The 60,948-nt window shown below is 36.1% G+C and overlaps 1 protein-coding gene across 1 annotated transcript; it reads left to right on the top strand.

The window, feature by feature from the left end:
• Nucleotides 1–22,586: 22,586 nt before the first annotated feature.
• On the top strand, nt 22,587–28,922 carry LOC131046870 (uncharacterized). The gene is made up of 2 exons (XM_057980681.2): nt 22,587–22,826; nt 26,047–28,922. The coding sequence occupies exon 2, from the start codon at nt 26,181–26,183 to the stop codon at nt 28,665–28,667; it is 2,487 nt and encodes an 828-aa protein (XP_057836664.2). The 5' UTR covers nt 22,587–22,826; nt 26,047–26,180; the 3' UTR covers nt 28,668–28,922.
• The last annotated feature ends 32,026 nt before the right edge of the window (nt 28,923–60,948 follow it).

Genomic DNA, 60,948 nt, shown 5'->3' with positions numbered 1-60,948 from the left:
AGATGAAACAATAGCCAGGGGTTCTTGCATCTCAGAAGTCCCCTTTTGCTGATCAACACCCATTTGCCGACATTCCTCCCCTAGAGGCTCCATAGTAGACTCAATGATAGGATCAACTTGAGCTAAGTCCACAAGCCCTTGATCCAAATTGATCAAACCCGGATTCACCTCTTGTTGGCTAAGCTCATCCAAAATCTCAAACCTATTAAAGGTATCCTCCTGCCTTTCTTTAAAGGACCTCTTCAGACCCCTGTTCCTATTCCGAGCCCTGACTAGAACAAAACCATCAGAAGCCCCTGCCTCCGCAGAAGCATTGCGCTTCCCTTTATCCACCTCAGGAGGCTTACCCTCAGGCTGTGACGAATGGGATTCTCGAGGTTGATTCCTTGGGCATCTTCGCTGCAAGTGACCATACTCTCGACAAAGGCGACAACGAAATGGAAGGGTTTCATAGTCCAATTGCTGCATCCAAGAATAAGAACCCGCACACATCTCTATTGCATCTGGCAAGGGTCTACTAAGATCAATTTCAACACAAATGCGAGCAAAAGTCATTACCTTTTTACCCAAGGTCTGCGATGAAATCCCTACAGGTTTTCCAAGCACGGAGGCCAAAAGATGTAGCACATCCTCACGACAGCATTCAATCGACAACCTTGGTAAGCGAACCCATACTGGGACACAATTAGGTAGCTCCTCTGCAGGGTTGAAACCTGCATGCCACGGCTTGATAAACAACCCGACCTTATTGTGGAAATAAGGACCACCCTCAAACACCCTATTGCGATCAGCAGTACAGTTGAAAGTGACCATGAAATAACTATTCGCCAGCAGCATTATCTCCATTTCCCCTTCCGGCTCCCAGGTCCTCTGAGCCCAAACCTCCAAGAATTGCAAGGACACCCTCATCCCTAAGAACTTACAATAAAGGGAATGATGTGAATAATATTCGACATCATCTGCAATCATTTCAACCGGGACCACCACTTTTGGCCTCTCCTTGCATCTCTTATTTTCACGAGAATGTTACTCCACGGTAGTTGATTTATTTATTTTTCATCCTTGTCAAATGTTCCTTTCGATTATATCTTATTTTCAATGTCAAGCAATAATTTATTTTCCATGTAATAGTTTCGTAATTGTTAAGTAAAATTTTATTCAAGCTTTCGTGAACTTATGGTTCATTCCTAGTTGGATAACTAAATAAGTGGAGTTGAAACCAAAACCTTAGCAGTGTTCAGTATCTATGGTGCCTCTAGGTCACGCTTACGGGTAAAGTCGTCGCGTTGAAATACTGCACTTAACGCCTAATAAAGCTGCATCAACAACGTCTGTGGCATCGTCCCTATAAATCATCGGGGAGTAATAAGGGACACTTGGAAGTTAAAATCCAAGGGGTGGGTAATCCCCCTTGGATCGATAATCTAATAAGATAATCTTTGAATGAATTTACATCCGCTAGTTAAACCTTAGTAAACCCCTTTAGGGTTGATTGAGTGAAATGCTTTTATAAACTTGGCTTAATCTCGAATAATTATTGACAATTGACAATTGGGTCAAGGGTGACACTTATGATAGGTGTTAGGACCTAGATATTTTAGGCCACAAGCAATAGGCCACCCTGAGCCTTTGCTTAAAGCTACCATCGTGGGTAGCAACTGCAGAGAAACTGTCTGGGACATTAACCTTAGAAAGGGTTGCGTACCCACCAAAACAGTTTACATTAAACCATAGATTAGAAAACAGAACTACATACTTTATGCCTTGATCCCGTGCCGAAACGAGTATGTAGGTAGTCTGAGGACGGAGTTGTCCCTAGTACTCAGGCATTCGGGGATGGGGTCTAGGATTTGGTAAAGTAGACGGATTGCGAAGTCCCCTAATTGAAAGACAAGTGTAATAAAAGAAAAAGTAATTCAACGCATACTCAGAAGGAATCCCGTATGGATTCGCTTGACTTCCCGAGGCTTTAGGCCAAATTCCAAGGCAGAATTCAAGCTTGCAATATATTATTTTACTTGCTCCTACGGACAATGACCTCGGTGCACACCTATTAAAGGAGTGTAGTTCTTAGTGAGTGACTCAGGACCCAAATGGTCCCGATGAGTAAGTCTCTGGCTAGAGCACCTCCTATCCCAAGTTGGATAGATGCCTATCCCGTATTGGATAGATGAAACCTCATGTCCCGTATGGACAGATGCCTAACCCGTATGGTTAGATGCCTAACCCGTATGGTTAGATGCTCATCCCAGATGGATGAATGCCTAATCCAAATGGATAGATGCCCAGAGCATGCGATTGAATCAAACACAAATAACTAAATAAGTAAAAACAAAAATTTAAAAAAATAGTCGAAAATTCTTGTGTTATGTAGAGTGGGTTATTACATTCAACCATCCAATCAAAAAACCAAGCACAAACTAGAAAATTTATCAGCATAGGAGAATGCATTGGAATCTTGCTAAATTGAGAAATGATACTTCATCACAGAGGGGAGAGGACTTAATAGTTGAACGCGTTTCAATTGTTGTGATAGTAATTGTTGATTTAATCTCATATTTATTGATTTAATGTCCAATTTTTTTTTTGACAACATTGTACCAATAGTTGTGACTTTAATTTTGTTATTGCTATGATGACTACCCGAAATTGAATGAAATGTACCTTTAGTTGAAAGCAACCAATCATGTGATAGCACATCAGCTGCACAAGTATGGGGGCCTCTTTTGCACGACTATTGGTCTCACCTTTTTTTGGGGGATGTTTTGAACACCTTGACAAAAAACATGCTGATGTAGCATCATATTTGATGATGTGTCTCTGAAACCTAAGGACTTGCCAAGTGAACAACTATAAAAAAATTGAGAGTGATTTGAAATTTCCACGTAAGATTTTGAAAAACACGAAATTAAGATACATAACTACTAGATCCAAAACAAATGTATTTCCAAAATCAAACTAAAAACAATCTGGAAATACAAGTTTCATTGAATCATCCAGGCAAACATAAAATATACACGAAAAATTGCACTCCTAATATAATGGAACGTTTCTTAAAAATGAAGAGTACCTTAATTTACTAGTAGGAAGTGCTTTTATTGGCCTACTAGAGGATCAATTCAAAACAGTAAGAGGACAAGAAAACAGATATCCAAATTTCAAACCATAAATGCAGTATCCTGTATTGACATAAAGGAATGATAGCATGCATGATAACAATCAAAACTTAAAATGGGTAGTACAACACAAGATCCAACCAAGCACTGTTATTGAAACTCTTGCAGTTTCCAGCAATTGCAATTGCTCTCTATAAAACTCCATTGATCTCGTGTGTATAGTCTAACACTCGAAAATAAAAGAACTTTCCTCAATATTGATGCGTTCATTCATATAAAGATATGAATAAAACATACAAACTAGAGAAATTTTTAAGCAAGAAAAGGAAGATATTCGTGTGCATACCTCCATTAATGAGGCACCCGTAACTGTCTCTACTATGCAACAACAGTCCACAGGTTACTTATTTGCTACCTCTGTTACCGATGACTTAATTTGATCACTTAACTACAGCAATACCTGCGACCCAAAGAAAAAAAGAGATCTAAAATTCGGCCAAAAGAACAGTTTTTACCAGAATGTGGAGGAATTTTGATTTAAATTTCAGCAAACGATCCGATGGGTTGTCAAAATTCCATTACAACCGACAATTTTCAAATCGGTTGTAAGTTTTTGCTTGCGTGTGAAATCCAATTACATCAGTGCAACGGATGTCAACAACATCTAGATCTATAAATTTAGAGGGCGCAAACTAATCTTCCCAAAGTTTTCCCCGAAAATAATTGTCAAATTGAATTTCCAGATCAAAGACGGGGGCAATCCAAGGGCAACTCCATGCCCTCTACGAATGCAGAGTACAGTTTATGGAAAAGATAAGATTTCAACCGTGAGAAACAATAAGTCACATAATCTCACAATTTTTTTATTTTATAATTTTCTAACAAAGAAAAATGCAGAGCACCGACTTTCCCATCTGCATAATATTTGCATAATTCAAGACCCCCAAAAAAAAGTTGATTTTTTTTATCAAGTAAAGAAATGCAAAAACAGGGCTTGGCAGCGTGTATGTGGAAGCTGTTTACAGCTGCCTTGTTATGTTCTATGTTTCTGAAATACAAATTATGGAAAACTTGTCCATGGCAACAAATTCTGTCATTTTCTGCATTCAATGGGATAAGATTTTAAATGGTTGCATCTTATTGGATCTGGTTGTCCTTTCTAGATTTTGTAAGATTTTCTCTTTTCCATGTCTTGTACAATGACTGTTTGTATGGAAAACTTGTTCAGGGCAACAAATTCATGTTATTTTATGCATTCACTTGGCATTCAATGGGATAAGATTTTAAATGGTTGCATCCTATTGAATCTGGTTGTCCTTGCATTAAAGAAGATAAAACTTTTCTAGGTTTTGTAAGATTTTCTCTTTTCCATGTCTTGTCAATGCAATTGTAGAAGCAAATAATTCAATGCAATTAGGGGAGAGGAGCTAGTGCACCCTCACTTCACGCTTCTCAAAATCATATGTGGACATTCAAAAACAAAATTTCAAGTCCATATGGTCAAATATATACCACATCAGCATGCATTTTGTTTAAGTGTCCAAAATGACCCCAAATTGTCATAAGACCCATAGGTGTGCACTAAGTCATGTTTACTTGTGCGCAGATGTGACATCACATCGTGGGTTATTTTTTGAATTTTAGAGGTTTTTTTGGGGGGGGAAACATTGACATGACATTTTTAGAGCACCAGTATTGGTCTCATTTTGTCTATGTACTATAACATGTATTGTACTCCTCTCCCCTATAGAAGCTTCAAAGAAATGAGAAAAAATTGAATTGTGCAATAAACTTGTCCAGGGCTACAATTTCATGTCATTTTCTGCATTCACTTCGGCATTCAATGAGATAAGATTTTAAATAGTTGCATCCTATTGAATCTGGTTGTCCTTGCATTAAAAAATAAGACTTCTCTAAATTTTGTTAGATTTTTTTTTCATTTTTTGTCAATGCAATTATAGAGGCAAATAATTCAAACAAATGATGGAATTGTACAATGACTGTTTGTAGGACAAATCAATAGAAAAACAAATAATAACAATGTATAAAAATATTGAAACTGTAAAAATGCAAACAAATATTTTAAATTCAGTAATCTGACTATCAGCTAATAATTAAGTATTGCATACCTTCATACTTATATTACAACTTAAGTAAAATACTATTTATACTTTGACATAAGAATAATTAAAAAGTACAGAATTGTTTATCATTGCTTTTCAATCCATTTCGATAGATTTGATAATCCGTAAGTAAAATATACTAACTAATGAATCAGCCGACACTTCAAGGAATAAAAGGGTAAAGATCAATCAAGAACAGAGTGACATATAGACATACCTCCTGTGATCTCTGTGCTTTCCTAATAGGCATGAGTTTTCTACCGTCTATGTAATATGAGGAAAATTTGTTTCTAAAAAATTCTGTATATGTTTTTGAATCAACGTTTGAATTACACTCACCAATCTATTATCATAATGGCTCAAATCTTTCATGATTCTCTTTCATAACTGTATATGCTTTCGAGTTGACATTTCAAATTGCACTCACCAATTCATCATCAGAAAAACTCAGATCTTTTATGATTCTGTTTCATTCTTTTTCCTTGGCAAATTCCTCGAACCTAATGAACACGAGTTTTCTACAGTCTATGTATTATGATCCAGATTTGTTTTTGTATATGTTTTTAAATCAACGTTTGAATTACACTCAGCAATCTATCATCACAATGACTCAGCAATCTATCAGTCTATGTATTATGATCCAGATTTGTTTCTGTATATACTGTAGAATTGACATTTTAAATTGCACTCACCAATTCATCATCAGAATAACTCAGATCTTTTATGATTCTGTTTCATTCTTTTTCCTTGGCAAATTTCTCCTTCCTAATGTAAACTCCATTTTTAAATCTGTAGAGGCATATTAATTTAAATCTAACTGCCAGTGGCATCATTGGTGCATGCCCAATTAAGAATTGTTCTAAACTCCATTGTGCTCCCTTGCTGCATGGGATCACATGCTTATGCATTTCATATGCATTGCTCAAATTACAGGTTACAGAAGTATTACTAGCTCAAAAGAAAAAAACATTTCGATTTATTTATAATTTCTTTCACTTTAGCTTGTATTCAGCTATATATAGAATTCGATAATGCTCCACTTAAAAAACGTAGCATGGCATTTTTTTCAGTCTTATGTTTAAGTTTGAAACTTTTACTTAAAAGCATCGTAAGACTAAACTTAGAGTAGTCTTATTTAATTTATTCTTTATTTGAAAGAACTTTTTCACGTTTTACATAATTTAACTTTAATTAATGTTATTCAAATTTAATTTTTGCTTTTTATACGTATAAAATAGACTTTTGTTTTATATATTATAATTTTATAATATTCAATTTAAAATAAAAATAAAAATTATATAGTTCAAGGGGTTGAGCTTAACTGGTTAAAACACTGGGTTTTCACTGTGGAGACCCAAGTTCAATTCTCAATAGGGACATCTGAAGTGGAATTCTAAGTTGTGAGTCAAAAGCTATTCAGGCTTTGGCCAATTACCGATAAAAAAAAATAAAAAAAAATATATATATATGTATTGAATAAACTAATTTTATTAATTAAATCACTTTAATTATTAAATAATTATTATTATGTTATTGAGGGTCATGATATTTTCAAAATCATATCAAGACTGTAAATCGGGATCTAGACCATTCAGATTAATGTCATTTAGACTTTGCATCCATTAGGTTAGGTTTCCCTTGGCAATGCCTTAAGGCAAAAATCATCTTTGTCCCAATCTTCAAAATCTACATTTAGTTACAATACAATCTCAATTACCAGTCTATAGTATAGACCATCATTTGTTACCTCATAAGATCATCACCCTTTTGGCGTCCTAGTATCAAGTTGCATATTAGAGATCAACCATTTTGGGAAGTGTAGAGATCAAATTTTTGGATCAAACCTTAGATCTTGTTGGAGTATTAAAACTTTGTCAAATTTTCTCATCAACCATCAAAAAAGTGCAAACCTTAGCTCAAAAGTTTGGTGAAGGGTTAAACTTTGTCAAAATCATCCCATCATCACCATTTCTAAGGTTCCTTAGGTTGACATCCATAGATTTGTAGCCATGTCTTTCTCAAAATTAAAAATTAAAAAAAATAGAAATGCATAGTCATTTCCTTAGTAACGTTGTCATCCTAAATGTGTCCAAAAAAATTTAAAAAAGAAGAATTGCATAGTCATCTCTTTAGTAGTGAACTATTATCCTAAAAGTGTCAAAAATCTAAAAATTAGAATTGCACAGTCATCTCCTTAATAGTGTTATCATCTTAAAAGTGTAAAAAATCCAATAAAATAAAAAATAAAATTGCATAGTCATTTCTTTACTAGTGTTACCATTGTAAAAGTGTTAAAAATCTTAAAATATAGAATTGCTTAGTCGTTGCCTTACTAGTATAAGTATTAAAAACCCCAAAATATAAGGTTGCATAATCATTTCCTTAGCCGCATAGTTATCCTCAAAAGTTTCCAAAATACCAAAAACATAGTGCCTACCCTTGCATTCATTAGCATATTCCTAGGAGTCTTTCATGGCCTATTCACGATCACAGAACAAGAAAAATCAAATGAACCTAACATTTTACCTGAATTTTAATCCCACAAGTACCATGAACATAGGGTCAAATACACGCAGACCACCTGCTTGAAGGCCAACTACTTTATCAGATGTTACCCTTGTGTAGAGCCTAAGGATCCATTTTATGTGCAAAACATTGAAAAAGGATTAACCCCTGAAGAGCTTGAGCAAGCAAAATAGGATCCCCAAATTCTCATGGTCATAAACGCTCTCTTGAATCATGACCCAAATAGGTACTTTCTATTGTTGGCACAAAATGGAGCTAAATTACTCGTTGATTTTGACATCTCCACAATAATGCAACCTAGAACACAAACATTACAAAGTATAGGGTCTTCACATGCATCATTGTCACAATAAGTACCCACTAGTCTTCCATTCGTTAACACAACTCAGGATGCCATTCAGGTTACTATGGTTGTTTCATTATTCAATTTGCAATTCAACAACCCTCTCTACAACACTCCACCTATTGATCAAAATAACATCATCTCTATGCAAGCCATTACATCTTCTAGAACCTAGTTTTCAAAAACAAAACCAAAATCAAAATGTGTTACCACTAATGTCTCAACCAAATGACAACACCATCTCTTAGCCTATGATAACAACAATGGTATCTCAAACCAATATGTCAATTTCATTAGGTGCTACTTCTAATAACCAGAACACCATTCCCCATAGCACTACGCCTAACCAAAATCTCAATTGGTAAAACCTCATCACATCAAAACCTAATCCCAACCACCACATACCCTTAATATAATTATTTTGTCTCGCCAAACACTTTGATCAATTCCGAATACTCATATGTTCATCCACCCACTTTCGTATCTCCCTCTAACTTTACTCACCATTTCCAAAACACTAACCAACACGCTTATGCTTTCAATCAAGAACCTATCCAAACCACCACCAATCCTTTCATAGATACAAACCAAAACCTTAGCATCCATGTCCCTTTGAGGCCAACGAACATCCTTGAACAACAAGTGAAAAATCTGCAACAATAGTTGAACAATATTCAAGTCGACGGTACCAAGAAAACATACATGATGAAGAACTTATGTCCTTATCTTTTTGACAAGTCATTATATATGACTCCTTTTTTCCCAAAATTTGAAACCCCAAAATTTGATAAATATAAGGGAAAGGGACACCTACCTTATCTGTCTCTTCCCTAGAAACTATCTTAGAGGGAAAGCTATGGAGTGGTTTTTAGACTAAATGCATGACATTCGATCTTGGGTGAACTAGTTGAAAAGTTCACTGGACACTTCTCACATAACAAAGAACACCAAATGATGACAATGGATTTGTGAACGACTGTAATGGGGAGAAAATTAGGGTTTCACAAGTTATGCTTTGTAAAATAGGAAATGGCTTAACTTTCACACTCATTGCATTAAAAAGAGGATAAACACAATAGATCCAACCTCAATTCTATTAGGAAGAGGGTTGAATGCTGATTGAAGCCTTATTGCCCTTTTGTTTGAGTTGAAAATGCAATTAAATTGTAAATTTGAATCTAGGACAAGTATTTGAGAAATTGAAGTAAATTAAGGAAAATAGAATGCTACAAATATCCAATAAAGCCATAGACAAGGATTTGGGAAAAAGACTTGATATTTAGAATTTGTACCCAAAAGTTCGACCTGATTTTTTGTGTCTAGGTAGTAGAGATTTTCCTTGGACCTCTGAATTTTGCTGTGGCAAAAGCTAAACATATTCATCATCGTGAACTCTTTTGGAATCTCTAAGTATAGATCCCGAGTTGATTCCCTACACACAAAAAGAGAGAATAAAGTGTTGTGGATAGGGGTTTGCCTTGGGTCAAACCTCGGTTTAGGAATTAACCTTGAAATTGAAGTAATAATTGAAATGGAAAACTACAACAACATGCTTGCATTTTGAGGGAAAGGCCAGATCTGAAATAAAATGGTTGTAATTGGAATGTATATCTTGATGAAGCTTGTTTAAGTCCTCATGCAAGGGTTTTAGGGTTTCATGTAGAATGTCTTCATAGAAGGTTAACTCATGGTTACCATTTTGAATGCTTGAAATTGAACTTGACTTCACTTCTTCTCCAATGCTTGATGAATGTTTGATTGCTTGCTCACTTGAATTTGAAATCTTGAATGAGGCTCTTAAAAGTTCTTAGATTAAGTTTTCAAATGAGAGGGGTAGACCTACTTTTACACTTGACCACCCAAAAATTATTTGAATTTTTGGAGTAGGCCGACACGAGATCTAATTTCTCACTCACTCGATATGATTGTTATGAGAACCAAATTTGGTTCTTGATTAAGAGGACTAGTGCATTGGGCTCCTTGGTCTTGAGAATCTGGACTCATACTTGGGGATAAGGCACAGAAGGTGGTGAAACTGCAAGTTTGTTAGGTGGTGTGCACAAAATCAAAATAGGCATTGGGCATTGAAAGACAAAGCACCAAGGTGAGGTCTAGATGAGGACAAAATTGTATGTGGATACAATTTACAATGCTAATTTAGCCCCCCACCTTAGCTAGAGTACATGAGACTAAACATACTCATGATAAAATACAAAGTCGCATGAAAAAAATTCACCAAGATATCAAAGATGCAAGATATACCAAGCCCCTAGGGACTTTAGGGTCTCACAACTATAATACCAAGATAAAAGAGACAACACATGAAAGGGAAGGAGAGAGCATGAATGCACTAACTTAGTAAGATTTGTTTACTATGAGTCATTAAAAATAAAAATACCAAATTACAAAGCAAAAGGCTCAGTTCGCAAAGTAACTTGAGTATCAAAAACATATCATGGCATGTGCATAAAGTGTAATATTGAGCGGAGCATATGCTCCCACATTAAAGCAATTGCAAACAACTTATCAGGAGCAATTGATTTAAGGTAGCATGCATCATGATGTAGCCAATTTAGAACATAAACAAAACCATTAATGAAAGCTTGAAAAGACATAGGAATGATTCAAGTTTCCTTTGACTATTATTCTTCTACAAAATCTAATCATTCTGCTAAGAAATTATAGTCAAATTAGGAATGATTCAATTTTCCTTCACTATTATTCTTCTACAAACTCTAATCATTTTGCAATTCTATAATAGTCATCTCTTTAGTAGTGTTATTATCCTAAAAGTGTAAAAAAATCAAAAAATTAGAATTGCATAGTCATCTCCTTAGTAGCATTATCATCCTAAAAGTATAAAAAATCCAGTAAAATAAAAAATAAAATTACATAGTCATTTCCTTATTAGTGTTACCATCCTAGATGTGTCAAAAACCCAAAAATATAAAATTGCATAATCGTTGCCTTAGTAGTAAAAGTGTTAAAAACCCAAAAATATAAGGTTGCATAATCATTTCCTTAGTCAAATATTTATCCTTAAAAGTTTTCAAAATACCAAAAAGATAGTGTCTAACCATGAATTCATTAGCATATTCCTAGGAGTCTTCCATGGCCTATTCACAATCACAAAGCAAGAAAAATCAAATGGACCTAACATTTGACCCAAATTTTAATCCCACAAGTACCATGAACATAGGGTTAAATACACTTTGACCACCCCTTTGAAGCTTGACTACTTTATTAGATGTTATCCTTGTGTGAAAGCTTAAGGATCCATTTTCTATGCAAAACATTGAAAAGTGTTAACCCCTAAAGAACTCGAGCAAGTACAAAAGGATCCCCAAATTCTCATGGTTATAAACACTCTTTTGAATCATGACCCAAATAGGTACTTTCTATTGTTGGTCAAAATGCAGCTAAATTACCTATTGATTTCGACATCTCCACAATAATGCAACTTGGAACACAAACATCACAACATATAGGGTCTTCACATGCATCATCGTCACAATAATTACCCACTAATCTTCCATTGGTTAACACAACTTAGGATGCCACTCAGGTTACTACAGTTGTTTCATCATTCAACTTGCAATTCAACAACCCTTTCTACAACACTCCCCCTATTGATCAAAATAACACCTTCACGCAAGCCATTACATCTTTTGGACCCAATAATAAAAAACAATTTAACCAAAATCAAAATGTACTACCACCAGTGTCTCAACCAAATAACAACACCATCTCTTAGCCTATGATAACAACACCGATATCTCAAACCAATATGTCACTTCCATTAGGTGCCACTTCCAATAACCAAAACACCATTCCCCATAACACTCCACCTAACTAAAATAAACGAGGGCTTCATTGGCTAGGCAATATTATATCACGTGCCATAGGAGGCTATGAAAAAATACAATATTTGGTGAAAATAGGGGGCTTTAAATTTGAGCCATGTATTGGGAGGGGGTGACAAAAAAGGAGTTTAGGGCAATATTTTAAAAAAATAGGGGGATTCTTTAGTACGCCATGAACGTACTTGCTATAACCCAGGTTCACTAAGTGAAGCCCCCGTGCTAAAATATCAATTGAAAAAACCTCATCACAACAAAACCCGATCCCAACCAACACATACTCTCAATATAATTATTTCGTCCTACCAAACACTTCGACCAATTCCCAATTCTCATACATTCATCCACCCACTTTCGTATCTCCCTCCAACTTTAATCACCTTTTCCAAAACACTAACTAGCATGCTTATGCTTTCAATCAAGCACCTGTCCACACTAACAGTAATCCTTTCGTAGATCTAAACCAGAACCTTAATATCGACATCCCTTTAATTCCAACAAACATCCTTGCACAATAGGTGCAAAAATTGCAACAACAACTGATCAATATTCATGTTGACGGTACCAAGAAAAAATACACAAAGGAGGACTTATGTCCTTATCCTTTTGACAGGTCGTTATATATACCTCCTTTTCTCTTGAACTTTGAAGCCTCAAAATTTGATAAATATAAGGGAAAGGGAGAACTTTGAGACCATCTTAGGGATTTTTTACCACTTGCATTGAGGTTGCATACATCGACACCTACCTTATGTATCTCTTCCCTTTAAGTCTGAAAGGACAAGCTATGGAGTGATTTTTCTACTAACCGCATGACATTCTATCTTGCGTTGAACTAGTTGAAAAGTTCATTGGATACTTCTCACATAACATAGAACACCAAATGACGATAATGGATTTGTGCACAACCAAACAAAAGAATGGAAAAATATTTGCTTCATTCTTACAATGATGGAGAACCCTTGCTAGTGAGAGTCCACATCATATACTTGGGAAAGAACAAGTGCAAATATTTATCAAAAAGGTGAATGGGGAATTTGATGTTTTATTTACAAATGAAATGCCTAGACACGTTTGATCAAGTAATAGATAAGGGACTTAAGTGTGAAAAGGCCCTCATTGCTAAGGGAGAGATAAATATTTACAAGGAGAACAACAATACAACCTGAGTACATCAAACGACAAAACCAAGTTTTGGTCTAGGAATAAGAATGCAACCAATGATGGAGTGGTTGACACCAAAGTGGTTAATAGAACTCAACCCATAATAAGCCTTCAAAGGCCAACTAACACATATGTACTACCCTTGAATAATAATTAGTCATGTAATAATGACCACTCAACTTATATAGCCCAAAACAATCAACAACGCGAATAAAGAAACAATAATTTGAGATGAACGTACACACCTTTAGGCAAACCTATCAAATTAGCATTGCAAAAGTTAATTCAAAATCATTTTATTACTTTACTAGAAATATATCATTGAGAACCAGGATCTTTGAAGCCCTCCTAGTGGAACGACAATAATTTATGTGAATATCACAGGACCAAGTGACATAAGACTTCTAATTATTTTAAATTTAAGAAACTTATTCAAGACCTTATCAATTAAGGCAAGATAGCAGCTGAAAACCCCATAGGATCTCTTGATAACAATCAAATCATTTTTAAAGATCCATTGCAAACTCATGATAAGGGTAAAGCCCCCAATTTGAATTCTCATAACAATAAGGCCAATTATACTAATGTTTTTCAGGAACACACAGTTAACCACATTCAACAGACTAATGACATAATCTCAATCATAATTATAAAAGGTAAAAACCCTAATTGTGTCGTCACTACTCGTAGATCCAAGGTGACCCTACAAGGGACTACCTTAAGGTCATAACCCATTATCCAATATAACCTTTTGGATCACTTGAAGAAAACAATCACATAAATATCAATCTTTGAGCTTCTGTGTATATAGTCAAATCATAAAGCAATCCTAGATAAAGCACTACAAAAGTCTTCAATATCCAACACCATAAACATTGAAGAGTTTTGGACCATGGTAGGAAACCTCTCCACCACTCATCATGTTATATTCACTAAGCACAATATACCTACACATAAGCCTTTTCATAACAACCCTCTCCATCTAGAAGTCTATGTTCACAAGCACAACATTAGGCGAGAGTTGGTAGAAGGCAAAGCTAGCCACAAAATATGCACTTTAAAAGTGGTTGAAGCCTTAGGATTTTTTGAGAGGTGTATAGATGCATCAAAAAAGATCAGAATCAAAGCCTATGATGATGCAAAGTGCCCATCCAAAGGTGTGATTTCTCTACCCATCCAAGTGGGACCAACAATCTAAGACACCTTGTTCTAAGTGTTGGATCTTGAACTAGAATATAATATGCTCCCCAATTGACCATGGAATCATGTCATGAATGTCATCCCTTCCACGTATCATTGGTTCCTTAAATTCCCTTATAATGGGTTTGAGATCACTATATCAGGTGATTAAGATCTTTGTTAGTATTGTAACAACCTAAAAGTCACTACTAAAATTGATTCCCCATCAATCAAGAAGCATCTTTGTCCACTTTCGCCTATATTGACCTTGGTTCTTTATCTAAATATTTTGTTCCATCCACCTCCTCACTGAGGATCAAGATATTTGTACAAGACAAAGGGTGTGGAGAGTATACTTACATTGAGTCATTCTATGTAGGAAAGCCACCAACATCACCAAGGTCATATGGGAAGTTGCGACTAGCTAAGCACAAGCCAACAATTGTTGTCCAATACCAACCCTCCATTGTCTTGACCAAATGGAGTGAACTCAATAAATAATATTTAGAAGAAGATGTTTTGAATTGGATTAATAGAGATGAAGAAGAAAAACCTCATACTGAATTACATGTAGAACAATATGGAAAAGGAGTTACAATCTTGTAGAAAAGTGGTTATGATGGCTACAGTGGTCTTGGTGCACGAAAGCAAGGTGTGGTGAAACCAATTTTACCTAAGGCACAACCGAAGAATAGAGGATTGGGGTATCAACCACTGGTCTTAGGCTCTACAAGTAGATAATTATCTCTTGATGAATATGTTTGTGCTTTCAACGATGAAGTGACATCTAATGATTCTTACAGTGAAACAAATTCTAACAAATGGGAATGGGGTTAAACAAATCATCCAGTGATTATGACCTAGATAGAACCTTTAGGAAATTGGGAGAGCCCACTTTTGAGGACATATTCACTATTGGCCAAGCCTAGATCAAGACCATTTGGGATTCTCCAGAATTTTCCATTTGTACTATAACTGCCAAACCCATTTCTTATGGAGACTCTAGTGATAACAAATCTTTAGTCTACCTCGACCTTATCAATTGGGATCAATGAAATCCATCGACTTTGGGTATATTAAAAAATGATGAAGCCATTACCAAGTTTTTGTTAATTCAAGGGGATATGCCTATATGAGATCATAAAGTTGATTTCACCAGTGACCTTGATAACACAACTTACTTCAAAGAGTCTAGTCCTCTTTCTAGTCATAAAAGAAAAAATGAAATGAAAATATTTGGTCCTTAAACGTGAAACCAAAAGGCGCCTTCTGACAGCAAAAGAGTAAAAAGAAAAGACGTATTCGATGGTGAAAACCTCTCTGAGGCACCAAAGGATGGAATTTTGCACCCTTTTTTGGCAAGTCAAGAAAATTATCAATTTTTTGTAGATTAGTCACAAGAGGTCAACTTGGGCAACACTAAAAATTAGAAGATACTCCACTTTGCAACTTCACTTACACCTACAAAAATGAAGATTTTATAAGTTTCTTCATAGAAAGGCAAATCAACTTTACGTGGTTCTACACTGATATGTCCGGATTAGATCTTGAGCTGATTCTTCATCATTTACCTCGCCATCCTGGGGCCAAACCATTCAATAAAAAATTAAGAAAGATGCACTCACAAATTGCCTTATTAGTGAAAGCAAAGCTAAAGAAGTTTCTAGATATCAGTTTGAGTAGATCAATCAACTACGTTGAATGGATATCCAACCTGGTGCTAGTTACAAAGCCAAATGGGTGCATTAGGATTTGTACGAACTTCAAAGATCTTAACAAATCATTTCCTAAAGATAAATTTTCCCTGCAAAACATAGACGTGATTGTGGACCTCACAATTGGATATGATTGTATCACTCATGGATTGATTCTCAAGTTATAATTAGATAAGGATAGCACTCGAAGATCAACACAACACCACATTCACATGCCCTTAGGGTACATACTGTTGGAATGTCATGTAATTTCGCTTGAAGAATGTAGGGGCAACCTATCAAAGAGCAATGGCAATAATATTTCATGAGGTGATGCATGTTCTTATGGAAGATTATGTCGATGACTTTTTAGAAAAATCAATTACCAAAGATAGTCATCTACATATCTTAGCCACAATCTTTGATAGATTGGAGCAATCTAAAGTCAAACTAAATCCCGAAAAGTATGTCTTTGGAGTTACCTTTGGAAAAATCCTATGTTCTTTCTCATCGAGGGATTGAGATGGATTCTACTAAGGTCAAGACAATCATTGATATGTCTTTTTTAGCCAATATTAGTTAACTGCACAACCTATAAGGAAAATTGTAGTGCATTTGAAGGTTTATTGCTCAATTGGTAGACAAGTGCCATCCATTTCAACACCTAATCCACAAGGGAGTTCCTTTAAAATGCATAGATTAGTGTCAACAAGAATTCCAAATTCTTAAAGATTATTTACTCTCACTACTAGTATTGATTCCACATATTCAGGGAATTTTTTCTGCTATTGTACATCAATGCCACAACAGCCTCCTTGGGGGCTTTTTTGATCCAACATGATGAAGACATAAAAAAATGACAATTTACTATATTAGTAGGACACTTGTAGGGTATGAATTGAATTGCACTCCCATAAAGCGTGCATGCCTAGTAGTTGTCTTTGCATCTTAAAAACTAAGACACTACATGCTTAATCACAAGATAATGTTAATATAAAAGATCAACCCACTCAAATATCTCCTAAAAAAGCCACTCGTATAGGGAGACTAGCCAAACGAGTGATGATTCTCAGTGAATTCAAAATTGAATATGTTTTTGGAAAATCTATCGAAGGACAAATCATAGAAGACCAACTTGCAGATACCCTGATCCTTGGAGATCATCCTATTTTGTTAGATTTCCCAGATGAATCAATTTTTACAATGACAACATCCAACAATGGAAGTTTTAATTTGATGGATCATACACTCAACATGGAGCAATCTAGCGGGTATCTTGTTCATTACACCGTAAGGAGACACCATTCCAAAATCATACAAAATAAACTTTGCATGTACAAAAAATATTGTGAAATATGAAGCTCTTATTACTGGGCTCTGAACAATTGTTCAATGGAAAATTAAATCCATACATGTCTACGGTGACTCCCATCTTGTGGTTAGATAGGTTAATGATGATTATCTCAAAAAGGACAAGAAACTCATGGGCGCTATAAGTGTATGGTAGAAGACTCCAAACAATAGTTTGACCATATTGTGTTTGAACAAATTCCAAGGATCAAGAACAAAGCGATAGACACAATGGCTACAATAGGTTCTCTTCTTGATGTGCGTAATAATGTAACACACTACAAGTTCTTGGTGAAACAATTAATGATTCTCACCTACAACATTACCTCCTCTAAGTTTGTGTGTAAGATCATTGGTCTCAATTTTTCTTGGTACAAGGAAGTTTATACCTATCTACACAACTAGTACCTTTCCCTGGACTTGTCCAGAAACCAACGAAAAACGCTTATCCAACAAGCTGCCAAATATATTATCATCGTAGATGCACCATACTAGAAAATATTGGATGGGACTCTCCTTAGATGTCTCGATTCAATGAAAGCATAGACGACTTTCCAGGAAGTATAAGAGGGTATTTGTGGCACCTATTCTAGTAGTCCAACCCTAGCAAAGAAACTCATGCGAATAGGTTATTATTGGCCAATAATGGAAAAAGATGCCTACAAATTTGTTCAAAATGTCACCAATGCTCGATACATGGGGACTTGATACATGCACTGACTCAGTAATTACAACCCATGTAACATCTCCATGGCTATTCTCTCAATAGGGACTTTGGAAAAATCAACCCTACCTCCTCCAATGGACATAAGTTTATTTTCACTACCACTAAGTATTTCATGAAGTGGATAGAATTAATCCCCCTTACATATGTCACTGGTAAATATATCACTAAGTTCCTACTCAACCACATCATATGTCGATACGGAGTTCCATTGGCTATTGTCATAGAAAACAATCACCCCTTTAAAAATCAAGATGTTTGTGAACTCTATGAAAAATTAAACATCCAACATCATTTCGCCACACATTACTATCCCTAGAGAAATGGACAAGCTGAGGCTTTAAACAAAACATTCCTCAAAATCCTCAAGAAAACTATCAATGACATTAGTCAAGATTGACATCTTTAGTTGAATCTCGTCCTCTGGGCCTACACAACCACCATTCGTAACCCCATTGGAGCTACCCCATTTTCCTTGGTCTACAGACTAGAAGCTATACTCTTGGTTGAGGTTGAGTTAATATCACTAAGAGCATCATTTCACAACTTGATTTAAGATTAAGAATATAGGATAACTAGATCGCATGAGCTAGAGTTGCCAGATGAGAAGCGCCAAAATGCACTAAATTGCTTGCAAGCATATTAGATTCGCCTTTGCCACAACTACAATAAGAGGGTTAGCATTTCTTCTTTGAGATAGGAGACTTGGTCCACAAGGAAAATCAAATAAATTAAATATAACAAGAAAAACTAGGTAAAGTTGAACCAAACTAATTGGGCGCATACATCATTACAATAGTATATAGAAATAGCACTTATCAATGGTCAACTCTAGAAGGTGAACCATTGTTGGAACCCGTCAACAACATGAATCTCCACAAATTCCATACATAACTCTCGAAGAATCTTGTAAAAAAAATAAAAATTAAAAAAGAAAAAAAAATTGTCACTTCAATGAAAACCTGGCAAATAGGTGTCTTGGTGACACACAAAAAACTCAAAATGAGGGAAAGTAAAGAAAAATAATTTGTCCTATGGTGAAAACCACTTCGGTGGTGATGAGCCTTAGTTTTATACTTTTATTTGCATACATCTTGCTATCTTTTAGGACTTTTTATATTTGTTGATGGACTTTATATCACTCTTTAACTGACCTTATGGACCTATTTTGATAATCATGTCACCTAAATCTTAAGACCTTTATTTTGACAGAACCATGAACTTTATGAATGCAAGTATATGTATTTACTGTTTTTGTGTGGTTAATGAATGTGTGTAATGAATGATCATGAAATGTGGATGGAATGCTTGCTCCAATCCTTGTGTTGCACCTACGTAGAAACATTCTTTAAGGTGAAAGATGGCTTCATTTATAGCAACATAGTAACGTGGGCAAAGACTGGACAACAAGTCGAGAAGAGGTCAAGGATTGTTGCAACTTGGGCACTAGGGGTCCAAGCTCATTAAGGAATCCACAAAACAATCATAATTCATTAGATAGTTTTGCTAATGGTTATGGTTGATGTTAGAGATTATATAGAGAAGATCTATGGATGTTGAAGATCATGACATAGTCCTAATTGTCTTAGTTTTCCTAGATTTCGTAGTTTAATAAAAGCTTCCACCTAGATATTGGGAAGTGGAATGACTCTTATAGGAGTTTTTGTAAGGATGGATACTATAAATCCTTCCTGTATTCCTTAGATAGTTAGTTACTATTTTTCTTATCAAGCAATGTTATGTTGTTCACTTGATTTCTGAATAAAGAGCATATCTACTATCTGAAAAAGTTTATGATGTTCTAATATGGTTGTGAGAGTTTAATAAGTCAGTTTTTGTTATTACTTTCATTCCAAAAGACTCATCCAAGGGGGCCCACTTGGTGAGGATTCTGTCTGGTTATCTTTTATGCAATTTGTCTTTCGAGTTATTTAATTTTGCTCTATTGAATTGCTCGTTGTCTTCTCCTGTAGCCATAGACTATTACTTTGTGTATGTTCCTATAGCCACAACAAAAGATAATAGTTATTTCTGTATAACTTAGAAGAATTTATATTCTGATAGTAGAAGTTAGTATAATTTTCCTGATTTATGATTTTAAAAGTAATTTCCTTTCCTATGAAGATTTATTCAGCATTTCCATTCGCTTAGAATAGGATAGACTTGTTCTTAGACACTCTTGGTGCATATATATTGCAGTCCCATTTCACGTTGTACATCCTCGGATTGATAGATAAATGAGTCAGAGTAATGGGGTTTGGATAGTTACTCAATTAGGAACTTGTGTCTCTAAGTTGAGTACTAAGTTGTGTATAACATCCATTGTTTTGAACCAACAAGTGGCACAGGTTGGACAAGTACCATAGTGAAAACCTGACAAATAAGTACTATGTGTAGGAGATTACAAATCTTCCATCTACCAATACCATCTAATCACCCATAATAAATAAACACCTATACTTCCATCTAAAAGAATTCATCGTCATCTTTTCATCTTCCATAATAAAACTTGTTCGAATACCTTTCATGGCCTGAGATTAGTCAGTCTTTAGCGTTACTTATCCCATCACCACAATAAGTCGGTCCATCTCCCCAATGCCATAATAAATGGTCCTAGTCCTAACTGAGGGAAAAATCAAATTGTAAGTTTGTGAAATAAATATCTAAAAATAAAAAAAAAATGTCTTTAAAAAACCCCTAAAAACTGAAAAAAGTCCTAAAAAATCTCTAAAAAGAGAAAATTATCCTGAAAAAAAATCTCTAAAAAGTGAAAAATGTCCTTAAAAAACCCTAAAAATTAAAGGAGGTCCTTAAGAAATCTCTAAAAATCGAAAAAGGTTTTGAAGAAATCCATAATAACCCGAAAAACAATCAATATACCAAAAACAATCCATCAATCACAATCTATAATAAACTATCCCTTTGCAATGACATATGTTTAAGCAGACACAAACACAAAATAGATCAAAACAATGAAATTAACAAATTGCATAACAACAAACAATCTCCATTGACAAGCCAATTGACTTGACTAACTCAAGATCACAAATTTACTTAAAAATCAATTCTCACCAATCACACGAGTTGACTTCCTAGTCATCTCCACCCAATTTTGTGAATTGATTTCCTCCTCTCCTCATCACATTCTCCAATTGTAATTCCAACTCATGATTTACGATTTAATCTTTACCTTTCAATTTCTATAAATTGGAGCTTAATCCTTCATTTTCACCATTTTAATCAAGTAAATGTTCCAGTTGAACATTCAAACATTACAATTGAGCACATATCCACTCCATGCACTAAGGTTTACATGGTGTTAGAATAAAGAGTTTTAAATATTATTTTCAATTCTTACAATGTGTAAAATCCTATTATCGTTGTATAGTGATTAAAAAATACATAAAATAATGATGCAAGTGCCTATGATGGTAAATTGAATAGTATTTGTTGATGCAATTCTAATACAAGCCTTTTGATGCTCTTATAGTGAAATGATTATAAATCTTTTTTATTATGTACTTGATTGTTGATCACCAATGTCTTGGAGGTTGTCTTTAAATACACATCTTAGGTGCTCAATTTGATGGGTTTGGGCTGCAAGCCAACAAGTAATGCTTAATTATTTGAAAGAGTTAACTTAAGAAAAAAATAAAAAATGTTTGAATTATGAGGAGAAGGTTGTGAGTGTGGTCTCGTCCAAGAGACATATTCACACTTGCAATCTAGTCAATGGAAGATAAATCCTAAAAGAAGAAATCGATTTTATTTCTAAGGTGGTAGATATAAACATAGTTCACAGAGTTAGGACTATATGTACTAAATAAAACCAATTAATTATCGAAATAATATATACAACAAGACCAAAAATAAATATAAAAAATAAAACATAAACAAGATATAGATTGTCCTCCTCTATATAAACAAACATACACCAATTATATTCCAAACTTTTACTTAAGTATTTATATATATTTATAATAATTCACTCTTTTATAACCAAAATACTATATTAAAACCAATCCCTGTGAAATGGTCCTTGATATGCTATGAAGTTGAAAGCTTCTTAAAGAGCCTCTGGGGGATCAAGTCTCGCTTAGTGCAAGACTCTAACATCTAAAAGGAATGGACAAATTTGATGAAATGGATACGCCTTAATCCTCAACTCTTAGTACAAGAAATACTCGTACCCCCATATTAACAAAAATGAATTTAATAACAAACTTAAAAAACCTAATCCCAAAAACAATGATTCCATGGGGCTCTTTTTAATGTTGCCGGGCAAAATTGCACGATACTGACAAATTTGATTGCCTTTACAAGGTCATATGATTACCGGTGACCCAATTATTGCAAATTCTCCTTTCAAAAAAGGTTCCCTCACAAAAGCCCAATTTAATTATTGCCCCCATAAAATCAAGGGATAATTTAGTAAAAACAAATTTTTAAAATAATAATACACGAGAAACTATGAGACATCCGCTTATTTCGGCGGCGCGCACGTCTAGTATTTCCATTCACGTACAAATCTCTTTTGACAGCTATAAAAACATTTCTAATTTCATTACAAAACCACTAGTTACCAACGTCTATATCTCTATCCTCGCCTTTCTTTTCAAAATCCAGCTTCCATACTGTTCTTCCCTCTAATTTCTTTCTTACTTAAACCCTATTTTGAGCTAAAAAATGGCAGACAAATGGAGCATTAGGTGCAAGATTCTGTAATTTGCAGGCCAATGAAACCTGGGTAGGTCTCATTTCGTACTTTTTGTTACTATTGTATACGCATTGTCACTGCTGTGAAATTTTTTTACCTCATTTTTCTGTCACTCTGTTCTGTAAAAGCTCTTGAAAGTACTACAGAATTGCATCATACTGATGAGTTTCTAAGTTCTGATTAACTAGGCAAATATTTGTTGCATTCTTTTTATTCCATTTGTGCCAAAATGTATTGGGGTATTTGATTGATGACAATGCAACTGGTAATGTTGAACCTATTACATATTTTTTGCATTCTTTTTCTTGCATTTGTGCCAAAATATATTGGGGTATTTGATTGATGACAATGCAACAAGTAATGTTGAGCCTATTACATATTTTTTGTAGAATGATCCTAACGACAGTGGTTTTAGTTTTAGTTTTAGCTGTTAGTTAAGTGGTTTAAGGTTCTTTGAAAGCTGTAATGTTGATTTATGGCTACCTAAAAGTAGTTTATTTTTAAGTAATTGTCCAGACGAGACCCACTTTGACTTAGGATTCAGTGGCGTCTATTTCGTATCAAGACTTTGTGCTTGGAAAATCTGATGAAGAGAATGGCTAGGCTAAAGAAATCACAAAGGTTTTGTGTTTATGCAAGCTGTAGAAATGATAGGAATTAATCCCTAGGGATCAATACCCAAAGAGTTGTTCTGTAATGGCACAATAACCCAGGTCCAAACCCCCACACCCAGATAAACTGGACTATAACTGCAATAAGGCTGCATAAAGTTTCATTGTAAACCCTGGTTTCCAACTTCCTAACTTGAGTGCAAAACCAATGTTGTACCAAGTCAGGCAATCTGAAGTCTCGGGGCAGGATCCTGAGCACGGGGAATAATTTTGAATTTTTTTGGGAAATGGAGAAAAATAAACCTGAAATTCAAAGTGTCAGAGAAAGTTGAACATGTCAAAGTTTTCGTCGCCTGCTTCAGGAAATGAAAATGGTTTTCTCTTAAAATACTTCCAACATAAGCCAGTGGTGATCTCGTGAAAATGGTTTTAGGATGTCATAAATATGCTACAGTTAGAGCATTTCAAACAAAACATTCTATCATTAGGTGAGTAGCTGCAATTTGATTTTACTTTAGCATAGTACCAATAAATTTCATAATCTATCCGAATAAAACTGTGTCTTGATTATTGTTTCTATGTTTTGAGTCTCTCTTGTGACGATTTCTCTGGGAGTTTTTGGATATGTTAATGTTTCACCAAGCTTGGGGGAGATAGGTTGCTCTCTAAAGAAGAGCTTAAAGGTTTATAAGTATCACAGAATTTGGTGTAAGGGTATGTAAGAGGAGATTTTAAGATTTGTAATGATATCTCAAATTTATTTTTTCAGCATAGGTTTTATTATTATTTTAGTTGTCTGAGGGACTGAGCTTATCCCTTTTTAACAAAGAAAGAAGAAAAAAAGCCCATGCTGACTCTTTAAAAGCCAGGCAACTTCAGCAGCTAAACTGCAGCCATTTGATGTTTTTAGCCATATTTGTGTGTAAGGACAACACATTTACGTGTAGTAAAATATCAGAAATGAGAAAGTTATATTGCTTTATCTCTATTGTGTGTTACTTATCTAGGTTTAGCCATTTTAGGTTCAATTCGTTGTCAGCTCTTGGAGTTCTTTTAGCTCTCCTAATATTGCTGTTAACTTATACTTTTGAGTTCCCTGGTAAATATTATTATAAACTCTTGATTTGTTCTGAAATTAAATCAATGAGTCACAAGATATAACTTATAAACCCAAATTTCTAATTTTAAGCTTTTCTCACCTTATAATTAGCAAATCTTGCCCATCAGTAGATCAGGAAGTTAAAACAGAGCTGTAAATTGCTTAATATAAATGAAAATGAATGCAACAAAGGAATCTTGTTCAATGAAAGGTGAAAGTTACTCTGTGTTGGCTGCCCACCTGAGAGCTCTCAGGGTACTATTACCCGAACAATCCCTTAACTAAAACAACATGCAACACATAATTTGATAAAGCTGATATATAGATTCACTGGACATTCAATGATGATTCAAATCTGATAGATATCTTTTTTATTAGTTCAAATATTTTATGCGACAGTGCAAAATTACAGGTGCTGTGAGATGCTTACCAGAGCTGTTGGACTGTGTCTGTGATAGATAATTTCATGGATAATGCTAGACAGGAATGACCTTCACATTTTGATTTGAACTTAAAAAAACTTCTTAGACATAAGCATGCATATGATGACCTAGAATGTATAAAAAAAAATCTGGAATAAAATAATCTGTTACCCAAGTTCCAATGTGAACTATGCTTTCATGTTACCTAGACTGTAGGTAAGCATGAGAATGATTTTGTCGCATGAACAGTTGGGACAAAATATATTTCCCATCCAGCTTTCAGATGAAATCACGCTTAACTTAGAATATAAGAATTCTGAACTTAAAAGTTCTACAATGTAGAAACAAAATCCTAAGATTGATGTGTCTAGAATGCTGCACAATTCATTGCTCGTTTTCTTCATTTTGAATTTGAAAACAATTCAAAACGAATGTGCTATGCTCAAAGTTCACATGAGATCTTCCAGAGATTTTTGCCTACTTTTGAAGCCTTTTATGGCGTTTGTTGTAGCAAGATGTCAAACAAGAATGAGAAACATGTTATACTGAAGTGTCCTGGTACTATTTTTGGCCCAGAAAACACCGCATTGAACTTAAATCATGTTAATGAGAAAATGGACACTGTTAAATCTTGTGTGTGGCATAGTATGTCAGAGTCATGGATCCCAACTTAAAACTTCCCATTAAACTTTGAGCATAGCCTGGAAGAAGCTGCAAAGGATATAGAAATGGAGTGCTATGCAGTATGCATGTGTCGTTCAGAGATTTACAAAAGGAAACTTGGTTTATCAGGGATCACCACTTAAGGATGCATTTTATATGAATGAAAATGCTATTTTATTGCTAAAAAAATTGTCTAGATACTGAACAATTTCTTATGTATCATTTTTCATTGTCTGAGAAAATATATCACATATCATTCCATTTCTACCCTACAACAAACCAGCAATCTAGCATAGAATATTCAATAAATTGGATGCTTCTACCTTCTAAAATCAATAAAATTGTATTACAAAGAAGTAGGCTTCCTGTTGTTTAATTCTGTTTTGCTACCAGAACTGGTATTTCAGAACTATCAGCAGTTGTGGAAATTTCTGATAACTATGCCTCATTTGCAGGATTTCAACAGGACAACATAAAGACCCTATGGGGGGGTACTGCATAGTGTAAACAAGGTGATCACTGATACACTCAAATTGTCAAAGGGAATTGGGGACCTGGGTCAATTTAACAGAATTCGGCTACCAATTGTATGCATATGATGAGGCTGCTAAAGGTCCAGATAGAGGATGGCAATTATAGCCCCGCGGCTCTTTCTGATATAAGTAATCTGAATATCCATCAAGACATTTTTGATGTAAGTAAGGAATTGGGGTTTGGAGAGGAGGAAGAATGGATGCCTAACACAGATGTTCCTTTGAAGGAAGAATGTAGTGCTGGATTGCCTGAAACAAAGCCTGGAAATTGTAAAAAATCTGCAGGATGTAAACATGCTAGGGTTAGTAGCAAAAGCATTGCAGGAGAGGATTTAGAGGCTAATGATGCTATGGAAATGACATCTTCAGATGCTCAAGGTTTGTTTCAAAAACAACCTTACCTAACCTATTCCCTGCAGAAGGAGATGAATGATGTAACCTCTGAAGCTGTTAGTGTTGAAAGAAAATCCTTGATCAGCACTGATATGAAAGTGAAGCATTTTAAGAGTCTAATAGCAAAGGAAAATGTAATTGAAGGCATCAGTGGAAATGGAAATGTTGAACATCTTGTATCAAAGGTTCAAAATGCTGTCAAATTTGAGATGCTGATGGATGAGTTACAGTTGAAGATGAAGGCTAATAGGGATGATCTAGAAATGACACTATTTGGAAATGAATACACAGAGAAAAGTAAACTTCAAAGAGAAACAGTTGATATGTATCAGAAGAAAGTTCAGGTGCCAAACCATGATATTAATGTTTGTCATATAGAGAAGAAGGATGCAACATGGGACGTCTTTGAAACAAGGAGTGGGACAGTTCACAGTGAATTGAAGCAGTTGAATGAGCAGGAAGAATCACCTTTGCAAGTATGCAATAACTGTGAAACAACTGTTGAAAATGTTAGTGAGGTTCACAGTGAATTGAAGCAGTTGAATGAGCAGGAAGAACCACCTTTGCAAGTACGCAATAACTGTGAAACAACTGTTGAAAATGTTAGTGAGGATGAGGCATTTTCTCCTAGTCAGAACAAGGAATATGAGCTTGTAGGCCATGAAATTCTAGAATTATGGAAAGCAGAGATGACAGGACACAAGGAAACCTTTGACAGGTTGAAATATGTAGAGGAGTTCTTAATTCAGCTTCACAGGGAAGCTGTCAAATTAAATAAAGTGCTACGAGCAGGTTCTATAAAAAATACAATGTCTATACTAATCAACTTCTTCAAAAGATTAGCACAGTTACAGCTACAAGGTTCTCAGAAAATTTCTGACTATCATAAGCATGCTAGGCAGTCATTCAAAGTCGAATTTATTGACAGGTTGAGAGATGAAATGCAGCAATTGGAGACTGAAAAGAATAGGCTGGAGAATGAACTGAATTTGGTTATCACAAGAACGAGAGAAGTTGAAGAAAGGAATGAGGCTCTATGGATGGAAAAGGAGAGGCATTTCGCATCTGAAATTGCAAGTGCTCAACAAAAGGCACATTGCCTGCTCGAACACGATGAGAAAGTAGAAGCTAATCACATTCAGGAGCGACATCACTGGAAACACGAATTAGAGATGTGTAGAAATGAATGTAAAGACAAACAGGAGATCCTCTACAGTATGTTAAAAGAAAGGGAAGAGAAGTTGATGAAAGAAAGTGAAATGTGGTCAAGGTTGCTGGAGGCTAAAGATGGAGAGCTAGATTCTATGAAAATTGTAATAAAGAAAGTTGTGCATACATTAAATGCAACCAAAAGACATCTTTATGATTTGAAAAGTCTCTTGATAACACACAGGAAGGATCTTGTGAAAGACAACAAAGGGTCTTATACTTGTTCTACAAGGTCAGCTTCTGAGTTACAAAATTGGAATGACATTCCCGATGTGGAAGAGTGTGAGCTAGAGATGCCATTGCTTCTTGAAAAGCTAGCTACATGTACAGAGAAAAATATTCGTAGACTTGGTGTGGAGATCAGGGAAGAGTATGACAGGATGGAAAAAGAAAAAAGTGAGGCCAGGTTGTGTACGATGCAAGCCAAACAGGAAAAGTTGAAGAACGAAGAACATCTTTCAGAAAGATTGTTTTTGATGGAGCGCTTTCAAGGAGATATAAGGTCTAAGGAAGCACATTTAGACCAGGAGAGGAAGCAACTTCAGATGTTACTAAGATTGAAGTCTGAAGAAGCAGAGAAACTCAGAGGTGAGTTATACTCTGAAGAACAGAAGACCCAAATTATGGCACAGAAATTCCAAGGTGAAATTGCAATGGTCAAGAGAGAGCTTGAAAAAGAAAGAAGAGAAAGGCAGAAGGATAGAGATCTGCACCTTTCATCTCGCCAAAAGATGGTCAACGAAATACTAGAAAAAGAAGTAGTCTGGGAGAAGCAAATAAAGGGATTGACACAAGACTTCTTCAATTTAAAAGAGCAAAATTGCAACAAAGATCAGGAAATTGAAATGCTTAGGGAGGAAATTGATGAGCTACTTAAACACTTTGATGCTGAGAAGGGATGCAGAGGGGCTGCAGTAAGGGGAAGCCCTGCATGGAGATAAAAAAGGGTTGGGTTCAGAGCCAGGATAAGGAAGCAAAACATCTAAGAGTAGAAATGAATCATGGAGTAAAATCAGGCATTGTAGAAGCAGTTGACAGTTGAACAGTGGTAACAATCAAAGGAGTTAGCAGAGAAATGCAGAAGCCACATTAAGAGTATAATGACTGCATGGTTGAACCGAAATGCTTTTCATCTCTCATTGAAAAGCTTATATGAAGATTTACAATATTGACAAAGAAGTTTGTTATTTGCTTTATTTACCTATATAATTGAGTTCAGCATAAATCACGTTTACATCTTTTACCATTTTCCATTTCTTTCATCATTTTGTACATGCAATTGTTCTATCAAGTTCTAGTTTGAAATTGTTTTGAGTACATTTTAAGTTCTGGAGACCAAATTTTTTTAGGCAAAGAGTACGTACATATCATTGTCAGCAATGATTTTCTCACAAGTACAGGCGTCAGTTTTCAAGAGTTATAGGGTTTTAATACCTTTTTACAAATAACAAGACACATCCATATATGTACAAACAGAACTCTGCAAGTGTTTTTTATTTTTCTTTTGGAGAGCGGTTTTGCTAGAAATTATGGAACCTCTTGCTCATGGAGAACACATAACTGCACCTGTTAAAAAGTTAGGATTATTGATCAAGTTACATCACTCCAAAAGATAAGTCATGTGCTTAAACCTTTTCTGCACACAGGTCTCCAGAATGTACATTTGACCACATTTGACTGGGCCTCGAGAATGCACAACATTTCAGTGTATTTATTACCTCAGTCAATAAAAATTTGACATGTTTGTGGTGCAAAATAAAAAATAATAGTTATTTTATAATTTAATATTATTTTTATTACAAGATCAGTAAGTAAATATTCTTTATAAATATATATAGAAATAAAAATATTGTTTACATTGTTTTAAATATATGATAGAATAAAATAGTAGTTTAATAATAGATTGCAATAAGGATAAGAACCAATATAAAATAAAATATTTTATAAATATAATGACCTGATAATATAATAATAATAAAAGAACAGTTGAAGGAGAAAAATGGAAAGATTAATATAATAATTTTTGATAGGTATACTAGTTAATTAATTGAAAATCAAAATGGAAAGATTTTTTATTTTCTAATTAATAAATACGAAAAATGTGTATTTTTGAAACTAGGTTGGCCATGTCATGACCTATGTTAGTAATTTAAGATTTATAATAATTAAATTAAAAAAATCTTTTAAATTTTAAATAGAAAAAAATAAATTATATTATTTTGATGAAAGAAATATATGTCTTTATATTATTATTATAATATTGTTTTGATCAAGTTAACTATTAGTATGATGGAGATAAATAGACTTGATTAATAGTTAAACTCAAAGCTAGTGATAGTTGAAAGACGAAAATATATTTTTTTGTTTTTTTCATGAATTTATTTTAATTTAGGTTATTTAAAGTTATTTAAATTATTTTTATTTAAGTAATAGTAAAACTATTTTTTTTTTCATGCATTTATTTTAATTTAGGTTATTTAAAGTTATTTAAATTATTTTTATTTAAGTAATAGTAAAACTAATTGTAATCATACAATATCATGGGTGTCAATTTTAATCTTAGGGGGTTTTTAATCACGCATATAATCTTAGGGGGTTTTTAATCACGCATATCTATCAATCCATTATGTGAGTATTAATATGCCTAACTAAAATTAATAGTAAAAAACAACTTCCTATTATTACATCAAGAGGCATGGCACTACAATGGCATATGCCCATAATTAAAAAATAAGCTAATGACTAAAATCTAAATTAAAAAGTAACTTCTTATTTAAAATTTAAACTTAGAAGAGACACAATATTTTAATAGAAAAATAGTTTGGAAATGAAGGTTTAATATTTAGAAAAATTTAAATTACAATTTATTTTTTTGTTTTGAAATTATTTATGAAATAGTTTATTTAAACAATCAATGTTTAGAAGTCAAACAATCAATATAAGAAATTTTGATACATAAGCGACTAGGCGGACAAGCAATTAACTTCACACAAAAACATATGCATAACATGATTGATGAGTCGTAGTAATGCCTCTAAGAAGATAATGCGAAACTTTGAAGCAAATATAATAAAACCAGTCTCCACAACCTTTGCTAGCATCTTCATAGTCTGTGTGGGAATCTTGGAGCAGAGTATGGTTATCCATCGAAGCGTAAGGGATGAGAAACTTTGTCAAATGTTCAAACTGCAACTACCCTAGTGGATATGTATGCAAAATGTGGAAACATATAGACAAGTCTTATGAATTGTTTTATATTTTCTTATTGGTGCACATCATTGGTTAAGCAAGGTTGACTTGGGTGTTTTGGGCATGGAGCATTAGTGTTTGGGCTTGTGGCGTGATGCAATTATAGTCGAATTTCATGTTGGTACACCTCAGGTCTTGATCACCATAGGTATGGACAATATCAATTAGTAAAAATGGGAAGCTGATCAATCAAGAGTCGATTGAAGTATTGATTGGCAAAAATGAATCGATGTAGGACAATTGATAGAAATTGTAGAATATGCAATACAAGAGGCAAGAGGTATCAGCCAAAGGAGTGTGGGTTGCAGCCAAGATGTAGAGTTGTGAGGAATATTAACCCAATAAGTAGAAATTGAGTTTGACCAAAGATAGAGGTGGAGAGTTGTGAGAATTAGAGGAGCCAAATAAGGATGTAGAGTATTGTAGATTTCCACTAAGGCTTATGTGAGGATAGGTGTAGATTGGAGTTTTCATAGTTGAATTAAATATAGCGGAATAGTGTTTGTAGAGAGAGGGAGAGGTCGATTGAAATCCAAACTTTGTAATTAATTTGTTGCATATGTATAGTTTATTTTGAAGTGAAATTGAATAAAATTAAGTAATTTTGTTGCAATCTTTGTGTTAGCGTTATTTGAGTTTGTGGGCAGTGGCTTGTTCGAATGTGTGTTTTGGAAGCAAGAGGAAGGTGTTACATTATAATTTCCTAGATATAATCTTTTAGTAAAATACAAAGAAAAATCTTTGTATCACATTTTCATTTGGTGGCCACAATGTTGAAAGTTCTATTGTTCAATTTAACTTGGCACGTTATAATTTTCATGAGTGTCAAATTTATATAGATTAAAAGTCATTTACAAACATAGTAAAAAATGTTATGATTTTGATTTAAGTCAAAATAATATAAATAAAAGTCATTTACAATTATATGCATGATAAAATTGATTATATTGATAATGTAAAATGAAATCATTTTATACAATGATCATGATTAAGAATACTAATTTTAATTTATTTTAAAATCAATAACAATTTTATACGCTACAATCTATTAAACAATTATTTTTAATAAAATATAAAGAAAGATGTTTTTCACTTTTTATTTAATGCTCATCATCAAAGAAAATGGATTCTTAAATTTTAAGTTGTTGGTAGGTTATATAATTTTGATACTATAAAAAGTAGTATTAGCATTCACTATGTATAATATAATTGATTAGATTATCAATAATAAAATTTATTAGTCATAAAATCAAATCTTTTATAACTATATCATGATCAATACAATCTATAATATAATATATTATATGATATTTTTACACAAACTTCACTTTCATATTTGGTACCAACCAACAACAAAGTTGGATTCTAGACACCCAAATTTGTAATGTAGTAAAATAAGAAATACTAGAAATACTTTGTCAATGTTCTTTCATGGAAGACTATTAATAGAATTAGATAAGAATTTATAAATGTGAAATAGTTGTGAAAGTTGGAACATGAAATCTTCTATTTAGGGGTCATAGTCTTGACATAATAATAATCCTTTGCATTCTTCTCCAATACATTGCTTCTCATGAAATATCAGTAGATTAAAACATCATTGGCTTGTATTGAAAAACAAATTTGTCCCATACATAGTACCATCACCAAATCAACCAAACCGAAATTAAAATTATTATATTATTTCAATAAGAGGCAAACAAGAGTGAAATGAATAAAACCTAGATTTGTATGATAACCAACCAAAACGTTAGTATTTTTGTTAAATTTTCTTAGCAACAATTTAAAAAATTACCCACAATTACCTCTACAAGTAGGTTTCAGCATAAGTATTTCATATTCATTATAGGTGAATCACCACACATTAAATTATCTCAAGAATATATGAAATAAGAATTAAGAAACAATAAAAGGAATTTAGCAGCAAACTCTAGATGTCCCTATGAAAGAGACATATTATGCGCTTGTTTTTTATTGCATTGAATACCCCTGTTAGAGTCTATTCTAGTTGCTTAAGGCACCACGACTTGGCTTAGCATACATATTTAATATTTAATATGTATATATATTTAATTGTATACATATTTAATTGTTTTAGTATTTCTTTGTTTTAATTATTTTGGAATTGGATTTTGACAAAGTGATCTTAAGTTTTTCCTTACCATTTCCTATTGCATGTAAGATTTACTGTATGAGAAGTGAAGAAGGTTAAAAGTGACAAGATTTTTTTTTTAAAACCAAAGGGGTAACAATTTATTAATCAAGAGAAACCATTACAAAGCAATTAGACCAGGAAACCAAACAGAGCCAACACCCACACACACCAAAATCAAGTCTCACCCCATCTACCCATATGTCTGCACATATCTTCCTTGAGTAAATCCTCAAGGGCCCTAGTCTTATCCAAGGATAATTGATTCCAATCCTCCACCTCCCACTGACCAATCTGCTCTAAAGCCCATCGAGCTAAGCAGTCTACCACCTTATTCCATTCTCAAGGAACATGATAGAAGGTGATAGAATCCAAAGAACCACATAACTCAAAAATTTGTCGTGCAATACGATCCAAATGCCAACCAACCCCCTCAAGTTGTTTGCCAGATAACATATCCACAACAATAATTCTCAACAATAATTTTCCTCCATCCTAAGAAATAACCCTTCTCCAATGCATAAATAATAGCCATGACCTCCATCAAATTATTAGTCTGATGTCCCTTGTAAAAAGAGAAGAAGAATTGCACCACACCATTGGTATCTCTACCAACTCCCCCTATTCTAACATGTCCCGGGTTGCCACGTGAAGAACCATCAGTGTCTATCTTCAAAATCATCGAAGAGGGTGGTGTCCAATACCCATCCCATCTAACCTTCTTCACGCAAGCCATTCCTATGAGGGAGGGTCCTACCTCGACATCTAGCCAAACCCAACCTTTGGATAACCGCCTGATCACTATCATCCATAGGGCCAGGCATTTCACAATTGGACGTGATAGTTTTCTGCAAGCTACTCATTATACACATGCACAATTGATGACTTAACATTCCTTTCCCTTGAAATATCCTTGTATTCCTTTTTAGCTAGATATGCAATAAAATGAAAGAAAAACCTATGTCCCAAGCAATTTGAAGAAACTAGGCTTTGGCAGGAGTAGCCCCCACCCAGTCCCAGAACTCAAGCAAAGAGGAAACATGAAAGCAAGTCTTTTGCTAGATTGCCCACCAATAATTCCATATTTCCCTAGAGAAAGGGCACTCGAAGAAAAGATGAGAAGGGCTTTCCTCACTTTGTCGGCATAAAAAACACATAGAGGGAGAAAGAAAACCTCTTTGTCTCAAATTATTCTATGTGAGACACCGGCACCAAGCAACCAACCATGAGAAGAAGTTACATTTAGGCCATGCAAATCTATTCCACACCTGCTTCCACCATGAGATCTCTTCCCACCCATACATTTGTTTATCAAGTTCGTGATATCCCAAGGTGGCAGTGTATTTCCCCTTGGGGTCTGAGCCTTAGGCGAGGCAGTCCCTCACTTCTAGCCAGCTATAGGCTCTACCTACCAAGATACTATACAACTCATGCCTATCCTCAGTAGATCCTCCTGGGGGCCATTCCTCTGGCCCCTTCCATCTAGATAATTTAACTTGGCCATGCCACTCACAAATCTTATACTCCTACACTTTATTCCATCCAGTTGTCATAAAAATATCACATAAATATCTCAGATGGAGATGAGTAGTCAGAATAGGAAGGAACCCATCCCATGAATCCAATTAAAAAAGGGCTTCATAACCTTTGTTGCAAATCCATAATAGACCCTTCTTAATAAGATGTGCCCCTCTTTTAAGAGTGTTCCAAATCATGGATCCCTTCCCTTCAATGTCATACCAAGGCACATCACTACTTGCAACCCCATGCAAATACTTTAGATTAAGAATCTTGGCCTAATCTTGATCTTGGCAACAACACCATCTCCAATACAATTGAGCCGCCAAAGCTTGACCATTAAGAGAAGTCTGACGAAGGCCCAAGCACCCAACCTGCTTTGGTCTACAAACCAAAGTCGACTTAACCAAACTATATAGAGGAAGATCCTGGATCACTAACTTAAGCAGAGTAATGTGAGTGGCTGCAGAAATCCATTGGTTAGTCCAATGGGATACTCTCTTACAAAATCTGTCCAAAATATCTTGCCAAAACCCCTTAGGGATTGAACCAATGACAATAGGAATGCCAAGGTAAATGAAGGGGAGAGAACCAACTTGGAATCTGAGAATTCTTGCATTCTTGTTTTGTATTAGCTTAGGAGTGTTAAAGAAGTAAATAGATGATTTATCTTCATTAATCCTCTGCCCTGAAGCAGCCAAATATATGTCCAAGGTCGATTTAAAACTTACAGCCTCCTTAACCTTAGCTAGACCCATCAAGGCAATGCCATCTACAAACTGCGAATGTGAGTGAGGAGGAATTCTATTACCCCAAATCTAGCCCTCAATAATCCCATTGCTTACCTGAGAAGAGATAAATCACTCTAGTCCTTTAGCCATCAAGATGAAAAGGTAAGGAGAAAGGGGGTCACCTTGGCGCAAGCCCCAAGAGGATCCAGATAACTCAGATGGTTCCCCATTAATGAGCACTGAGAAGGAAGATGAAGTAACACAACTCATAACCCACTGAACCCACTCTTGAAAAAAGCAAAGCCCCAAGATTTTTTGCTAGAAATATCCACTTAACATGATCATATGCCTTTGCCATATCAAGCTTAATGAACATGGCCTTCTCTTTTAACGTTTCCATGGAATGAACCCCATCAAGAATTTGTCTCCCTGCCACAAAGCCCCCTTGATCTTCTGAAATGAGAAGACCAAGCCTTGGTTTAAGTCTCTCAGCAATCAATTTGGTGATGATTTTGTAAACAACACTACATAAAGCAATAGGCCTAAAAAGATCCAAAGAGTGCATCACCTCTTTTTGGGATCAAAGCAAGTAAGGTAACATTCATGGTCTTCAACATTTATTTGTTTTTCTGAGATTCCATAACCACCTCCAAGAGATCTAGCTTGACAATTTCCCAATATTCCTAAAAATATTCTGAGGGAAAACCATCAGGGCTCAGGGATTTACCCTTCTTCAACTAAAACACTATCCTTTCCAACTCATCCAAGGTGATAGGTTTGATTAAAAGCTCATTAATCTCATTTGAGACCAAAGAAGGAATACAACCCAAAATGAGACACTCCTCCTCATCAACAACAGGAGAATCCTTAGTAAACAAAGTAGAAAAATAGCGAATCGCCTCACAAGAAATATGCCTATTAGAAGATAAAAGATCACCATTTGCAGCCCTAAGAGAAGCAATATAATTACCTTGTCTTCAATCCTTGACATAATTGTGAAAGAAAGTAGTGTTGTGGTCTCCCTCCTATAGCCAATCCACCCGAGACTTTTTCTTCCAAAATATTTCCTCTCAGAGCTTCCACTTCTCTAAATCCTTATCCACTTCAGCCTCTAGACAAAAGTATTCCTTAGTGAGGCCCTGATCTTGAATAAGCCTTGTGATTTCATTCAACCGAGATTGGGCAGTAGCCTTGGTTGAAAAGACATTCCCAAAACATTGCCTATTTCATCGCTTCAACATGTACTTCACAAACTGCAGACGTTTTGTGAAAGAAAACATTGTTGTCCCAAAGGCAGGTTTCCCCTAAATCCACCACTCTGCAATCAAGTCATGTAATGAGGAGTCCCAAAGCCACATCAATTGGAACTTAAAAGGGGGATTCATTGAAGACCCAAACATGACTGTAGTAAGCTTGTCCGGCCAATGGTCAGAGCCTCTCCAATCTAAAATATGAGAGCTAGTAATCCAACTATCACCCACTCAGTAACTTGACACGAGAAACCTATCTAGCCTCTCAGAAACAACCTCCACACCCTTCCTTCTATTATTCCAAGTGAACGAACCACTAGCAGGATTTACATCCACTAGATTCAAAGCATCAATGTTCTCACTTAGAATCTGCGAGGACAAATCAAGCCTACCAACTCCACCCCGCTTTTCCTCCAGACTAAGGATTACATTAAAATCCCTGGCCAAGATCCAAGGGAGATAGGGAGCATGAGATCTAACCATTCTGATATGAGACCAAAGCGTCAATTTTCCAGTTGTGTGAGAAGGAGCATACACATTGGTGAGAAGATTGACCTCACTAGTATCCATGCTAGAAGCAGTCAGAGTGAGTGTAGATCTATCTAAAATCCACCACATCGACACAATCTTGTGTGGGTCCCAAAAACAAGCTAGCCCACCCGAATTGCCAACTTCCCCAACACACTAGCATTGACCTCTATTCCAGATCCTTGGAGAAAGGTTAAACATATTGTCCATTGTCATCTTAGTCTCCTGAATGAAAACAATATCAGGAGAGTGAAACCGAGTCAACTCTCGAATAGCCTTTTGTTGAGGGATTCTATTCATACCCCTTACATTCCATGAGATAACAATCATTCCGAGTTGAGTTAAAATGGGAATCAATGGTCTTCATAGAACCTGATTCAACAAAGGTCTCTCCAATTAAACTAACTTTTTCTAGATATTTCTTCCTTCCAACTTTAGAGGTATTGTTCGGAGCACTTTTCTTAAGAACTTTCTGGTGAACTCCCAAGGAGAGAGCAATCCCTTTCCCAAATCCAACATTTTGTAGATTTTGAGAAGAAATGTCCACTACACTAGTATCCTCTAATCTCTTAGGGGGAGAGCAATCAATTCCTTCTTTGCATCTAGTACTCTCCATCATCTCAGGATTCACTAAAAGAAAATCCATCTCCATCTAGGCACCAGGGACACCATCCTGAGGCTCATAAGGAGGAGCAATAATTAGATCACTACTCGATTTCCCAATATCCATGGCTACCTGATCAATAGGTATACCCACTAGGGCCTCATCAACTTGCTCCTCAACCCCTAACCCATCGAATCTATTAAAACCTTCATCTCTTTGTCTATCATTCAGGCTCCTTTTTTGACCTCTTCCTTTATTTCTGGTTTTGACTAGCATAAAACCCTCCTTATCCTTGTCTTCTACCACTAAAGCTTTCCCCTTATCCTGTGTGGGAGGAGGATGAGTATTACCATTGACAGAATCCCTTCTAGTATTGGATTCCAGACACATTCATTGCAAATGGCCATACTCATGGGAGATCAAACATTAAAATGAAAGAGTTTCATAATCAAGTTGTTGGATCCAAGAATTGGAACCCAAACGAATTTCCATGGAGTCCGACAGAGGTTTACTCAAATCAATTTCAATACACACATGGGCACAAGTGATTACCTTTTTATTTGAGGTCTGAGGCGATGTGCCAATAGGGTTCCCAAGTAATGAAGCAACTTTTTGAAAATATCCTCTCTCCAGAACTCCAGTGGGAACCATGGTAGCTGCACCCAGACTGGAACCCATGAAGGAAGATCTTTGGAAGGATTAAAACCAACATGCCAAGGTTTAAGGAAAAGACCAACTTGATTATAGAAATATGGACCACCCTCAAAAGCCTTGTTTCTGTCAGAGATGCTAGAGAAAATAACCAAAAAGTATCCATTGGCAGCAAGCAATACCTCTATATCCCCTTCTGGATTCCATGTATGTCAAACCCAAGATTCTAAGAACGAAAGAGAGACACGAATCCCCATGAATTTACAGATCAACACACGATTGGACAAATAAGCAACATCCTCCTCAACAACATCAGGATCAATCACTAGAATAGGTGTTTCTTCACTCCTATCCAGATAGCCATTCACCTTCGAGGGTCGAAAAATCTCCCTTTTGAGAAGATCCTTCACCCAAACTAGAACCTTTCATTCCAAAGACAATATTTTGGTGCATAATTGGAGAAGAGGAGCCTCCTACTACAACATCACAAAAATAGGGTGCATGCATTGCTAGGATCTCCCCATGCAAAGCCATACCATCCTCCACCGAAAGAAAGGCACAAACCCTAACTGAAAGAGCCACCCTAGAGGCACTCTTGCATCATGTATAAGATCAAAGGAAGGATCACGAGAGATCCAAAAACGAGATCCCACACAACACCAAGGGCCCCGTCCACCACCAAGCAACAACCACACAAAAGGTATGATCGCCAAAACCCCACGATCCACACAAAAACCACACCCAATCCACCTCTGCTCAGTAAAAAGCATGCACTCTTCACCCACAACATGAAAAAACCCCTACACCCATCGATAGGAAGCATGCAATCGAAAAATAGCTGCATTAGGGCCTCTCGATCCTAACCAGAAATGCAGAGAGGAAACACCATCATTCAAAAGTGACAAGATTAGCACAATGGTTATAAATCAAATAAATATAAAAAAAATATAAAACTCAAACCATTATACCTTATTCTTGCACCTTCTCCTTCAGATTGAGCAAATGATGAAGTGGAATGCACCCAACTGCTCCACTTGATTGGATGTGCTCTTTTGATTGATTATGATTTCTCTCCAATGCACAACAACTAGTGTGGGTATGGATGCAAAGGGATAGTGGATGACTATGTATTTTCTATTTGGTTATAGTATGGATGCTCAAGGGATTGATTCAAAAGCTAAAGTGGCAGCATATGATTACTTGAATATGACATGTGAAATAAAGGGGATGAGACCCCAATTTATAGATTTGAAGGGGGATGAATAGATGGTTGAGATTGAAAGTAGATCAAGGGTGGAGATTGAAAGAAGGTGGGGACATGAATTGAAGGGACATGGTGTGGAGACCAAGAGATTTTCCGTAAAGGCATTTCTTGTCTCCACACTCCACAATATACATGGGGAAGCTACCCTCAAGTACATGGGGAAGACAAAAAGGAATTAAAAATTCCTTAGGAGAGGACAAGGGAATTAAAATATCCCAAATAATGAGATGCATGGGGAAAGGAATTAAAAATTCCTTGGGAAGATGAGAGTGCATGGGTGAAATCCTTGAAATGACCAAATTTGTTGCATTTAAGGTTGGGGGTTGAGAGGTGACAAGACATTTATGGCAATTGGTTGACTTTGTGGCTAATCATGTTGGTAATTGACACTCATTCAGTGGTTGTTGATGCTTTATTAATAGTTTAGGGTTGTAATTGATGGAAAATCTTCATGAGATTCCTATTCGGTAATCATAGATCTTGATATCTGGAAGCGGATGTCAACCGATAGCTAGTTAACTAGTATTTCAGGTTGAGCAAAATAGTTTTGGTCTGGAAGCTTTCTGGTGATTGCAGTGTTATAAATCGTGTATAGGATGATTGGGCCAACATAGAGACATCATTTTATCGCCTATTTGGTGATCCACATTTATCTTTGGTGATCAGGTCAAGCCAACATAGGACTTCACGTTACATTAGTAGGCCAACTTGATGAATGATCTATTTTGTGATTGTGGATATATAAGACCAGTGCAGAAGATCTTTTTGGTGTGTAGTATGATTGATATGCGAGCGAGTGGTGATCGAGAATCCTTTGTAGCGCAGTTTCACATGCGCATTCTTGATCAGGCAGCTGACTGAGACAAAAAACAAAGCAGAGTCGCAAAGGTGATTCAGTCAGAGTATTTGGGACTTAACTGAAACTCAACTAGGCATTGTTAGATGCTATTTTGGAGTTCTGTCATTGTATTTCATCATTGTAATTGATCAATAAGGAAGTGAGCCTTCCAGAGTTGTAGCCCTTATTGTAATTGAGATTGTAATTGATCAATAAGGAAGTGTGCCTGAATGCAAGTGCATTCCCCATATTGTAATATTGTTTTGCTACTGGCCATAGTAGAATAATATTGTGGGTTCAAATCCCACCACGGTTTTTCCCATTTGGGTTTCCATATAAAAATCCTGGTGTTATGATTTTGTGGTTGGTTATTTTTGTGTTTCTGCATTTCAATTTCATGCTTAGACTTAAAGTTAAGTCAGAAAATTTGGTAATCGGTAGATCACTAATTCACCCCCCCTCTCAATGATCCCTGATTTCAACAATTGGTATCAGAGCCTGGTTCCTCTGATGAAGCCTAATTGCTTGAGGAAGGTCTGAAAGATTGAATCAATGATTCTGGTTTTCAAAGACAACTTAGTGTGGCACTTGAGGATCTTGATACAACAAGAAATGAGATTAGTTCCTTGAAGAGAAACGTGAATGCTGTTGATGACTTCATTAATGACTTGAAGGATCAAGTGAACACTTCAAGAGAAAAGAGGAAGGAATTGATGGACAAGCTGAAGGAGAAAGAAGATCAGTGCATGGAGAATCTAAAAAAAGTTGACAAGCTTGACAAAGAGAATGTTGCATTGAAGAATGAGATGTAATCCATTGTGATGAAGCTGACTAAGGAAATTGAGGACCAAAAGAAAAATGAAGAAATTTTGACACAATCATTGAAGGATAGAGCAGACGAATGCTTCAGGCTTACATATGCGAATGATTAGTTGAAGCTTGAGCCGACACAATCAAGGAATAATGGTCAAGAACTTGAAAGACAGATTGTTTCCCTAAGAGATGAACTTGCTACTGCAAATGAATATAAAGATAAATTCAATGCTATCTCAACAAGGCTTGATGAGATGTTGGAAAGTCAAAGACATGAAAAGGACATGTAGGGACTTGGATTTGAGAAAGGAGAATCCTCTGGATCTAGACAAAGCAATGCAAAACCTAATCAGAAGAAGAACAAGAATCCTCTGGTAAGACAACCTAGTGCTCATAAATTCAATGGTAGATGTTGTACTTGCAATAAATTCGGTCATATGGCGAATCAATGCAGTAGGATGAATAATGGAATGAACAATATGAATAATGGTCCTACCATTATCGGTTAGTGTTTCATATGCAATAATTTTGGTCACAAGTCAAATGTGTGCAGAGCAATAATTAATAAATTTCAAAACAAAAGATGATATGCATGTGGGATGTTTGGACATATCTCTAACTAGTGTAGGGTGAGACCAAATTAGATGAACTTTAGACCGATGCAAAATGTTGTTTTCCGTGCATGCAATAAAACCGATCACATTATAAAATACTGCAGAAGCAAAAAGAGTGCTCCAATAGGCAAAAAAAACTAGATGAGAAGGGAAAGGCAAAGGTAGAGGAGATCAGAGACAAACATGAGAAGATGTGGGTCAGAAAAGATGAATCCAAAGCAAACAATGGATCTACACCTGAATTCGGTGTAGGATCATCACCCGGTAACTAGGGCTTTTTGCCTTAGGGGGCACTTTTCATGGAGATTCTAAGAACCCCCTCTTTATTGATCTGTAATCGATTCTGGATGGTTGCAAAAGGCTTAAATTATATATGTAGATGTTATCCAAAATATTTAGTGACGATTTGATGCTCTGGTAAGTGACTCCATAAAAATCAAGGTAATCGGTTGCAACACTTCTTACAGTAAAGAAGTAGGTTTTCGAAGGATAAAAAGGCATTTGAAAGCTTTATTTTTCACAATGAAATTAAGAGAAAGTGCAAAGAAGTAGAGTAAAGTAATTTGGTGATCTAAACAGCAATTACAATGATCCTAAAGAGAATTCCTATTCTTAGTTGCGAATTGAGGTATTTATTTGTTTCAAGCTATCAGTTTTTGAAAACCCTAAGTTCTAAATGGCTTCAATATCTAGAATTGCTACCCCGCTAGTTGTGGAAATTAAGGATAGTGCTCAACTCATTTTCAAGAAACATCCTTTCAAATTAGTTGAGGATGATCTTGAAGGAGCGTTTTCCTCTGTACCCTACAACGTTCTTCATAATGAGGACATCAGGGCATATATCCACTGTGATCTTGATGAAATCAACAGTGCTAACATGTTGACCCTGTACAACAAGCATCTGGCAGACAACTTTAGGAATCTCAAGCCATAATATCAGCATTTGCAGACCAAGGGTTTCTCCCAGTTCGTACATGTAGCGTCATAAATTGTGACCCTTGCAATTTTTGACCGCATTTGGATCTTTGCATTGGCGGATGAATCCCTAAGCCTGATTGGAGACCCAAGACATGCTCAAAACATACAAAACTTGCATTTTATACCACCCCACATTTCCTATTGTCACTACCTATCCTAAATTAGGGTAGGATAGGGGCGTAGCGCCCCTGTCCCAACCCTATTTTGGGCCTCCCTTGATCAAAATTTGCATTGGGCTTGTCAAATGTGAGCAGGAAAAAGTTTTTGTATGTCAACCTAAGATGGAAAATCAACTAAATACCCCTAATCGGCAAGTATATAAGGAGCATTTCCCCTCCTAGTTGAAAACATATAAAAAAGTTTGGAAGTGAAGTCAAGCAAAAATTAAGTTCATGAGCATAGCGATGATAAGCCGCAAGCAAACATTCAAGCATCCAAGCATCATTTGAGCATTTCAAGTCTCCTTTCAAGGCCAAGTGTTGCATTCAAATCAAGGATTCAACCATTGAAGATGAGATGTCTATCAACATTCAAGATATTCTATTCCACATATCCTTTCAAGCAATTCTATCAACATTTCAATTGCATCCTCTCTTGAGGGGGATTCTACTTCAGACATTTCTTTTCATTTACTTGCAAATATTTTCAATCACTTGGTTAGTTCCAAAATGGTGTTTGACTTGAAGGCAAACCCCCAATCCAAACAACATTTTCCTCTCTTTTCTGTGTGTAGGTTGTAGGTGCGCAGCTGTAATTGCAGGTTTAGGATTCATTTTCTGAGATGCAAAAACCCTTTTTAGTGTATGGATTTTTCGGAGGACCAGGTGTAACTTCAACCCAGTCCCAACAACGTTTGCTCAAATTTGCAGGGAGGATTCGTCTCGACATTTTATTGCTAATTCCAGGTTTACAGCTTCATTCCACATCTCTATCTCAAGATATAATTGCTTCTTTGTCATCTTTACACTTAGTCTCAATTCGCTTAATTCAACTTGTCTATTTTAAAAGAGGGTTACTTTAATTTCCAAATTCATTGTCAATTTCCTACAATTCACTTAGCATTCAATCTCTTTCCGTAGGGATTGGATCTAGTGAATTCAACCCCCCTCTTTTAAATGAAATGTGCATGAGAAGTTGAAGGGAATCCTTTGTGAAACTTTCACTCCTCTTTTGAGGGGAGTAAAGCTTTCCACTTGATCTCCCCTCATTACTTTTCACCACATTACATTTTTGGTGAACCCGACATGCTTACATGCTTTAAATTAAAAATTATTGCATATTTTTTATTTACAAGTTTAATTTTCTTGCAAAATTTCGTGGTTAATTCAATCAAAACCCTAGTTGTTAAAATTGACATTGAAATTGTGTTTTGTTAAAAAATTGCTATCTATTATCTTAGATCTAAGCATTACATTGCTTATCAAATTCAATTATTTCATTGTCTCATTCAATTTGCAAATCAAATTTACAAAATGAAGTGGTTAATTGTCAAAACACTAATTTTCAAAAATCAAAGATTGGATTCACATTTAAATTTTAGATTTGGGGCTATTTTTAGACTTGTCTTCTTGCCTAAAATTCAAATTTTCAATTTCCCTCCTTTTTCCAAAATTCAAAATTCCATGGTTAGGTCCTAAAACCCTAATTTTCAAATTTACTTGGATTTTGTGCAAATTTCAGTCAATTTCAATTTTCTAAATATAATTTAAGGTGGCCCTATCCATTAGGTTTGACCTTTTTCAAATTTACAATTCAATTTCTTATCTTTTTCAAAACCATAATAAGGTCCTATTTTGACATTCAAACCTTAATTTTACCTATCTAAAGTTCGTAAAATCAATCAATTTTTTGGGCTTAGCTCTAAAATCATTGTAGCTATCATCCTTGAAAATTTTCAAAAAAGTTGGGCAGACCAGGTACACTTTCAACCTGGTCCCTGACTTTTTTCCCGAAAATTTGGGAGAATGTCATGACTGTATTTAATTGCTTAAATCCCAAAAATTGCTGATTTTGTCGAATTTTGATCCCTCTAAAATAAAAAAAATACTTCCCAATTTCATCATCACAACTTTCAAGGAAACACTTAAAATTAAGTGGTTACTTATAATCTGCCCTAATTTTAAAATCTTAATTTTATCAATTTTAATTTTAATTAAGTGGTATCTTGTTGGCCCTAATTTTAAATTTCAATATCTTTTTATTCATCATAAATTTTCTTGGAGATTGTGTCATTCCTTCTTTCCACAAAGTTCAAATCGTCTAATCATAATTTTCTTGGATTTTTGCATTATTCAGTTTTGGAAACTTTGTCCCCAAAATTCAAAATTCAAATTTTTCTTGTAGTGCATGAGTTTTACAACTATTAGTCCTACCTCTACTATCCCCATTAGACGAAGCATTAGAATTAAGGCTTCCCAAGGTTTAATTCCCGAAGAGATGGAGCCTAATTTGGGTGACTTCTATGATGAGGATATTGCTAATTCTTCTCATCCTAATAACGTCCCTATCTACCCAATTGATGAAGAAGAAGCTTTGACTAGAGTTTTCATAGATCAACTATCTGTTAGACACAATGTACCACTAAGAGGGGGGTGAATCAGTGGTTTGCAATTTCTTTTCTCTTAAGCTACTAAGTATATGTACCGATTGTAGACACCTAAAATTGTCATGTCTAATTAAATAAATATTTTATTTATTTAATTATCTAAGCCTAATTCTTCTATTAATAAAATAAATATTTATTTATTTAATTAATTCATTTATCCTCTTCTAGCCTTATTTCTCATTTAAATAAATACATTTATTTATTTAAATTATCATTTTCCTAAATTAAATAAATATTTTTATTTATTTAATTATCCCACTTCTTCTATTAATTAAATAAATCTTTATTTATTTAATTAATTCATTAGCCTTTTCTACCCATGACACATGTCATTCATCTCTTAATTCATACACTACCTACCCCTTTCATTATTTTATTATTTCTTTTACCTACCCTCTAATCATAGCCAACCTCCTTTTACACCTCTCAATCTTATCCCTCCATTTCATATTATGTCTTCTATATAAGGAGATACTTCCCTCATTATCAAAGCCTAATTATTCTATGCATCCTAATCAATCATCTTAATCATTCTATGTATGCTAATTATCTTTTATGCAATTGACTACACTATGATCCTACTTGCAACCACATTTCGTTCTTTGTTGAGCTTTTGTGCATATAAAATCTGAGAGCAAATATATCAAGCAAGATCAATGGAGATAGGAAGAATGGAGATCAAAACCCTATTGGACATGTGATGGTATAATCTTTGTGATTTCATGTGATTTGCATTGTCTTAGGTAATCTTCATATGTTATGGTGGATCTTTGTTGATTGTTAGGCTAGGGTTTTGTGGTTGAATTCATTTAGCCTTTCAATATTGTTATTATTGTTATCCATTTTCACCATATACATTTTGGAACGCCCGGTGGGACATGGATTTTTCTTAGATCTATGTTTTTTGCAGATTTTTCTAACCCTATACTGCTATTTTGTAAAACAATTTGGAGAATAACCTTGTGCAGCTAGGGTTTTGGACATAAAATCAAGATCTTGGAGAGATTCGATCATATCTCATAAACGGCTTGGAAATTTTGCACCAATTTTTTTTGGCAGGTTGAAGAAAGTATCAGGAGCTCTCAATCCAAAATTCAGAATTTTTGAAGTAAATGTTCATTTTCTATTAATTTTTTATGATTTTTCATAAAAAATTAATTTTGAGAGCAAATGAGAGAATTTTCTGGATTTTCTTATATTTTTGGAAATCTCTCATAATTATACATAGGATCTGTTTTTTGTGAATTTAATTTTGATACAAAATATTTCCCTAAAAATCAGATCTTTAAAAATTAGGGTTTTTCCTTATTTTGATCAGATCTCACAAACAACTTTGAATTTTAATATAAAAGTTTTTGTGTAGGTCAGGAAAAGCATCAAAAAGATTCAGTAAAAATTTCAGATTTTTTGGATCGATTTTGCATTTTATATTTTTTTTTATGACTTTTCATAAAAAAATAATTTTGAGAGCAAATTAGTGAATTTTTTGGATTTTCTTAGATTTTTGGAAATCTCTCAGAATTATACACAGGATCTATTCTTTTTTATTTTAAATTTGATGCAAAATCATTCCTCAAAAATCAGATCTTTGAAAATTAGGGTTTTACATTATTTTACTCATATCTCACAAACTGCTTGGATTTGCTGCAGAAACTTTTTTTTGCAGGTTTGGAAGACTATCAAGACTCTCCAGTAAAAATTTCAGATTTTTTGGATCGATTTTGCATTTTATATGAATTTTTTATGATTTTTCATAAAAAATTAATTTTTGGAGCAAATTAGCAATTTTTTTGGATTTTCTTACATTTATGGAAATCTCTTGAAATTTTATAGGTGGTCTTTTTTTATGATGAATTAGATCTTTGAATTGGTCAACAAAACACATTATTGAAGGCCCCTATTTCACAAAGTCTTTTGGATCTAAAATTTACCTAACTTGTGTGCTTGTAGGAAGGGGTGATTATTTCAAACAATCCAAACTACTAATAAATATTTGTTGCAGGTCCTTGGCAAGGGTTTTTTGGATTTTTATTGTGTGCCTGTTTTCATAGACTAGCAAACACTTCAATTGGTGCACTAAAATTGAATCATTGTCTTTTGTGTCTTGAGCAATAGGTTCTTTTTGTTTAATCTTTAGAGGGCATGTCTTCCCGTGTGGTCATTAGGACTACTAGTGAGAAGAGAATGACCCAAGTGGTAGCGAGGAAAACCCACCTCTTCCAAACCACTATAAACAACTGTATTCATGGTGAAAACTATGGATAATGTGTGCTGATTAGTTCATACCGACACTATGTCTCCCCATAAACCCGTTTGATCAAATTTATTTGATCATTTGTAGGGCGTAACCCCTACCAGCTGGGAGCCTTCTGTATTTATAGAGTTGAAAGTGCCGCATGTATGGCCACACGAGTGGATGCCCTTACTAGCACCTTTTTGTTTTAGAAGCCCAAATCCTTCTAGTTGTTGGGGCAGGAGGTCGGACCTTTGGTAGCGGCCCACACACATATGGTTCTTAGTAGAGATACAAAGTTCGCCACGGGGAGTTTTCATGGGGACTGATGCTTGGCTGACCTGAGAAGTGAGTGCCGAGGGTGGAGCCAGTGAGGCCAAGCATCTAAGTATCCGCTCTGAATAGCGTAGCCTCGGGGGTAAAACCTCATGTGGGATCAACAACTATTGTCTTGGCCAGCCATAAGAATTGTGCTTGACTTATTTTAAACATTCAAAACCAAACAGCAAAACATTGTGTCTTTTGTGTTTTCAAGTGTATGCAAAACATTTTTACATCAAACAACACACTTTTCTTGGAGAGTCTAAACACTTGCAAACATTGAGTCCTCATCAACATTGTGTCCTCTTGTCACGAAAAACAGTCAAACATTCAGATTTGGTCACAACTTCACAAATTGGAAAAATTTTACAGTCCAGCAAACAAGAGCAATCAATTTCGGAATTCTTGAGCTTCCTAGGTTGTTTCTCTAGGTTTTCATCTAGCATTCAACTTGTCTTTGGGTCTCACAAAATCCATCATTGCTTTACACCTTACATTACATTCACATTTTCTAAACTTGAGTCAAAAGGTCACTTGCTTGTCCTCATCATACTTTGTCAACACACTACATACAACAACACTTTGCTAAGTGGTCCCTCATCAAGATTTCTTACCTTTGGGTCTCATTTAGTTTTACTTAGAGTCAAGGTCAACTTACCTCATCAAGAGAAACTATCCTCTCTTTGGAAGTCACACCTACTCTACTACATGCATACTTGGTCTTACACTTTGGACATTGCAAATACACTTCAGACTCATTTATATTCCATTCAACTCTTGGTCTTCCATACTCTTTCCATTTTTCATCTAGTCTCTCACATCTTGGTCAATACCTAGTTCATGGTTGAAACCCGTCTTCAAAAATCTAGGAGAGAAACTAAAGAGGCTCAAGAGTCTGCAAACATGAGTTCTTATGAGTATGACAATGATATCTTTTTCAATTCTGATCATACTACATTACCTGACATGGATGTCTATAGAAACATTCCAAATGTTGAGAACATGGACACTATAAACAACAATGCTACACACAATGACAATGTGGACAACTTTTCAGAACATTCAGCAGATGTGGAAGAATCCATTATGAATCCCCATTTCAATCGATTGGTTGAGGAAATAATGAGGAGGGATAGACAATACTTCTTACAAATGATGGCACAAAGTGGAGCCAAGATACCTCATGATTTTGACATGTCTCAAATAATGGAACATAGACCTTTGCAACAACCTCACTCCAATATGGATCAAAGGAGACCTAATAGTGGAGGAAATAGAGGACCACATATGGTACCTGAATCACCATCATCTTTGCTTCAAAAACCAAAGGTCCCACATACACATGGTCAAACATATGATACTTACCTTCGCAGACCATTATGGAAGTCTTATGCAGACATATATGCTCAATCACATACCAATGCTAAGGATCAACCACCAAAGCAATTGGATATTCAAAGGCATGCTCAAAATTTGGACACAAGGAAACCTCATGTCAAATCTGGGGGCAACACAATGGAACATGACATGCCTGTAGAATATGGTATACATGCGCAAAATAGATATGGGGTTCCTCAACATGAATCTATACCAAGTGGTCCATATACACAACATCATTACAGACCTCCTCCATATGAACATGTGTATGATCAATATCATCCATATATGCAACATGCTCCTCCTCCAATTGGTGCCTCAAGCATGGGGTATGGTCCAAGAAGTCGATCTCCACCTAAGAGCAATTTGGAGCAACAAATCAGGGACTTACAAAAGAAAATGGAGGACATAAATACACCGAAGCCAACATACACAATGAGAGACATATGTCCTTATCCATTTGACAAGAGCATTCCAATGCCTCCTTTTCCTACACACTTTGTGATGCCTAAATTTGATAAGTATAAAGGAAAAGGGGATCCTAAGGCACACATAAGACAATTTTTCACAGCTTGCATTGAGGTAGCAGCAGAAGAGACATATTTGATGAGATTATTCCCACAAAGCTTAGGTGATCAAGCTATGGAATGGTTCTCCCAACTTCCACCTGGAATTAAGTCATGGGGTGACTTAGCAGAGGCATTTATTCAACATTTCTCCTACAACATAGAGACAGACATATCAGTCACTACTTTGTGCAATACTAAGCAAAAAGAGGGAGAATCTTTTGCATCATTTTTACAAAGATGGAGAAATCTAGCCAGCAGATGCTCTTGTGAAATTCCACAAAAACAAATGGTAGAAATGTTCACCCAAAATGTTAACAAAGAGATTGGTTATGACTTAAGGAAAGCTTGTTTGTCCACCTTCAAGGACGTCATTGAAAAAGGCTTAGCGACAGAAAAGGTCCTAATTGAACAAGGAGTCATTAAAATATTCAAGGAAAACAAAGATGACTTTAAAGGAAAAGACAAGCCAAGATTTTGGAATAAAAACAAGAACACAGTCAATGATGGTGTTGTTGATGCCAACACAGTGCGACCCAAATTCATTTTTTCTGGATCAAGTTCTACAAACAATCAAGTGAATACTCAAACAACTTCTAGATCATGAAGGAAGTATACCCCGTTGGGAGAACCACTTGAGTCAGTTTTCAGGAAGTTAAGTGGCAAACAAGGTGATCACGATTCCAGATTTCTCGCCATATGAACCAAAGGTCAAACCAAATTGGTGGAATGATGATGAGTATTGTGAATTTCATAAGAGCAAGGGTCATAAGATAGGAAATTGTCATCGATTGAAGAACATCATACAAGATCTCATTGATAGGGGTGACATTGAGATTGAAGGGCACTCATCCAATCAAGAACATGAGATGTTTAAGGAACCATTCCCAAAGCACGACAAGGAAAAAGCTAAAGCCACAGATGACCAAACCAACTATACCAGAGCAACCTATAACTATGATTCAACTATCAATCACATTTCGATGGACAATTACGTCTCTACCATTATCATCAAGGACAAAAACCCTGAGAATTCTACTCGGAGACCCAAGATTGTCCTAAAAGGTGTTGGATCTTCTTCCGAACCTACCTCTGAATGTCATGTTACAACCCGCCGAGGTAAAATCACTTTACAAGGTGCTCCAACTAAAAACACCGCTTCTTCATCAACCAAACCTGAGTATGACCTTGTAGAACAGTTAGGGAAGACACCCGCACTCATCTCCATCCTTGAGCTATTATGCATATCTCCTGCACATAAAGCCATTCTTGACAAAATCTTGAGAGATACTGCTGTTCCTACTGATCTGAACGTGGACTAGTTTCAAGACATGGTGGGATACCTTTCCATTCCACACTCCCTTACATTCACAGAAGCCGATGACGCCTCCGTAAGTCAGCCACACAATGCACCATTACACATTGAAGCCTTCATACACAAACATCGAATAAAACGAGTCCTGATAGATGGAGGAGCTGGTCTAAACATTTGTACATTGAGCACAATTAAACAATTGGGATATTCTGATAAAGCTGTGAATTCTACAAACAAAATTACTATCAAAGCATATGATGATGAAGAACGTTCATCCAAGGGCACAGTCACCTTACCTCTCAGAGTTGGGCCAGTTACAAAGGATGTGGTTTGTCAAGTACTTGATTTGGATCTCACATACAACATATTGCTAGGACGTCCTTGGATTCATGAAATGAGGGCAGTCCCGTCTACATATCACCAATGCATTAAGTTTCCTCACAATGGAGTTGAAATAACAGTTAATGCTGACCCAAATCTATTCATATATTGCAACAATCTGCGACCTAGATCAGAAATAACAATTCCAGCTAATCGAGAAGCTGTTCCATCTTCGGCATATGTGGATCCAGAATCCTTGAAAGCTTCTACATCCAAACAAGCAGAGCTCAAAGAAAAGTTCAAGATTAAAGACATGGGATGTGGTGAGTATATATTTCATGTTACTCCCATTATCTCCTAAGACATTCAGTCGACAGGAACAATCTATGAACAATTTGCAAGGAATTGGGTATGAACCACCTAGTGTTGTGGCTACTAAGTCCGAATGCAAATCTCCTCTAGTGGTGCAAGCAACTCTTGATATCAATAGTCCTAAGAGTGGTTCCAACAAAGAATCTATTGAATGTATCGCCAGCCCTCTTGAGAACTCACATAGCCTTACCATTTCATCCACTCATTCTATTTCCACTCCTCTCCCAGACTTGGATCAACAAGAATCACAAAAGCCCTCACTCATTGGGGATCAAAAATCAAGCTTTGAAAAGAAAAATCTAAAAGTCAAAAATAAAGAAAAGTCCTCCAGTCCAAATCAAAATCAAAAGCTATTGGACTCTACAAAAATCAAAGTAAAGGATAAAAATCCTATGAAGCAAAAAGAGCAAGAGTTGATCTCCCCTAATATCAAAATAACTGGGGGCAAAAGTTCTAAAATTTCAAGTCAAAAAGCATACTTGTTGATCCTAAGTCTTCATCATGTCATGATACTTTCACTTCTTTTCACAATCATAAGCCTTCATCACTCATTCACTTGTTCCGCACATCCTTTCCCTTCTGGCGATACATCATGGACCTTTAATGGAGCTTCCTTGAAGGAATTTTTTATTAGGGATGCCCAAACTTCTTTAGGTGACACACATATGGGCCTACGTAGTCCACACACTATTAATTCTATCTCAATTCCTTCATCAAGGAAGACAGACACTCAAGCTACACATCATTCAGTCAAGGAAAAATGTAGCTACAATCACAAAGTCAAGCCTCGCACATTTGAGGTAGGTGACTTGGTTCTTAGAGAAAATCCCAAAAATCAGCAAGACAGAGAGAAGAAGGGCAAGTTCGAGCCAAATTGGCTTGGTCCTTACGTCATTATAGCAGCATATGGATCTGGGGCATATCAGCTCTCAACTACAGAAGGTGAACCTTTGGAGGATCCTATCAACAACATGCACCTTTGCAGGTTCTACACATAGCTCTTCAGAGTATCCTAATTCAAAAAATACAAAAAAAATTCAAAAAATTCAAAAATACAAAAAATTTATAAAACAAAAAAATCGTTACTTGGTGAAAACCTGGCAAACAGGCACCTTGTGACACAAAGAACATTGAAAAAAAAAAAAAAAGTAAAGAGAAATAATTTCATCCAACGATGAAAACCACTTCGGTGGTGCCCTGGGCAAGTACCATGGTGAAAACTGGGTCACCAGCGCCATGCGTAGAGACATTGCTCCTCCCTCCTTCAGGATTCTCTTTCATCATTTCACTTTGCACACACTCACAACCTATTCGTTCATAACAAACTTACCCATTCCCATCATGGCTTGTCAATTGATCTACCCAAGATTGGTTAGCCATTCATAATAAACCTCCCTTTTCATCCCTTTCCATCCATAATAAATCAGATCCTTTCTGTGGCTAAGGCAAATCCTACATCTAGTAATGGGTGTGGAACTAAGAACATCACATGTTTCGAGGAGTACAGTTTCTTCCAACTTTCTTCAGTTTATCCGTGCACAATCCGCAATAAAGCAACATTTGCATCACAGATCCGCAATAAAGTATCAGTTTCATAGATTCAGTCAGTTTTAGATGAGACACAGCAGCAACAATGGGTTTCAACAAATCAAATCTTTCAACAGACTCAGACAACATTATGGTTCAGTGCTATCTATCCTTTCTGTGAAAGTAAACATTGTGACCACAATCAAATAAGACTTATACAAGTGACAAGAGACACTAAACTTGAGGACTACAGTGGATGTTGGTGTCGAGTCTTGGTTTTCTTTTGATTTCATCTCTTTTTTTGGTGACATGTCTTTTAGCTTTTCCAGGATGTCTTTGACTAGAGATTCTATCTCCAGGATGTCTTTGACTAGAAAGGCGAGGATGGGGTATCGTCACCTATTTGTATTTTCTATCTGTGGATTGTCTCTTAGTAATGCTATGACTTGTCCAAGGATATGAGGACACTGTGAGTCTAGTGTGAATTGGGGCATTCCTTGTTTGTGACTGTCTTATCTCCATGCAAACAGGTACAATGACTTTCTGGGTTGAACATATGCCTCGATTGTCATAACCTACTTGCCATAATAAAGCTCAATGATGATAACGCACAAGAAGCTCTTTCACTTTCATATCTTCTGTCTTCCATCCCCCTTTCTTGATTGACTTCCATCATCCTTCTCGAGTCCACATAGCCTGCTATCACATGACTGAGTATAATGACACACCAAAAACATTTGCATTTCATGTAGTTGCACCTACATTACCACATATAAGCATTTCACACATACATATAGATATCACAACTGCATCACATCCTGCACACAACACCTATTAGCACAATTTACATTTGCATTATCATATTCATCTGCATTACTTATATTCACATTTGCATCATGCATACACATATAAAACATAAACGAACAAAAAAAAAAATATTGCATTGCATCATATACATATTTGCATCCATATCATAAGCATCACATAAGAACATCTCATCACATAGGTACACATGCATATAGCTGCCGCAAAGATGCATCATCTCATATATATATAAAGTGTCATGATACAATGATGACAAAATCATATGGCTACAATCACCCGCAGGTGTCTACATCATTATATAAAATGGTACAAAACTGATACAGAGGAACTCACTAATCACTCCTGCCAACACTATTGGTAGTGCTAATCCTATCCATGTCATGGTATCCCATGCCACGTGTCCCACCCTCATCTCTAGTCTTGGATCCTAGAACACTCATCTAAGGGCATCCATGTCTCCGTCTCGATCGTACGGAATCAGCTCCCCATCAATCGGTATCCACATAATCCTACATACATCCTCCAGGGTGACTGTCATCTCACCCATCGGTAGATGAAACGTGCACGTCTCAGAGTGCCATCTCTCAGCCAGCGCAGTCAGCAAACCCATGTTTGCCCGAAACTCAGGCACATACAGCACATGTCTCAAACCCATCTCCTCGATGGCAGCTCTGTCCTCGAGCGACAACTCAGGTCGCAACCTCTACATCGACGGGAATCTCTCCCGTGACTCTAGCATTGGCAAATACTCCTGCAGTCAAACAACTCAATCATGTCAGTTATAGTGGCATTCACTATTTATCACAAAATGCTACTCGCTATCTAAATGCATATGGCTATCTACCCTAGTGACACTCACTGTTCATCACAAAGTGTTGCTATTTATCGTAGTGGTACTCACTGTTCATCACAAAGTACTACGTGTGTGACACTCCCTGTTCATCACAAAGTGTTACTCACATTTGCACTCCTTGTTCATCACAAAGTGCTGCTCATATTTCAGTACTCCCTGTTCATCACAAAGTACTCTATCTTGGTACTCACTGTTCATCACAAAGTGCCTTGATCTATCCTAGTCTTCCTAGAGGACCTGCTTGAGTGTATCCCCTCAGCAGCTTATCCAATCGACAGCATATGTTCATCATAGAACTGCCGATTTGACCTAGAAGATGCAAATTCATACTTTTCAAACGCAAACGCGCTTACATGACATAAACGCGCTCAAAGACTGCATAGACGCGCCTGAAAAACACAGACGCGCCTTCTTGACACAGACGTGCCTATGCTCTGCACAGACGCGCCTGGGAGACACAGACAAGCCTTCTTGGCACAAACGCGCCTGTCCATCACAGACGCAGCCACAATTGACGCAGACGCGGGTCCAGACATAGACGCACCTGGCACAAACACAGACGCGCCTAGCGAACATAGACGCGCCTGGCACCAACGCAGATGCGCCTGGACATTTTTTGGACACTTTTTGGACCCTAGTCTAAGCACATTTATTGCTCTACCTACCATGCATTAATGACAAAATTAAATGCATCAAAGTACAAGGAGGTTTGGTGGTACTTACTGGCTCTCCTGCCTCTGCTGGCCTTTGAAATCGACGAACGCAGTTGAATCTGTGAGTGAAAGCCATCGCTGTTGACTGCTCCTGCTCTATTTTCACTCTGCAATATGCTCTTGTGAATGTGTAGATGACAATGAGGATGTATTTTCCCCCGTGGTCTATCTTATAGCCTACCCTAGCCCTCGCATTCATTTCCCGAGTCAGTCTTTGTTATCCTGTGACTTTGTCACTTTATCCGGTCAATCCATTCTATCTTGTCTTTCTTATCGAGAGATTGTCTGCAATCTTTTCAGACATTTTCATCCAATCTCTCGAGGGGGCATATCATTCCCATTCTGGGGCAACTCTATATCAGTTCATCTTATCTTCTTTGAAACAACGCGACAAGCCGCATTGTCTCAAAGAGGGGCAAAATGTAGACACCTAAAATTGTCATGTCTAATTAAATAAATATTTTATTTATTTAATTATCTAAGCCTAATTCTTCTATTAATTAAATAAATCCTTATTTATTTAATTAATTCATTTATCCTCTTCTAGCCTTATTTCTCATTTAAATAAATACATTTATTTATTTAAATTATCATTTTCCTAAATTAAATAAATATTTTTATTTATTTAATTATCCCACTTCTTCTATTAATTAAATAAATCTTTATTTATTTAATTAATTCATTAGCCTTTTCTACCCATGACACATGTCATTCATTTCTTAATTCATACGCTACCTACCCCTTTCATTATTTTATTATTTCTTTTACCTACCCTCTAATCATAGCCGACCTCCTTTTACACCTCTCAATATTATCCCTCCATTTCATATTATGTCTTCTATATAAGGAGATACTTCCCTCATTATCAAAGCCTAATCATTCTATGCATCCTAATCATTCTATGTATGCTAATCATCTTTTATGCAATTGACTACACTACGATCCTACTTGCAACCACATTCCATTCTTTGTTGAGCTCTTGTGCATATAAAATCTGAGAGCAAATATATCAAGCAAGATCAATGGAGATAGGAAGAATGGAGATCAAAACCCTATTGGACATGTGATGGTATAATCTTTGTGATTTCATGTGATTTGCATTGTCTTAGGTAATCTTCATATGTTATGGTGGATCTTTGTTGATTGTTAGGCTAGGGTTTTGTGGTTGAATTCATTTAGCCTTTCAATATTGTTATTATTGTTATCCATTTTCACCATATACACTGATTAACATACTAAAGCCAAGATAACCTACCGGTATGCTAAGGAGAGATTACTCAATGCAATCACACACAAGGAGACATCACATAACACTAGCATATACGAGGACAACCCAAGATGGAAAAAAACTCCCTGAGAAATGTTGTTGGAGTCTACTGCTCCTATCCAGCCTCACAATGAATCTTTGATTACAATGTTTAGGGCACCAACCCAAGGAGCTACAACCCCTGCATCGAGCTCCAACTTAGTGGTCTACTATGAGTATATTCAAATAGAAAAGTAATAGTCTTGTTACAAATGGATTTTGTAACACTTTTGCAAATCCCTTTATCGGTTCTTTGCTTACCAATTCACAATCAGTTCTCTTCTCACCTCACTGTTGCACCTTGTCTCCAAATGCAACCTACTCTCTGCTACACCTTTCTTTCTACTGCATCCTTGTTGCTTCAACCTCTTCTCCTTCTCTGCCAGTGCTACACTCTACCAGTTTTGCACTTTGTCAGTTCTCCCTTCTCTCTGCTACATCGCTGTTCTCCACCGATACTACATTGTCGGTTCTTTTCTTGCCTTCTTTGCAATCTTTTACAACTCTTCTCTGCCGGTATGGTCACTACCGGTTGCCTCACTATTGTTGATTGAACTCTTCAACCCTGATCTCTCTCACACTCCATCTCTCCTCTAATACTTGTTGAGCACTTTACTGATTTCTTCTCACATGCAGGAACACTCTCTCATTTAGCAGCAAGCTTCATCAATTTTGGCTTGCATATTTATAAACTGGTTTTCCCACCAAGAACTAATTCAAACTTCAGGCGGTTAAGGTTTCTTCATTGAACTCGAGGCAAACCAAATCCAATCAGATCTTCTTCCAAAGATCAACCTCCTACAATGAATCAACTAGCTCCACCAATCGCACGGCTTCCAAGACACGTTTGCTGAGTTTAGAAAACATGAGTCCTTTGGTTTGCACTTCTGTGACACTTATGAAGCAATCAAGCAGATAGCATCACCTCCCCTGATCAACACCTGGACACTCAACCTCGATCATCAAATCATACAATCAAATCTCTATCATTTGATCTCAATCATCAAATCATACAATCAGATCTCTGTCATTTGATTAGTCGCGAGCTGCACTCTTCTACACCTCGACCTATAAAACATGCTATCGACATAAATGTCAACCTGTCACCATCTACCTCACTGACAACACATTCAATGACCTATGCATGTAGGCCACATCACCTCTACGTGGCCCCTTTTTCGGCATCCACCTTTTCTAGGTCATCTATGTCGGTATGGATGGGATCACTGACCAACCTCATTACTGAGTTCTTCTGCTAGCTTACTAACCCTTCCAGTATCTCAAAATTTGTCGATTAACCATCATGTCTAAACTTTGTTTCTCTGCTGGTGGGAAACCCTAATCGGTCACTAGACATGCACATGCTCATCTTCATCAGGTGGAAGCACACCAGTTAATCTCTTTCCACTCTCACTAGTTTTTCATACTTATCGGTAGGCACCCTTGATGATATCATGTCATCAACCTTCAGTTGTTTACTTTTGAGGCATTTGCATACTGGTTGCATTCTCTATCTGTAGCTGCTCAGCCTTGCCTACTTCTTCATCAGCCCATACATCATCTCAATTTGTTTGTCAAGGTGACAAACCCATCACTTATTTACCTGTCTCGGTACCTCATTCTACCTTCTTTGTCCTAGTGGCATAGCATGCCAATTCTTTATGATTTGGTGCACATCTTTGATTTCATGCACCTGAGGCATCTTTGTTATTCATCGATACATCTGGTGTGAGATTTCAATCACCTACCTTCTACTTCTATCTTATCTCATAGAACTAAGATGTATACTTTGCATAATAGAAGATAAGCTCCACTTAATGGTGATAGTGGATCCTTGTCATCTACATCCTGCAATGCACTCATGTGGCTTCCCTGTTTGTGCAACATATCTTCAAATAGGCACATGTGCTTCGGTTGGGCATACTCACTGTCAGTCATCTCTTCACATGGAGACTGCATCTCTATCTGGTTGGAGTTGTGTTGTTTTGCATCCACACAACATATCGGTGACCTGTACATCCTTCTCCTCCAGTATTGATGTGATTTAGATAACATGCTGCCTCTTCATCACAAACAATGACTCAACATCTTGCTCATCTTGTTTGTACATGGGTCATCTTGTTTGTACACTGGTCATAAGCTTGTCGGTTGACAGCCACTCACCGTCAACACAACACTTACCAGTTGACACCCTTTCCTCACTGGTGATAGACTGTACTGGTAACTTGTCCATTTCATCAACACAAGTTAGGCACTAAGTTGTGTACCAGTGGCTGCAATGGTCATTGTACCAAATGACATTCTCTCCCTTACCGTTAACCTGCAACACTAGTTGACATCAATGACTGCACGTTAACTATACTCCCATAACAGTTGTCCTTCTATACCAGTTGACATCAATGACAACACAATGCCAACAATCTCCTCTTTTGGCATTGATGTCAACACATGTAGTATCCGACATACTACATAATCCCTTTTCCCTTTTGTATGATCCAACTCTCCCTCTTTGTATAATCCATGGATCCTCACACATGTAGTATGTGGTATACTATAGGCACTTTCTCCCCCTTTGACAACAATGGCAAAGGGTATTGTCAGGGTTTCACTCCTCCTTGTATCTATCAGACACTGACATAAAGCTTTCTCCCCTTTTTCTTTATCGGTTGCATCTCCTCCTTTGATACCAATTAGTACAACTTCTCAAGTCACATCACTTGAGATGGAGAACTCAACCACCAAATGACACCAATTGAGTATGAAAATATGATACTAATTGTTCAAGCACTCAATTGCAGAAGGATGTGTCAGTGAATACTACTTACCTACCGGACAGACTACATCATCCCCTATCTAATCCCAAATTTCTTTAGAATCAAGTGTGATTATACTATGAATACAACCAACTGGGAAGTTAGATACCCTTAATCATGAAATTATCTTGGGTATTCCTACAACAATTTTCATCATCTACAGTTAAGGCAGTCAATACTCTCACAAGTTCAAGCATGTCGACTTTTCTTCATAAGCACTTGAACTCCCCTTGAGCCATACATCTCCCCCTGAGCCATACATCTCAGGTCCTCAATTTCTATCAGGACCAATACCAGAGCACCTTCCCCTTTAAACCAGTTAAGTTGTACATATGTGATAATATGATGATCTTTCAACTCCATTATATTCACCATAGCCTATGACATGATCCTGGATGTACACAATGCCATACAATGTCATCATCATGCCATGAGTCAAATTGGTTAGCCCAAAAACATGCATGCCTACATGATCAACAACTGGGCCAACATATGTCATTCAGGTCTTTTCCAATACCACCTGAGACATAAAATCCATATTCCATGCTAGTCGGGCTAATGGAATGATCTCCAACCTCATTGTCTTACTTAACCTACAAGTACCTGTCAGTATTTATACCAGTAACATCCTGTACATACTGGTCCATCATCACTACCGGAGCACCTTCCTGTAACTCTTGACATTTTGTGTCACTTTGCATTTGATTCCAATTGCTAATCTCCATTTATTAACACATGCAATAGTGATCCAACTTTGATCTGTAGATGTGTATCCAAGGCCACCACTACACACACTTATCATCTCATTTTATTCCTTCATACCGACATCAACTTGTTCTTCCGTATGTCCTTCTTCACTGAGGGGGTGAATGATAAATTCAGTGT

This window comes from Cryptomeria japonica, chromosome 4 (genome assembly GCF_030272615.1).
Source record: "Cryptomeria japonica chromosome 4, Sugi_1.0, whole genome shotgun sequence".
Lineage (NCBI taxonomy): Eukaryota > Viridiplantae > Streptophyta > Pinopsida > Cupressales > Cupressaceae > Cryptomeria > Cryptomeria japonica.
This window is presented reverse-complemented; position numbering and strand designations above follow the sequence as displayed.

What these genes read in the sequence shown, in the direction of transcription:
- LOC131046870 (XM_057980681.2), top strand. Translation starts at nt 26,181, where the DNA reads ATGCATATGATGAGGCTGCTAAAGGTCCAGATAGAGGATGGCAATTAT.